Source organism: Haliaeetus leucocephalus, unplaced genomic scaffold (genome assembly GCF_000737465.1).
Source record: "Haliaeetus leucocephalus isolate CR32 unplaced genomic scaffold, Haliaeetus_leucocephalus-4.0 Scaffold287, whole genome shotgun sequence".
NCBI classification, from domain to species: Eukaryota; Metazoa; Chordata; class Aves; order Accipitriformes; family Accipitridae; genus Haliaeetus; species Haliaeetus leucocephalus.
This window is the reverse complement of record NW_010972723.1, coordinates 57936-115162: the sequence shown is the minus strand read 5'-3', so window position 1 is coordinate 115162 and position 57227 is coordinate 57936. Positions and strand designations below refer to the sequence as shown.

The 57227-nt window shown below is 54.1% G+C and overlaps 3 protein-coding genes across 6 annotated transcripts in view; 1 reads left to right on the top strand and 2 right to left on the bottom strand.

Moving 5' to 3' along the window:
- The first annotated feature begins 3866 nt into the window (after positions 1-3866).
- On the top strand, positions 3867-6434 carry LOC104833442 (zinc finger protein 501-like). Its single transcript, XM_010570087.1, has one exon. It carries the CDS (start codon positions 4330-4332, stop codon positions 5539-5541), a length of 1212 nt encoding a protein of 403 aa, XP_010568389.1. The 5' UTR covers positions 3867-4329; the 3' UTR covers positions 5542-6434.
- A 2676-nt stretch (positions 6435-9110) lies between these two features.
- Positions 9111-35294, bottom strand: LOC104833447 (deleted in malignant brain tumors 1 protein-like). The gene is made up of 23 exons (XM_010570094.1): positions 35195-35294; positions 33793-34122; positions 32488-32835; positions 31440-31763; positions 30465-30788; positions 29520-29849; positions 28944-29063; positions 22587-22938; positions 22169-22473; positions 20464-20697; positions 19619-19977; positions 18782-19094; positions 18183-18512; positions 16784-17122; positions 15793-16101; positions 14547-14876; positions 12964-13291; positions 12438-12760; positions 11527-11844; positions 10692-11018; positions 10119-10448; positions 9397-9513; positions 9111-9253 (listed from the first exon to the last, which is right to left on the bottom strand). The coding sequence occupies exons 1-23, from the start codon at positions 35292-35294 to the stop codon at positions 9111-9113; spliced, it is 6633 nt and encodes a 2210-aa protein (XP_010568396.1).
- An 8493-nt stretch (positions 35295-43787) lies between these two features.
- LOC104833443 (deleted in malignant brain tumors 1 protein-like) overlaps positions 43788-57227 on the bottom strand; it is a 13723-nt gene continuing 283 nt past the window's right edge. Inside the window, exons 2-13 of one of the 4 annotated variants that reach the window (XM_010570088.1) lie at positions 57123-57192; positions 54642-56616; positions 53151-53471; positions 52112-52441; positions 51355-51669; positions 49956-50402; positions 49373-49687; positions 48818-49132; positions 47851-48165; positions 46892-47206; positions 44902-45048; positions 43788-44122 (exon numbers count right to left, since the gene is read on the bottom strand). In XM_010570088.1, coding sequence (XP_010568390.1) covers positions 43995-44122; positions 44902-45048; positions 46892-47206; positions 47851-48165; positions 48818-49132; positions 49373-49687; positions 49956-50402; positions 51355-51669; positions 52112-52441; positions 53151-53471; positions 54642-54714 — 3021 coding nt within the window. In that variant the 5' untranslated portion in view covers positions 54715-56616; positions 57123-57192 and the 3' untranslated portion in view covers positions 43788-43994. Of the gene's footprint in view, positions 44123-44901; positions 45049-46891; positions 47207-47303; positions 47351-47850; positions 48166-48817; positions 49133-49372; positions 49688-49955; positions 50403-51354; positions 51670-52111; positions 52442-53150; positions 53472-54641; positions 56617-57122; positions 57193-57227 lie in introns of those variants that run through there. The other 3 variants (XM_010570090.1, XM_010570089.1, XM_010570091.1) reach the window with 3 other exon arrangements.

Below are 57227 nucleotides of genomic sequence, written 5' to 3'. Positions count from 1 at the left end.
AGGGAGGGCAGTGAGATGGGGGTCTGGTTCATACTGGGAGGGACTGGGGCATGCTGGGGGAGTCTGGTTGTAATTGCAGGGGGAAGGGCAGAGAAATGAGGGGGTCTGGTTGATACTGGGGGGACTGGGGCATGCTGGGAGGGTGTGCTTGTAATGGGGGGAGAGAGGGCAGTGAGATGAGGGTCTGGTTGATACTGGCCAGGGACTGGGGCATACTGGGAGAGTGTGGTTGAAATAGCAGGGAGGAGGGCAGTGAGATGAGAGGATCTGGTTGATGCTGGGGAGGACTGGGGCATGCTGGGAGGGTGTGGTTATAATGATGTTGGAGCACAGAGAGATGAGGGGGTCTGATACTGGAGGGGACTGGGGCGTGCTGGTGTGGTCAGGTTGCAGTGGGGCGGGGGAGGGCAGTGAGATGAGAGGGTCTGATATTGGGGGGAACTGGAGCGTGCTGGGAAGGTGTGGTTGTAATGGGGTGGGGGAGGGCAGTGAGATGAGAGGGTCTGGTTGATACTGGGAGGGACTGGGACAGGCTGGAAAGGTGTGCTTGTAATGGGGGGCAGGAGGGCAATGAGATGAGAAGGTCTGTTTGATACTGGGGAGGGACCAGGGCATACTGGGGTGTTCTGGTTGTAATGGGTTTTGGGAGGGGGATGTGACGGGAGTGTCTGGGTGATACCAGGGTAGACTGGGACATACTGGGAGGGCTTGTGGTGTTCTTGGGGGTGGGGGGATATCAGGATATGCAGGGAGGATCCTTGTTGATACTGGGGAAAAACTGGGCCATGCTGGGAGTATCTGGGGAGTGGAAAAGGGGTGAGGGGCTGGGCTGCGGGGGAGTTCCTGGCCATCCCACGGACACTGGGGATTCTGGGCGAGCAGGGGGGTGTCACTGACGCTATGGGGGGTGAAAAAAATTGTGTATTTTTGGCCTGGCAGCTCCTACGCGGCTGTGGTTGGAGCCTTTTTCTCTGCTGTGAATTTCTCCATCTCTGCCTCTTTGCTCCCACACAGGCCCCATCCTTCCTTCCACTGAAATTATCCTTTTTCCCTTTCCAACGTATTTCCTTGCTCTTGTTTAGAGCCTGGGGGGCAGCAATTCCTTCGCAGCTACACTTGATACCCCCAGCTCTTGCTCCGTGGGTAGGACTGGTCACCCCGATCAGTCCCATGACTCTCTCCAAAATGGCAACTCGCCGTCACCCTGTCTTTGCCAAAGCTGTTTTCACCTGGGTTTGGCTCAGCCGCAGCGCTGCCTGCCCAGGCAATACCTCTCCTGCTGTGCTTTAGGAGCACGTAAGCTTTTTTGGGACCCTTGTGGTTGCTTGTCTTGGGCTGAACCCACCAAATCTTCTCTGCTTTGGCACATAGAAGCTCCACTCTGGCAGATGCTTGCTGGTTTTTCCCCCAAGTATGTCACCTTGCCACCCTTGTGCTTTTCTCGCTTTGCCCCTTGCTGTTCCTCTGGCTCATGAGGTCCACAGGTGCTGCGTGTACACTTTAATCCCTTCCCCAAGGGCAGACTCCTCCGAAACCCCTCAGTTTAAACCAGCCAGCGGTGGTGGATCCTTCCTGGCCCCCAGTAAGTCCAGCATCTCATTCCGTTTCTCTCCTGATTAACATTCCCCTACTGTGGTGGGCCTCAAGGGGCTCCCACATAGCTGTACTCAGCGCTGCAGCAACTAGGGAAACCCTAAAACCTCTCAGTGACTTTGCCATAGTTGTCCCATGGTGCCAGAAAACACTTAATTTATCATCCTGCTTGAATTCATAGTGGCAAGTAAGCCAGAATGTGCTGGATGTCTGGGTGGCAGCAGACGCAGCCCTAATATCTGGCTTTTTCGGAGCTGGGGGAAGCATGTTTCCAATGAAAGGCCGGGCATGGGACTCTTCACCACCGTCATGGTTTAATCCCAGCCAGCAACTAAGCATCACGCAGCCACTCGCTCACTTCCCGCCCACCCAGTGGGATGGGGAGAGGATCAGGGGAAAAAAAGTCGTACTTGTGGGTTGAGATAAGAAGAGTTTAATAGAACAGAAAGGAAGAAACTAACAATGATAGTAATAACAATACTAAAATGACAATTATAATACTAAAAGGATTGGAATATACAGAACAAGTGATGCACAATGCAATTGCTTAGCACTTGCTGACCAATGCCCAGTTAGTTCCCAAGCAGCAATCCTCCCCCTGAGGCAAACTCCCCCCAGTTTATATATTGGACATGATGTCCCATGGTATGGAATATCCCTTTGGCTAGTTTGGCTCAGCTGTCCTGGCTGTGTCCCCTCCCAACTTCTTGTGCCCCTCCAGCCTTCTTGCTGGCTGGGCATGAGAAGCTGAAAAATCCTTGACTCAGTCTAAACGCTCCTTGGCAACAACTGAAAACATCAGTGTTATCAACATTCTTCTCATACTGAACCCGTAACATAGCACTATACCAGCTACTAGGAAGAAAATTCACTCTGTCCCAGCCGAAACCAGGACAGGCGGGGTCTTTGTGCCCAAAGTTTATCGGTTCTTGGGGGTCCGAACGCACCAGCAGGTCTCCAGCACTTACCAGTCTTTGGGAGGCTTTGGCATGCTGTATTCCAAGCCTGTACCTTTCTTCTCTTCTGCCTTTTTTTCCTGGCAGCTGTTTCCCTGCTCACACGCACGGGAGTCCCTTCTTGGGCACCTTTAGGGCAGTTTTACATCTGGCTTTGTGGCAGCTTCCTCATGTGTTGGTGTCGTGTCGGTGGGAGCGCTCTCCTTTGTGCAACACGGTGCTTGGAGGCCCTTAAAACATCTGCTGCTCCTGATGTCCCCTCCACCCCGCTGCCTCTCACCAGGATGTCTGTGGACATGGAAGGCAAGACCGAACCACCTGAATTTAGCTGTTTGTGATGAGACCTCCTTGTTTTAGCTGGTCGCTCTTGTCTGTGCATCGGCTCTCATGGGGTGTGATTTCACGTGGGGTTTTGAGAGACGGATTGTGCTTCTTCCTGTCCCTTGGCTAAACCAATCCATGCGTGGTGTCCCAAATGGGGACAGCAAATCCAGCCCAGGGGATCCCCACGGTGGATATCAGAGCCCGATGTCTCTTGTCGAACTGTGCAACCACTGAACGGGCTCCAGAGGTATCAGGGGGCTTTGATGGAGCTTGGAAAAACACTGGCCTAAGAGAGGAGCGTTTGTTGAGAAGGTGATCTGAAAAACCACCCCGATATGCTCTGGAGCTGAGTTGTGGTATTGAATCCCCAGGAGCTGGGGGCTGAATCCCTCTGTACATCCACTGCCTGTGCACAAGGCAGGGCTGACAGCTCCTTGTCCCAGACGAGGGGTCACGTAGGCACCCGGGGAGACCAAGCACCCTCCGAGGAGCTTTTCAAAGCCCTGCCTGGAAGCTGCCGGCCACCCAGTATGGCCCTTGATGGTTGCGGACACAGTTGAGGTTGGTCCCTCAGCTGTTGCTCTGACCAGGTAACTATGAGCAGGCCCTGTGAGGAAGTGAATTGCTCCCTGCTATGAATAGCAGCTGCTTGTGGGTGCTAGTAACAGGCTTATGGGTAAAAAGGCTTTTAAGTGCTGATCAGGGCCGTTTCTCTGGTGCTAGGTCTGCCCGTCACCTTGATCCCCCGAAGGGGAAAGGGATTGGTGACGCCAGGTTTTACAAACTCTCTGTAGTGTCTGTCTTTATGCCTCCTTCTCTTCCTCCCTAGAGTCTCCCTCCTTTCCTATGTCTCTGTATCTCTCTCTGACCTCCCTCTGTGCTGCTGCCACCCACGTCTTCATCTTCATCCCTCTTCTTTTACCGTCTTGCTCCAGCCTGTTGCTTTTCTCACGCTCTCTCCTTTCTCATTTTTGCAGGGGCTGCCATGGAAGGGCAGCTGGGTCCCCCAGCCTGCGAGCCCCCCTTTTCCCAGAGGCTCTCCCCACTTTCCGAAGGAGATGGGCCTGAAGGTGAAGAAGAGCAGGAGGAGGCTCAGGAGGAGGACACAGCCGGGACACAACCGAGAGAAGAGCCGGGAGAAGGCTCCCCAGAGCGGCTAGGACAAGCTTCTCCACGCCGCTCAGGACGGTGCTGCCGCGGGCAGGGCTCTCTCGCCCCTCGGGGTGCAGGCAGGCCCTGCCAGAACACTGATGAGGATGAGGGAGCTTCCCCGTGCCACCAGGTGCCGGGTGAGCTACGGCCATGCCGGCGGAAGCACCGGCTGTGCCTGAAGCCTGAGACAAGCCGGGCCCCCACATCCCCAGGACGAGGGGAGAGCGCTGAAGAGCCGGGACCCTCCCGGGGGAAGAGGCTGCGGTTGATCTGGGGCCGGACAGGTGACTTCAGACAGAGGGCGATGGAGAATGGGCTGGAGGAGGTGCCGCGGAGCAGCGAGGAAGAGGAGGAGGAGAGAGGGTCTCGGTCCTGCTCCCCCGAGCTGCCCCTTTCCAGCGATGCCCGTCCCAAGCCGGACTTTGTGCAACTGATTGACGAGCGTGGCATCTACTCCACCGCCAAGCTGGTGCTGGGGAGCACGGTGGGTGAGCTGGAGGAGGCGGCAGCGGTGGGACTGCCGGCCCATCCGAAACGGGGAGCGAGTGGCGTCAGCGAGCTGGAGATCCGCGAGGTGATCGTGGACGAGAAGCCCTTCCAGTGCGGCGTCTGCGAGAAGGCCTTCAAGCGGGCCTGGGAGCTCTTCAGCCACGAGGTGGTACACAACGAGGAGCGTCCCTTCCGCTGTGACCTCTGCCAGGCCTCCTTCAAGCGCCACTCGGACTTCAAAAGCCACCGGCTGGTCCACACGGAGGAACGACCCTTCCGCTGCGAGCTCTGCGGGAAGCGCTTCAAGCGTTCCTCCAACCTCCAAGAGCACCGGCGCATCCACAGTGGCGAGCGTCCCTTCCGCTGCCCCCGCTGCGCCAAGAGCTTCAAGACCCCCTACGAGCTGCAGCGTCACGCGCTTACCCACTGCGCCGAGAAGCCCTTCAAGTGCGCTGACTGTGGGAAGGACTTCCCCACCTCCAACGCCCTCCTCCTCCACCAGCGCCAGCACTGCGATGACAAACCCCACGTCTGCGGGGTCTGCGGTAAGAAGTTCACCTACGGGCACAGCCTCAAGGTGCACGAGCGGGTGCACACAGGCGACCGCCCCTTCGTCTGCCCGCTCTGCGGCAAGGGCTTCAAGCAATCCAACGCTCTCTCCTCCCACGAGCGAGTGCACACCGGCGAGCGTCCCTTCGTTTGCAAAACCTGTGGGAAGGCCTTCAAGCAGTCGTCATACCTGGTGATCCACGAGCGGGCACACACAGGGGAACGTCCTTACAAGTGCGAGGTGTGCGGGAAGGCCTTTGCCCGGCCCTCCTTGCTCCTCCAGCACCACCGCGTGCACAGCCAGGAGCGGCCCTACAAGTGCAGCTTCTGCCACAAGTTCTTCAAGGACCTGGCCTACCTGGCCGTGCATGAGAAGGTGCACACGGGTGAGACCCCCTACAAGTGCAGTGTTTGCGACAAGGGCTTTGCTCATCCCTCCAACCTGCTGCAGCACCAGCGCGTTCACCGCGACGGCTGAGCCCCGGCGCGGCAAGCGCAGCCACGGTGTCGTCAGGCCACGGCGGTGATAAGCACGCCGCCACCAACAGCAGATGAGCCCCAGGCTGGGGGACCCTGTACGTGCGCCTGAGGGCCAGCGTGGACCCCCAAAAAGCTGCGGCACTTCTCCTGAGCCCCAGCTTTTCGCCGAACCTGGACTCATGCCGTGCTTTCCTCCTCCCTCCAAGGGATCCCAGCAGGACCCTCCCCAAGCCCGTGGGCCAGGATGGCTGCAAGCTCCTGGTGGGCATGCCATGGCTCATGGCACACCACCAGTGGGCAGGCAGGAGCCCTCTTCTTTGCCCTTGTGTGGGGAGGAGGGCTGAGACCCCCTCTAAGTCACCCCAAGATCCCCCTCCCCAGTCATCCCAGTGAGCATGGCTCAGCCTGGGCTGGGGGCTCCCAGGGAGTTGGGGCACGCTGTTGCCTGCAGTAGGGGACAGACTTGCCTGTCTTTTTGGGAGGGAGATACGACAACGGTACGGGTAGCGGAAAGGATCACGGGGAAGAGCGAGGAGCGGGCACCTCCCTTTCCCCCGAAGCCTTTTTGGGTTCAAGTGTCCCGTCCATATCTCATGCTGCTGCTAATGACCCAGTTAATCATCCCCTTTTTTTCTGCCCCAGGGTGCTGGCGGGGCTGGTAGGGAGCAGAAGAAAGGGGGGGACATGCTGCTGCCGTCCATTTTGGGAGCCTCAGCAAGTTACACCTGGCGCTGTAAGTTCTTCTCCAACCACTCCTGGGACTTTCCAGGCAGGAACCTGGATGGGGTATGGGCAAGCGAGACATGACCAGCTCCCTGCATCATCATCCTCTTCCTCCTCTCTCGCTTCCCAGAACTACCCCTGTGCTGCTGCTGGAGCCTGGATTTGTGCCCCCTTGGCTGATGGCTGCCAAGCAGAGGGTGGCACATGGACCTTTGCTCGCGAGGGTGAGACAGGAGCCCTGTCCTCACCTGTGCTGATGCCCTCGGACTCCTGGATATCCCAGGTCCCACCCTGTCCCCCCTTTTCGTACAGTCCCTGTAGCGCTGGGAACGGGGGTGGGGGGGTGGGATGTGTGCGTTCCTTGACGCTCTGCACACTAATTACAGGATGGTTATTTAATGATGGCTCTGTCTCATCACCTCCTCCAGCTCATGGCCATGTCTAGCTGGGTCTTGACACAGGCTTTTGGTGGTGGTACAGTCCTTGGTGGTCTTACCTCCTTCCCACCCAGTACCTTCTCCCAGTGCCCTTCAGCCATGTGTGGGAAGTCACCTGGCATGTGTTGCCAGCAGATGTGGTAAGGAGAGACCTGCAAAATCGCAGGTATGGGGTGGATCCCACTTGGCGCTGCTGAGCCTGCACTCCACAGATGCGTGCAAGATGGGCCAGCAAGCCATCTTTGGGATTTGGGCTGGTGGATTCCCCTGCAAGGATGGTTGTGGGCCTCCTGGTCATGTTGGTCTCCCCTGGCCCACAGCTTCCCAACTTCCCCCCATTTCAGCCCTTGAGACAGCACTGGGGCAGCTCTGGCCTCTTCATAAGGCTGTTTCAGGCTGCAGGTTGTGAGGTTGTGATTTGATTTCGGGGTTGAGCCTGTCCCTGAACATCCTCTGTAGCCCAGCCGGTGGTGGACACATCTCAGCAGGTTCCCATCCTGGGATCTGCTTTGTCCACATGTCCCTGTGGTGGTGGGCAAGGGCTGTCCAAGCAATTGATGGAGATCTGGGGTTGCATTCAACTGCTGAGACCATCAGAGATGATCTGGGGTATGCAGTTGACCTTCAGCTCCTCTTCCAGGAGAGCCTACATCTCTTATAGTCCCGATGTCCTATATGCCAGCCCTGCTGTGAGTGTCTGGGGTGATTGAGGGCATCTCAGGTGGCACTAGGTAGGTGGTAGCTAGACTGTGTGCTCTTGTGGTTGGGCAAGCTCTAGCCTTTGATGGGCATCCTGCCCTGTGGGATCTCCAGCCTTTGGGATCCTGGAGGCCAAAGGGAGGTTTACCTTCCTGATCTGCTGCATTTCAGATGTGGGGAGAGGACCATCTCTGGTGGTTCAAGCCTCAGAGTGGCTGCTCCCAGAGATGCCTGTCTTGGAATTGAGGCTTTTTTCATGTGCTGGGATCACGTGTTGTGTGGTCACCAAGCAATGGATAAGATAACCAAATTACGGCCTTATGGCCAACACCATCTTGGTAGTTGGCAAGGAAAGGGATGATCTCATTGCTGGAGGAAATTATTTCAGGTTTTGTGCTGCTTGGCTGTCCTGCAGACCCTCTGCTCCCCTCTCAGCTGGGGCCTGGGGGGGTATGATCTCATGCTGGCACTGCCCAACTTTTCCAATCCATCTTGAGATGTTTGCTCCAGCACCTGGTGAGCTCCTGGAGTTTTTCAGGTGGGATTTAGGAGACAGCTTCACGTGGGGTGAGGAGCATGGGGGTTTGCATGGAGGTCTTTCAATTTATTTCTGAATGTGATGGGCCCCAAGCAGCCCTGACTCTGATTTTGCTTCTAATTTGGGGACAGTGCTCTCCAGCCCCTCTGAAGCGTCACAGGAAAAAGGAGAAGCATTGTGAAAGGTGGAAAAACCTTTGGTTCTGTGCCTCTTCCAGTTTGGGGATGTCATGTTTGGGGAAACTGGAGAGAGGACCGAGCACAATGCACCCACGTTTACTTCAGTCTCTGGCAAGGAAGGCATCAGTTGCCTTAGTAGATGCCATCTCCTGCTGTTGGGACCTCTGCTTATTGGGCCTCCTGGCCTCCCTCCCATCATCCCAGGTGCTTTGGGGGCACAGCCCTCAGTTTGCGAGCCTGACAGACCCTGAGATGAGGCTGAAAGCGGGGTCCCTCTGCACTGGCATGGTTTTAGGCATGGGGTGCCAGCAGAGAACCATGAGCTACCAGGCAAGAGCACGTCTTGTGCCCCCATGAACCTCAGCAGGGAGGTTCCCCATGGTTGGGTCCCCAAGGGATGGTGGCAGGCTGGGGGCACAGGGCAAGGAAAATGGGGCTCTGTGGCCATCCCAAAACACATCCAGGGAGGATGGCTGAGTATTCAGGGTTGTGGGGTAATGCACTTTGCAGCTCTGGCACCTGGCATGGTCAAGAAAAGGGGGGACTTGCCTCCATCCAAGGTCTGGGGGACGCTGTGGCAGAGGACCACAAAAGCAGCTCATGTTCCACCCCCCCAGCACTCATGCCCATCACACCTAGAGGGTTGGGGACCCCCTTTTAATTAGTTTGCACCCCTCCTTCTGCTCCTCTGCTCCTTTAGCTCAGCCTTGCACTGGCTGCCAGGTTTGTTGGGCTCCTCCTGAGCCACGGGGGCTGCTCAGAGGGTGTGAAGGTGGGTTAAATAAACATCACCACACTGGGCAACACCCCCCCCCCCCCCCTTGGGTGGGCTTTTTCAGGGCTCCTGATATAAATCATTAGTACTGGCTGCTTTTGAGATGTCCTGCCCATCAGCTGCTGCTTTGCAGTCTTCAGGAAGGCAGATTAGGGAAAAGGACGGCAGCGGGAGCCTAGTGCGACCCCCGGGGCACAAGCTTGGGGGGGGCTGGTATCATGGGGCAGTGTCTTCTGTCATGAGCTGCGTTGTCTCAGTGTCAGGGTCCTCGGAGGCTTCTGCCTTGGTGGGGAGGTAGATGGTCCCCATGGGCTGGAAGGACGTTGCCGAAGTGCTCTGGTCTCTGGGGTGCTGACGGGCTGTGAGATGGAGGGGACACCGGGCTGTCACCAGGCTCTAGCAGATGCTGAGCTGATCCCCATCTCCCTGTCCCCCTGGATTTTGGGGTGGCCGGAGTGGGGATCCTGAGTTTGAGGGGGACACATAGGGATGGGACTGTCACCTCCAGCGTCGGCTGCTGCCATGCACCTCCTCTTCAGGTTGAGCCACAGCAGGACCCCGCTCAGCAGCATCACCAGGGCCAGCAGTGCTATCAGCACCGAGCAGGATGGTGAAGCACCTGGGGTTGGGAGAACAGACTTTGGATCCCATTTCCAGCCAAGACCAGTAACAGCGTGCAAGAAAACCTAACACTGAACACAGCCTGACCTTCCCCAGCAGCTCAGCTCGTGGTGGGGATGGGCTTTCCTTAATTAGTCTTCACATTAAGACCCATTTCCCTGTGTGGATGATGGGATGGAGGGGTCAAAGCGACCTTCCATGTTCCTGCTGCTGTTACAACCTCCATCAGTTCTCTGGTGCATTGTCCCACTTAAGATTTGGGGTGCTACATCTCACACAGGCTTTTTTCTGACCCTCCTCCGTCTTTGAAAGTTGTCCCAGCTCTACCACAACCTATCTGAGAAACAAGGGCTGGTCCTGGGTTTGGGGTGGGGGGGAATAAGGAAATTTGGGCTCCAAGAAGAAATGGGAGGGGTGAGTGTGTTTTGGACTCGGGAAAGCATCTCTGATGCTCCCAAGGGTGACGGAAAATGAGGCGCATCCCCCAGGAAAGGCCCTCAAGAGCTTGCGGGGATGAACATGTGCCACCTTTCCACTTTCTTCTCCCCTTGGGACCTTCTCCCCCCAACCAGCACAGACACCACGGAGCATCCCGGTGCTCACCCTTCGGCTTTGTGCACACTACGCCAGCTGCCGAGCCCTGCCTGCACGGCCCCAGCCCTGTCTCTCTCTGCTGGCACTCCAGGAGCAGCGACTCAGTCCCCCGGCAGCTCAGCCCCTCCAGCAAGGCATGGCCGTCCCCCTGGCTTTGCCGGGCTCCGACGGGCACCGACAAGGCTGGCCCGCAGCCCAGCTGCCTGCAGACCACCTCGGCTTCCAGCAGGCTCCAGCCAGTGCTGCACACCCCATGCCAGGTAGCGTTGTAAAGCACCTCCACCCGTCCCGCGCAGGGACCGGAGTGGTCCTGCAGCCGTACCTGCAAGGGGTTTGTGCCTGCAAGAGGATGCAAAGGGGGTGAGACGGCCCCTCCAACCCTGCAGGCAGATGGGAGAGGGGCATGCAAGGTGCACACGCGTGCAAGGATGGTCGTGCGTGCCATGCGTCTCCTGTACCTGCTGCACCATTGCCCCCCACCCTCCCAGCTCCTGATGTCCCACCAGTGTTGCCAGCTTCCCAATCCCAGATAAAACCCTTTTTTTGGGGGCATCTGAGCATTCCCCCCTTCCCGGGGACCACCTGAGCACACGACTCCCGCGTCTTCATCGTGGTTGCAGTTATGGAGTCCCCAGTTGCTAAGGCCACACTGGGAGAAGGTGGTCTCCATGCCAGTGCACTCCACGTTGTCCAGCCAGATGGGGTCCAACCCATGCCCGAAGTGAGCTTGGTCTGGGACTGACACGGCTGTCCCGCAGCCCAGCTGCCGGCAGACCACCTTGGCATCCTTCAAATCCCAGCTGTCGTCGCAGATGGTCCCCCACTGGTGTTCGTGAAACACCTCGACTCTTCCAGCGCAGCGGTTTGGGCCGTTGGCCAAGCGGACTTGCACCTCTGTGAAGTTGGCATCTGCCAGGAGAAATCCAGTTAGGAAAGGAGAACAGGGCACTCATCACCTCACAAAAAAAATTATTAAAAAATCCCTAAACCAGAAGCCAGAGTGCAAATACAGAGTCATTATGGTCCACCCCAGCAAGAGACACAACCCCCCCCGCCCTTCCAGGAGAGCATGGCTGTAGGTATGGACTTCAGTTGCACCTTTATATCCTAAAATGGTGATGTCTCCTCCATGCAAGCATGTGGACCAGACAATGGAGACCAGGCTGGGCTTGCTTAGTGCCCTGGGGGTGTGTGTGTGTGAAGGTTTCAATGAGATGTTGGTTATGAATGGGGTGGGAATCTGTTGCTGGGTTGGGGGCAAGCCTAGCCAAAAAGAGGCTACGACCCTTTGCCAGCTCCTCTCCCCCAAAAACATGCCTTCCCAAGGCTAGCATCATCCCAGAGGCAGCCAGATGCAGGATAGACCCTGCTCTCTGTGTGTGTCCCCAGATGCCCTGTGTCACAGGATGGGACCTACCTGAGCACACCACACCGGCATCTTCTCCGTGGTGGCAGTTACTTTGCCCCCAAGGATGGGCTCGGCAATGGGTGAGGGCATCCTCGCTCCCGGTGCAGGTCACATCATCCAGCCAGATGTGCCCTGTCCCCTGCCCGAAGCGAGCCCGACCGGGGGCTGCCTCAGCTCTGCCGCAGCCCACCTGCCTGCACACCACCGCCGCGTTGTTCAGGTTCCAGCCGTCATCGCAGACCGTCCCCCACTGCCCGGCGTAGAGCACCTCCACCCTCCCAGCGCAGCGGTTTGGTCCTGCCAGACGGACCTCTGCCCTGACCTCATCTGCAGGCAGAGAAGCAGGCGATGCAGCGTTGAGGACAAGAGGACCGCATGTCCAGGGAAGGGGCTTTCTGCTGGCAGCAGCCGGGTTGCAAACCTAGGGCAGATGCCCAGCCACGCTGGGGTGGGAGGACAGATCCTGCCCTAAGCCCTGCCTGCAGAGACGTGCAGGCAGGCATGGCCCTTCGGGCTTTGTAAGCACCACCAGGCACTTACATTCGGCTTCCAGACTCAGTCCCTGATGGGGAAGGGGAGAAGTAAATCCCCCTCTCCCCCTTTCAGACCCTCACTGGGACCCAGCAGAGTCTCAGTGCAGCCCGCATCCCAAACCAGGTGTCATTGTCCTTTCCCCCCCCCCTTCCCTGCTCAGCTGGGCCAAGGGCAGTTGGATCGGGGCAGCTCCATGGGCTACTGGGGTGTGGGGATGGGAACCAACACTGTCTGCCAAGGGGACAAGCACCCGTGCCCTTGAAATCTCCATCCTGCAGGCAAAGCTTCTGGGGTTAGATTGGAGAGGAAAAGGCTTTTTTTTGAGGGGGGAGTGGAGAGAGCAGCTCCAAGCTATGCTTTTAGGACGCTTCAAGAATGAGCATCACCTGAGCAGATCACGCCGGCATCCTCTTCGTGGGTGCAGCTGTTGATTCCCCAGGGCCTGGCCTGACAATCCACGAGGGTGTTCTCCCCCCCGACGCAGGCGACCCTGTCCAGCCAGATGGGATCCAGCCCCCTCCCGAAAGAAGCCCCTGTTGGGGCCGCGGTGGCCGTCCCGCAGCCCAGCTGCCGGCAGACCACTGCCGCGTCACTCAGGTCCCAACCGTCATCGCAGACCGTCCCCCATTGCTGGTTGTGAAAGACCTCCACTCTCCCGGCGCAGTGATGCGGGCCGTCCACGAGCCGGACAGTCAATGTTTTGGTTATGCTGGTGACTGGAAGCACTGCAGAAATGTCACGATGGGTTGGGGACACATGTGGTGCTGGTGGCAGTGCCCAGGGCTGGGGCGAAAGGAACCACCATCCCAGGAAGGGCTTGACCATCCCCCTGTAGCATCACCCCAGAGGCAGCAAGATGCAGGATGGACACCCCCGGTCCCACCGGGACACCCTGTGTTGTAGGAGCAGGACCTACCTGAGCACATCACGCCGGCATCTTCTCCGTGGTGGCAGTTAGTCTGGCCCCAGGGACGCGCTCGACACTGGGCGAGGGCGTCCTCGCTCCCGGTGCAGGTCACGTCATCCAACCAGATGCGCCCCGTCCCCTGCCCGAAGTAAGCCCGACCGGGGGCTGCCTCAGCTCTGCCGCAGCCCACCTGCCTGCACACCACCGCTGCATCGTTCAGGTCCCAGCCATCATCGCAGACCGTCCCCCACTGCCCGGCGTTGAGCACCTCCACCCTCCCGGTGCAATGATGTGGCCCGTCCACCAGCCGCACGTAGGATGAGCTGGAGTTGCCTGCTTTTGTGGAGAGAGAGAGAAATAGGTGGACACATGGCTGGAGGGCACCCCCACATCCCTGGACCACCCCCTGCCTACATCCATGGACTACCCCCACCATCAGCACCCCATGTGCCTCCAGGAAGGAGCAGGGCAGGGTCAGCGTTCCGGTATTGATGGCATTGATTAAAAAAGGCATTGACACGACCGGGTGCTGCCATTTTACTGGGGGGGACAAAACCCTGGGCCTGATGCCTGGCTGCAGGGTTTGGGTTGGAAGGGACCTTTAAAGACCATCTAGTCCAACTCCCATTCCACAGGCAGGGACACCTTGCACTAGATCAGGTTGCTCAAGGCCCTGTCCAACCTGAACGTGACCACTTCCAATATAGACTCATAGAATGGTTTGAGTTGGAAGGGACCTTTAAAGATCCCCTAGTCCAACCCCCCCTGCAATGAGCAGGGTCATCTTCCACTAGATGAGGTTGCTCAAAGCCCCATCCCACCTGGCCTTGAACACTTCCAGGGATGCAGCATCTACAATTTCTCTGGGCAACCTGTGCCAGTGTCTCACCACCCCCATTGTAAAAAATTTCTTCTTTATGTCCAATCTAAATTTACACTCTTTCAGTTTAAAACCCTTGCCCCTTGTCCTGTCACTACAGGCCCCGGTAAAAAGTCACTCTCCGCCTTTCTTATAAGCCCCCTTTATATATTGAAAGGCTGCAAGAAGGCCTTCTCCAGGCTGAACAACCTCAGCGCTCTCAGCCTTTGTCCACAGGAGAGGTGTTCCATCCCTCTGACCATTTTTGTGGCTCTCCTCTGGACCAGCTCTAACAAGTCCACGTCTTTCTTGCGCAGAGGACCCCAGATCTGGACGCTGGTCTGGGGTCTCACTAGAGCGGAGTAGAGGGGCAGAATCGCCTCCCTTGACCTGCTGGCCATGATATGGCTGACCTTCTGGGTTGCAAACGCACATTGCTGGCTCACCTCCAGCTTTTCATCCACCAGTACCCCCAAGTCCTTCTCTGCAGGGCTGCTCTCAATTCCTTCATCCCCCAATCTATACCAATACTGGGGTTTGCCCCAACCCGGGTGCAGGACCTTGCACTTCGCCTTGAGGTGAAGGTGCAGGAGATACACATGGGTGAGAGCTGCAAGAAGCTCCTACACCAACCCCGCACACACAGCATCTCCTCCAGAGGGGGCCAGCTGCCCGCCCCTGGGTACCGGCAGGAGCTCTGCCTCTGGCCAGCCCCATCCCCGCTCTCACCTGCGCACACCACGCCAGCGTCCTCCCCGTGGTGGCAGTTGTGGATGCCCCGCGTCTTGGCTTGACAGTTGTCCAAGCTGGTTTCCTGCCCCGTGCAGCTCACGTCGTCCAGCCAGATGGGGCCAGCTCCCCACCCAAACCGAGCCGAGCTGGGGGCCGAGATGGCCACCCCGCAGCCCAGCTGCCGGCAGACCACCATCGCATCACGCAGGTCCCAGTTGTCGTCGCAGACCGTCCCCCACTCGTTGTTATAAAACACCTCAACCCTCCCGGCGCACTTGCTTAAACCACCCACCAGGCGAAGCCTGGGGCTGTTGCCAATTCCCGAGCCTGAAAAATACCCAAAAATGAGCATTATTTTAGGGACATGCTTGTGCATCTTAACACCTGCTGGGTTGGAGAGAGCAGGACATCCCCGTGGCAGGTCTGGGTGGTGCTGGTGCAGAGACCTTGCCCTTTATCAGGGACTTGCCGGAAAGTGAGCACAGGGGTTTTTGCAGGGTGGAAGGAGGTACAGAAGATCCCTTCCACCAGTTGCACCCTGAGGGTGGTTGCACCCTGGTTCAGAGGTCGGGACAGGAGAAAGCACACGTCTCCACCTGAGGGACACCATGCTGGGAAGAACGGATGTACAAGGGTCCTTCCCAGTGTTTCTCCATGCTTTCCTTCCCCCTTGCTTGGAAGCTGCATCACTTAGGTTCACCTGGGACTACCCACTTCTTGCCCTAGAGGAGAATGGCAAAGGATCTTTTTGTGATTGTCCCTGTCCTGACTGCTTCTGAATGCTGCATTGACCTGTCTGTGGAGGTTGACCTTCCAAGGCCAAGGCTAGACTGGTAGCAGTTAGCTCAAAAGTGGTATATGACATGAGAGCAGCTGGTTCCAGTGCATCTTTCTGCATTTACCTGCACATCTTTGCATTTTACAGTGCTGGCAGCACAAGTCGCTCTGCCTGCTCTTGAGCACCCATGCACGTTCCAGCTACCGTCCCCAAAGGGTGCAGGTGCTTCATACCATGGAAACATCTTGGACACCTCCAACGGTACCAGACACTGAGGAATGTCTTAAGCCATGCTGCTTTTTTTGCCAGCATATCGTATTTTTCCATGCCTCTGAACACTGTTATGTTAACATGGTTTCTACTGATCTGGGCAATTTGTTGGCCAACTTGTTCCCAAACTGTTCCCAGCCTGCAGAAGGATAGGGCTTGGTCCGTCTTACAGAGAAAGCATGTGGTGAGAGTTACCTGAGCACACAACGCTAGCGTCTTCAACGTGGTTACATGTATGGTGTCCCCAAGGCTTGACTGGGCATTCAGCAAGGGTGGCTTCTGTCCCGAGGCAACTCACCCCATCTAGCCAGATGGGGCCAGATCCTTGCCCAAAACCAGATAAACCTGGGGCTGACACGGCCATCCCGCAGCCCAGCTGCCGGCACACCACAGCTGCATCATTCAGGTCCCAGCCATCGTCACAGACGGTCCCCCACTGCTGGCTGTGAAAGACCTCCACCCTCCCGGCGCAGGGGTGCGGGCCATTCACCAGCCGCAGGGCTTCTGAACTCCCCAGGTCCAAGTCTAAAAACAGAATCGGAGGACAATAAATCCTTGCCAGAAATGCCTGCCTGTCCCGTGGTTGGCAATGCAGTGGCCCTCCCCTTGCAAGGGGTCTTGCAAGGTCTCCACCAGCATGTAGCATTTCTGCTACTGCTGCACCCTGGGTGTGCATGCCTGAACACCTTTTGGGACAAGCCTGTGAGGACCATGCCCAGTAGATTGTGAATTTGGCTAAATTACCGAGGAGCTCCCATGATGTGAGTATCCCCATGGGGACAAGCAGGCAAGGAGGCTCCAGGTGCATCATGCACCTGAGCGAGGAATAGCTTGGTGAGGAGGAGAGACTCTCCAAGGACTAGAGGTTGTGTGGTATCATGTACCAAAAAAACCCCATGGGGCAGCTGCAACCCTGGTATGCCAGGGCTCTTTGTGCTTGATGGAAAGCCTCCATTATACAGGCTTGGGATTTCTGGGAATCCCGGGCTTGGGATTTCCAAGCACTTTGCCTGAGGGAAGCCAGGGACTGGTAGACCTTGAAACAGAAAACACCTTGTGCTTCCTGATAGGACCACAGGAACAAGGGGTGGTTGAGCCAGGACAAGGAGGAGGTGGATGGGCGAATTTGGTCAGAATGCATGGCCTCCCCCAGGGGAGGACTGATCCCCGACTCACCGCCACTGACCTGCGGCCACAGAGCATGAGACGCTTGCATGCCCACTCGACTTGCAGCTCTCAGCGCCCCAGAACTTGACCTTGCATTCGAAGAGGGCCCTCTCTGTCCCGGTGCACTCCACAGCATCCACCCAGATCAGGCCATCTCCTGTCCCAAACTGGGTAGACCCCACGGCCGAGCGCGCCTCCCCACAGCCCAGCTGCTGACACACCACATGGGCTTCAGCCAGGTCCCATCCGTCGGTGCAGATGCCCCCCCAGCGCTGATCATGAAACACTTCAACTTTGCCAGAGCATGGGTCTGAGCCGTTTACCAGGCGGAGGTTTCCGAGGTCAGAAATGCCCGATCCTACAACATCGGAGAGCGTACACATGATAAGGAGATGATACCTTCTGCCTTGTGAAGCTTCTGGCTGCCAGCAATGGGTTTACATCAGAGGCTCAGGAGCCTTGAGGGTCAAGGATGCTCTTGCGATGACAGAGAGGGCAGACCTTTGACGTGTGATGTGAACTGCCCCAAGTGGTGCCCAAGGCTTGATTAGCATGGTCAATGGACCTTATATAGTTTGCCTTCCTAAAGCAGACACATAGGGCAGGGTCAAGTCGCCAAGATGTAGGCGTCCTTGTGCTATTTGGGACTTCTGGAATACTTCACCTGCCCTCCAGCTGCTGCTCCTGAAGGGCACAGGTTTTCCTGGAGAATCTCTTACCCCAGCTAGGGTGAGATGCTACCTTCCCATGCTGGGGCAACTGAATTCAATGCTGGCTGTCTCAGTCAGTGACACCCAGATATTAAGTCCATCCTGATATTAAGTGACCTGGTTGCAATCCAGTGGCCCCAGCTTCTTAAAAGGCACTAAAATGGGCTGAGGGGTTCCTCTGGCAGAAAGTCAGAGCTGGAGAGGAGAGAGAAGGATGAGAGATGGGCTCTCATGGGCTCATACAGCTCTAAGTGTCATGGGTTACATCTACCATGGATCAGCTGAAGGTGTCAGAGGGTCCTCCCTGACCGTGATGGGAGAAGACCCATTTGTACTGCCGTCTGCCCTGCTGTGAAGAAGGAGGTGGCTGTGTTTTAATTTGCCTGATGAGAATAGTCTCTGGCCCATGCTAACTGCCAGGATTTGTGATAAATAACATCAACCAGAAGCACGCCAGAGACCGTATTTTTAGCCATAGCTGTGCAAATGTGCAAGGCATTTGTTTTTCTCAGACTTTAATGTCTGCGTACAGCTGCCCTGTTCCACCAGAATGGACCACAGGGGGCTGACTGCAAAGCAAAGGGTCTCCAGGCTGGCTGCAAACTGTTCCTGCATCGCAAGATCTTGCACCCACAGGGGAAAGCAGAGCCAAACCCCAGAGCCATGGTTTTCCATGGTGCTCCTGGTGCCATGACAAGCGGTGGTTACCTGAGCACACCACGCTGGCATCTTCACCATGCTCACATCCATGGACACCCCAGGCCTTGGTTCTGCATTCGGAGAGGGCTGCCTCGGTCCCCATGCAGTGCACGTCGTCCAGCCAGATGGGTCCCTGTCCCTCCCCGAAGTGAGCCCGCCGCGGAGCCGATACCACCTTCCCACAGTCCAGCTGCTGGCACACCACTTTGGCATCCGCAAAGTCCCAGCTGTCATCGCACACTGTCCCCCATTTCTCATCGTGAAACACCTCGACCCTCCCAGCGCAGCGACCTGGGCCATCCACCAGCCGGATTGGGGTGAAGCTGGAAGCAGCCGAGCCTGCAAACAGGCAGGGAGATGCTCAGAGCATCCAGCCCCTTCATGAGAGGAGGAGGGATGCTGCGTTTTGGCACGTAGCTGGTGCTGTGTGGTTACATTGTGTCTGAATGCACAGCATCTCATTCCCACCTCATGGAGGAACATCTCAACGGGTTTAGGGGTACTTGACCCAGCAGCAAGTGGGGTGAAGCTGGCATCTTGCTCCCAACTGGGACGGGGGAAATTACCAGTGCATCCTGACTCACTGCTGGTGCTGGAGTGAAACCCACCTGAGCATACCACGCTGGCGTGCTTTCCGTGGCTGCAGCTGCTTTCTCCCCACGGGCTTGCCTGGCATTTTGTAAGGGCTGGCTCTGTCCCCTGGCAGTTCACGTTGTCCAGCCAGATGCGTGGGGGTCCGGAGCCGAAATCCGCTCCCTCCAATGCTGGCAGTGCCATCCCGCAGCCCAGCTGCCGGCACACGACCTCGGCGTCCTGCTTATCCCAGCCATGGTCACAGATGGCTCCCCACTCCTCCTGGTGAAGCACCTCAACTCTGCCTGCACAGCGGTGCGAGCCGTTTGCCAGCCGCAGATGAACGGGCTCGGGGATGATTGAGTCTGCAAACACCCGAGAGAGTTATTGATGCCTTCAGACAGCCACCAGTTTCCCTCCATGCTTATCCTATTGTAATTAAGCTCCCAGCCCCTCTTCAAGCTGCTGAAAGGCACAGACGAGGGGAGAACAGGAGGGGTGAAACCCAAAACTCCCATCAGGAGCATCCTGCACCAGAGCATCTCCCTGCAGAGGGTGGTCCACACTGGTCCCCAGCCCCACTCCCTGCAAGAACTGCTTGCCAGGTGGGTCACTTTTGATGAGCTTCCCTGCAATGAGTTAGTCCTGTTGTTGGAGCTGGAGGGTTCCCGCGGGGTGGGAAATAGGGATCCCTGCAGGAACGCCTCCCACCACCTTAAATAAACATCTTGGGATGGGAAGAGCAGCCGTCCAATGGGACCATCAGGTGCAGGGACGGTCCGGGAAAACCCCACTGGTTGCTGATGCTGACCCCCAGTCTTACCTGGGGGTGCAGACCCGCCATCATGACACCCCCCCACACCACCCGCCACCTTGCGTGGAGCAATGCCGAAGGAGCATTGGTCACCTGAGCAAACCACACCAGCATCTTCCCCGTGGTAGCAATTATTGATGCCCCACGGCCGGGCCCGGCAGGCGGACAATGTGCTCTCCCTCCCTGTGCAATTCGTCTCGTCCATCCAGATGACGCCATTCCCGCGCCCGAACTGACCCCCCCTGGGGGCCGACAGTGCTCGTCCACAATCCAGCTGCCGGCAGACAACCTCAGCATCCAGCAGGTCCCAGTTGTCATCACACACGGTCCCCCACTGCTTGTTATGGAAGATCTCGACCCTGCCAGCGCAGCGGCTGCCATAGTTCACCAGCCGGACCTGGTCGCCCTCCGAGTTACCTAAAAGAGCGAAATATGGGAACAGGCCAGCACGCTGCGACCCATGGGTAAGGAAAAGTGCCCTGGCACCTTCCCAGGTTGCTGAGTGTTGCACCAAGTGCTGCAGGTTCGTCTAATCACCACAAAAAGAAGCTGGCTGATCCCCAGTGCCTGCTGGCTAAGGGGCGAGAGGTTGCAAGCTGCACCGCAGCAGCATCCCACCCACTGGCATCAGCACCAACCCCTCCAGCAGGACGCCCAAAATTCCTCCAGCCGCCCAGATACCCCATGACACTCTGCGATGGAAATGCCCACAAAAAGGACACATTGTCCAGGGCTGCTTGCAGAAGTGGAAAATCAAGGTGAGGGACCCAAGACCCACCACTTCTCGTGCTGTGTCGCTCCCAAGGGGGTTACCTGCGCACACCACGCCAGCTGCTCTCCCATGGTGACAAGTGCTGTTGCTCCAGGGCTTCGCCTTGCATGCAGAGAGGGCGGTCTCTGTACCCATGCAGCTCACGCTGTCAGGCCACATTTGCCTGGGTCCTTGCCCAAAATGCGACCCGCCAGGTGCCAACAGCGCTCTCCCACAGCCCAGCTGCCTGCACACCACTCGAGCTTCGGCCAGACCCCAGCCCTCATCACACAGGGCTGCCCAGGTGCCGTCGTGAGTGATCTCCACCCTGCCTTCGCAGCGCGTCGAACCGTTGGCCAGGCGGAGCTCGGTGGCCATGGACACCCCTGAAGCTGCCAACGACACGCAAGGGTAAATGCACCAGGAGAGTCACAGATGCTTCTGCTCCAGCCTGAGCATCCTCCGTGTGCGGTGAGCACCCAAACAGGAGACCAAGTTCCCAAAATGCTCAGCATCCTCTTAAAAGTGAATTTTGAGGGGTGGCTTTGCAAAGGGGCTTTATTGCAAAGACACTTATTGCAAAGTCACCTTATCATAGAGTCATAGAATAGTTTGGGTTGGAAGGGACCTTTCAAGGTCATCTAGTCCAACCCCCCTGCAGTGAGCAGGGACATCTTCAACAAGACTGGGTTGCTCAGAGCCCCATCCAACCTGGCCTGGAATGTTTCCAAGGATGGGGCATCTACCACCTCTCTGGGCACCCTGTTCCAGTGTTTCACCACCCTCATCGTAAAACATTTCTTCCTTCTATCTAATCTGAATCTACCCTCTTTTAGTTTAAAACCATTACCCCTTGTCCTGTCACTACAGACCCTACGAAAAAGTCTGTCTCCATCTTTCTTATAAGCCCCCTTGAAGTGTTGAAAGGCCACAAGAAGGTCTCTCCGGAGCCTTCTCTTCTCCAGGCTGAACAACCCCAATGCTTTTAGCCTTTCCTCACAGGAGAGGTGTTCCAGCCCTCTGGTAATTTTTGTGGCTCTCCTCTGGACCTGTTCCAACAGGTCCATGTCTTTCCTGTACTGAGGACCCCAGAGCTGGATGCTCTGCTCCAGGTGGGGTCTCACCAGAGCGGAGTAGAGGGCAGAATCACCTTCCTTGACCTGCTGGCCATGCTTCTTTTGATGCAGCCCAGGACATGGTTGGCTTTCTGGGCTGCAAACACACATTGCTGGCTCATGTCCAGCTTTTCATCGACCAGTACCCCCAAGTCCTTCTCTGCAGGGCTGCTCTCAATCCCTTCCTCCCCCAGCCTGTGCTGATACTGGGGGTTGCCCCGACCCAGGTGCAGGACCTTATAGCAAAGACACTTTATTGTGAAGTCACCTTATTGCAAAGGCACTTTCCTGCTCCCTGTTGCACAGCCCAAATAAAAGAGCTGAGCTACACATGCATCAAAAACTCCATCAAAAGCCCTGCATCATGGGCAATGGGCAAGACAGATTGGGTAGATGGGCAGGAACTGGGGAGAGTGAGTTACGCCTGCAGAAAGAATTGCATGGTACAGCCTACTTGCTCCCAAGCAAATCAGGCTTTGGGGTAGGTCTTTGGTAATTCATGCACGCAACTGCAAACGAACGGCCCTTTGCTGTTCCTGCAGCTTAGCACTGGATCCATGGCAGCAGGAGGCAGGCAAAGGCTTTGCAGGGTGACTTGCTATGTGCTGCAGGTCCTCCCCAGAGCTGCAGAGGGCATGCCACAGGCGAGCACCCTTGGGGGGGATGCAGGAGCCATCCAATGATCGCTTAGGAAACCCTAAAAATCTGATATTGACCCCTTTTGCACCTCAAGGTGTGTCACCTGAACATATCACTCCAGCATCCTCCCCATGGAAGCAGTTGTTGTCTCCCCACGCGTTGGCCCGGCAGTCAAAGAGGGTGTCCTCGGTGCCAGTGCAGTTCACCTCATCCAACCAGATGGGATCGTGGCCCCTTCCAAAATGAGCCCCTCTGGTGGCCGACAGTGCTGTGCCACAGCCCAGCTGCCGGCAGACCACTGTTGCGTCCACCAGGTCCCAGCCGTCGTCACAGACTGTCCCCCACATCTGGTGGTGGAGCACCTCCACCCTCCCGGCGCAGCGATTGGGGCCGTTGAGCAGCTGGAGGGTGCCCAGGGCGGTGATGCTGGATTCTGCGGGTATCCCAAGAGGGACAGTCGGAGAACGGTTGTGCATCACCGCCGGTACAGCAGGAAGGGATGCAGGGGTGCACAGCCAGATGGCTGCTGTCCCGGGCTACCTGAGCACTCAACGCTGGCGTCCTCCACATGGTTACAGTTGTGTTTCCCCCATGGCTTGGCTTGGCATTCAGAGAGATTCCTTTCCTCCCCAGTGCAGTTGACCTCATCCAACCAGATCTGTCCTGTCCCTTCTCCGTACCGAGCTCCTGGTGCCACCGACAGCAATGTCCCGCAGCCCAACTGCTGGCACACGACTCGGCCCTCGGGGGAACCCCAGCCATCGTCGCACACTGTGCCCCACGTTCCGTTGTAGAGCACCTCCACCCGCCCGGCACAGCGGCCAGGGCCACCCACCAGGCGAAGGAACCCCCCTGGGCTCTCAGCGGCTGCGCCTGCAAAGCCAGGAGGGGAAAGAAGAAGGGAGGTGAAATCCTGGGAGTGGATGGGGCTCGGCTGCTCACACGTTTGAGATGGCTCCTGTCCCCCAAAAAGGGTTTCAGAGGTTGTGTTGACCATCCTACACCTGCCCTGGGCATCTCAGATGGCCCTGGGCATCTGTAGTCAACTGAGCCCCATCTCTGCATCTAAACTCTGAATTTAACCATCTTAGCCTCAGTGTGGATCCCACATCCCAGGAGCCCTTTTCTTGCTCATGTAACAGGCAGGAAAAAAAAAAAAAGGGTATTTCAGCTTATGTGTGTTTTTGTACACGTGGTCGGCAGCAAAGATGTAGCTTCACTGTCAAGAGTGGGTAATTCCTTGGGGTCCAGCTGCATGGCAAGCTTGTGAGGATGAGTGGAAAAGTGCTTGAGCTAAAGGCCTTGGCAATGTGCAAGACCCGTGGTGTGAGATTGCCACTGGTCCCATAGGCATGCTTTTGCAAAAGCACTAACTGAAGGGAGCTGGTGCAGAAAGGAGCCGTAACTGGATGTTAGTCATGTGGAGAGCTCAACTGGGTCAGCAGAAAAAAAAAGTTCAGGAGGGATACGATTGCGTTGTGTAAATAAGCTTTTTGACTGTGGATAATGATTTCTGAAGTGCTCAGGCACTGATCTGTGCATGAGTCTGACCACCAGCAAGCGAGGGGCTAGACATAGCACTTGGGAAGTCACAAAAGCCAGAAAGAAGACAAAACAGGTTCAAAATCAAATCCCTGAGTCATTCAAATACGAACAGCATCTGGGCAGCTGTGGCATGCTGCATGCAGGAGTGCCTAGCTCAGCTCTTTCATTCAGGCTGCATAACAGGGAGCAGGAAAGCGTCTTTGCAATAGAGCGTCCTTGCAATAAAGCTTATTTGCAATAAAGCCCCTTTGCAAAGCTGCCCCTCAAAATTCACTTCTGCAAGGAGGCTGAACCACATGCATTGCAGGCACTCGGTCTCCAGTTTGCAAGCTCTCCTGTCCCCAGGCTAAGAGCAGAGTTCTGATGAAGGCTGGCTGTTCTGTTTCATCCTTTCCCTGTGTGCCTTTTGCTCTCCTTCCTTATTTTTACTAGGAGCAATGAGGCTACCCTGTGATAAGCAATAAATCAATCCTGCAGCTGAGACTTAGCAGAGCTGGTGGATTTCTTGTCCACCCAAGCAGAGTCAATGCACGTGCGACCAAGCAGTGCTTGCAAGAAACATGCCAAGTCCCAGCCCAGATGTCTCCAGCCAGCCAGCAGATACTGACTGTCAAAGAGGCAAATGCCACACTGAATATTCCAGGAGCAGGATTTTCAAAAAAAAAAGTGGGAAGATTGTACTGTTCCTCAGTAGGTCACCAAAGAAGGAGGAAACCCAAGCAAGTTAAAGCAAAATTTTAGTTTCAAGAAGTAGTGGTACAAACTGGCCTTAGCAACTAATCAGCATGGAAATTAAAACAAAATCTCTACCAGCAGGGAAAGCATATTCCTAATTTTGCTCACTCCAAACCTGATCAGAAGATGTTTCTGGTTGTGCCCTTTGTAAATGTCAAACAGCAGTAGGAAGGTTGCTAGAATCAAATAACCAGCTTCTGCTCTGAGCTGGGGCAGCTTGGGCAAAGCCCTGAGCCCTTTCTTAACCATTTCCAAAGTAACACTGCCATTGAACCATCAGCGTGATATTGCTCTTGCAGTAGAGATCTTCCCCATCCTCGTTCTTCCCCCACCAATGTCTGAGAGCAAACCATGGCTGTGGATAAGGGACCTGTAGGGTCTGCAGCTTCCTTATAGCTCTGCCTGAGCACAAGGAGGGATGTGTCTCTTGCCAGCATCTTGCCTGTCTGACCAATTAGCACAAAAACCTATTCAGTTCCTTGTGCTGCACATCCACAAGCCACCCAGCCTTGTCCTGGCAATGTGGGTCCCTACTTGCTCACTTCTCCATCGTACAGGGAGCCGCCTCTGTTAATGCACAGTGCTGTTGGGTTTGGCCAAGCCCCCTCAGTGCTGCAGTACCATGAGTTTGCCATGTATGGTCCAGGGTAAGCCAAGATTAAAGCAGGGCAGGAGGCTGTGGCCACCTGTGAGACAGCTTCAGGATCGGGCATGCTTCCCTCCACTCTTGTAATGCTCACAAGCCTTTAATTATGAGGCATAAGCCTTTGATTATGGGGCAAAAGCATGTGTGCAGAAGTAGACCTGCAATGCATGGCTCTTGGAGTGCAGCGGAGATAGCTGAGCTCCTGACTTCACGTAAAAAAACCTTTCACCCACCTCCAAAGCCATCACAAGCCATCACATCCCCCCGGCCCAGAACCCCGAGTGAAACCCAGGACCCCCGACCAGCCTCTGCTGTGCTCCATGAAGTGCTAGCTGAGAGCGGGCTGGAGGAGCCGACATGGCCAAAAGCTCCTTGCAGTCAGCAGCAAAGGTGAATGCCACTCACCCCAAAGGAATGCCATCAGGACGAGGGTCCCCATGCTCTTGGCCCCACCACGGGTGGGTTGGTTTCTGCCCCCAGGGCGGCTGGACGAGGGATGGAGACTGCTCAATATCCTGAAGTTTGCAGCCTGGCCACGGGCTGGAGGTTGGCGTGGACTGTCCTTGAGGTGCCAGCTGAGCCCGGTGTCCCACTGGCCAACTGGGAGGGCAAACTAGGATTGCTGCAGCGAGCCCTCTTCTTCCTCTGCCGTGCTTCCCCCCTGGGAGTTTCACCACCTGTGAAGCTCTGCCAGGAGGTGACCTGCTGCCCCATGCAGCGGCCAGTCTTGTCATCAGCTTGCGAAATGGTGAGCTGTTCCAGGAAAACACGGAGCAAACAAAACCCTCTCGACACTCAGGCCTGTTTCATATGTGCCAGCCCCTGTGGGCACCTCGACTGCCCTGACGTGTCCTGGTACTAGACACCTACTTTTGACAAGATAAATCAAGCCTTTATGCACGGAACTAGGAAAATATAGCTACATTAGCTTCATTACAAAGTGTCTGGTTCAGTTTTTTGGGGTGAGGTACCATCCACTGGAGGAAAACAGTTTACTAAAGGCTGGAAATGGCTTTATTGTGGAGGCTGGAGCCAGCGCCTGCACTGTAGCTGTCTGCCATCAGGTGAGCCTGGACACTGTCCGTGATGAGAAAAGGTCTTGCACCCACCTTGTGAAGCTTTGAATGGCTAGGTTGGATTTGGAAAATAAGGGGAACTGCCATTTTCTTATCCTATTGTGGCTGCACTTGCAAGACCCCAAGGGTCCCTTTTGGATTAGCAGTTTGCTTCCTGGTGGTTTTTATGCAGACGATGCTCCAGGCATGTCCCTTGAGAATTGCCACCTCAGGCATCTCCTGAGATGCTGAGAGGATGGAAGAGTTTCCTGTCCTCCCATCCCTTTGTGGTGGCACACTGAAGCTGTGCAAGGAAAGCCCGAAGCCAGAGCAGTGTGCCGCTGGAAAAAATGAGTTTTGCAAAAGGGTCATCAAATTAACATCACTGGTTGCTCCGAAGGGGAGAGTTCAGATGGAGGTGGGTGCTGTGCTGGTGGTGCATTGAAGATGGGGTTTACATTGGGCAAGGATGTGACCCCTGCCAGAAACAGGGTGGATGGTTCTGCCTGTGTCTGTGCAAAAATAAGAAGCAAAACTGGAGCATATAATGGGAAGAGGACAGCATGGCCAGGATGGTCTCAGGCTGAGTTTAACCTGTTCAGCCTGGCAAAACCTGAGATGGGTAGTAGAGTGGAGAGTAGATTGCTGCCTGTAGGAAGATCAAACAGGAGAAACCCAAACCCCAGAGGCATGCAGAGCTAGGGCTGAAGACCAAAAGGAAAAAAAGAGGTGTACTAAACAAAAGTAAAAGAATAAGCAGGTGAAAATTAGGCTGGAAGCAAGTCAAAACTCATCTCATAAAAAGTCAAGCAATTGGGAAAGGTGACTGTATGCATTTGTACCGAGGATCAGTGAGCCCAAGGACTTTGCTCCCCTTCTTTGCAAACAAACAGGCCAGCAGCAAAGAGATTCCCGACACTGACCAGCATGGAAATGCTGTGAACTGTCATAGCCTGACGTGGCTGACGCAGCTCTGGGCAAGGGCATTTCTGCTGGGGCTGTTTTCAGAGTTTGGACAAACAGCCACCCTGGAATTGAGTCATGGTCCTGCGTCTCTTCTTCTCCTTTTGAATTTGTGTGTTGTTGCCCCCCGGGAAGTCTGAAACCCCTTCTTGAGATGCTGTAGTCACTGCAGAGCATCTCTGCAGAGTAACCCATGGCTCGAGCTGGGATCTAGCAGGTGCTGGTCCTGCATGTTGGAGCCCTAAAGAGCATCAACTCATCCCAGCTTTATTACAAAGACCTTCTCCAAATGGTGCATATATTTTATTGCACAAAACCGGGTCCAAGGTCTTGTTTTCCCCTATTCTGAGGACACTGTCCAGAGCTAGAAGGAGCCCTGGGCTTTTGATGTAAACTTTGGGACAGGTAAGGCTGGAGGACCAAGTCTGCTGGGGCAGCCAGCAGGAAGATGAGAAGGCTTGGGTGCCAGCAGGAGGATAAAAACCCCTGAAGTCTGAGGAGTGATGGATGTCCATGGAGGATCAGATGACCTTGCGGCCACGTGTTGATAGGAGGCACCCAGCCGCAGGGGGGCTCTATGGCTGGGGCTTAGGGCAAGTAGCAAGACACAAACTGGTCAGAGCTGCAAGCCGCTGGCTGGGAGGGAAGGAGAGGTGGGAGGCTAGACCTGAAGGGCGTTGAAGTACATACTGTGACTCTTTCATTACATGTGTCTTCTCCCTACTGCCTCTTGCACCAACTCTTCCCTTCCATGCCCTTGTGCAGAGTTCAGCTCAGCTTGCAAGGCAAATCTTCATCACACCCTAGTCAAGCTTGTGGTCCCTTCATTCCCTCCCCATGACACTGGGACATTTCTCTGACTATGGCCCCTCCTGGCTTCACCAATGTGGTGCATGGTTTGAGTTTAGACCTGACTCCATGGGTTGCTCCATTAGGAATGTGACCCTTCCTTGTTGGTGGCCAGGACAATATCTCACCCAACATTAGTAATCTTGAGTCTCCTGTATCTGACCTGATCATCTACAATCCCTCTATAGCCAAGGGGCCTGTTCTTCCACCACTTCCACCTCGCCAACTCATTCCATAGCCCTTAATCTGTATAATGCTGCATTCTTGTTGTTTTGAGTTTCAGAGTTTTTACTGGTATTCAAAAGTGAATTGAATAAATACAATCGTTGAGGCACTTCTTATCCCATTGTGGATGGGCTTTTAAGTGCAATCCTCGTTTTGCAAAGGTGGTTCTGTACAGTGCAGGAGAGCCCCCTGCTCGCTTGCTCCTGGATCAGGAAGTAATCCTCACTTCCATGGGAGATTAGGGGAAAAGGTATGGTCCTGTTGGGAATGCGGTGGGGGTGATGGCACTGGGTGCCACTGCAGATGACTCTGCAGGAGGTTATAGGGATTATAGGGGCTATAGGGCTGGGAATAGGGATTATAGCGGTTATAGGGCCAGGAATAAGAGGAGTCTGTGTAGATGGGGTTAGGATGCTGGAGCCTACCCGGAGGACCAGATAGGGGTTATTCTGAGAAGACCTTGCTTGGAGACTGAGGGACTTTGTGGTGCTGCATGGATGAACTGGGACCCACAGAGGCTCAGTGCAGTGAGCTGGGGGCTATGGGGCACACAGGACAGGAGTCTCCGCTCTGCCAGAGGGGATTCTCTCTGTTGACCATCACAGCAACTGCTCTGCTCTCCTGGTTCCACAGAATGGGGTCTTGTGGGGTCCTGAGGAAGCCTTGCCTTCAACAAGCCTAAGCCTCAGATGACATCCCGGTGTCCTCTGTCTTCTTTATAAGAGGTGGTTTGGCTGCAAAATGAAGGAGCAGGGTGATGCATGGAGGGTACATTCCCCAGCCCCAGGTTGGTGTGCACCCACACCAGCCAGCAGTGCAGCCAGCTCCACATACACCATGTGCTGCAGTCCTGCTCTTACCTGGGGAGCGTCCAGCCCATCTTCCATACCTTGTCCAGAGGTACAGGACCAACAGGGTCCCGCAGAGCATTGCCCCCATGCCGAGGAGGCCTGCCAGCACCGAGCAGGACTGTATGACATCTGCAGGAAGAGTGAAGCTCAGAGGGGGTTGGTTGGATGGCCTGACCCTCTCTGCCCCTCTCACCCTTCCCTTCTGCTGCACGTTTCTGGGGACTTGCAATCACTGCCCTTCTGGGTGCTGGGGCTGACCCTCATCAGCAGGAGTGACAGCTTACCCTCTGCTTCAGGAGGGTGAGTGCACCCTCACTGGGCTAATGCAAACAGAGTGTGTCCACCAGGGATGCTAGGATCTCCATGCCCACTGAGATGCCTTCACCCAGTTGGTCCCACTCCGCTGCCTTCAGGTGCCTCTACCCTGCCTACCTAATGTCTCCCGGCAAAAAGGTTTATGGCAATGCTTCTGCCTGCCTGCCAGGCTGAGACAGGGATGGAGATAGGAGCCTCTACCCCACCATGTGTCTGCACCAGGTTGGCCCTGATGCAGACGAAGTGGGTGATGGGGGTTTCAGCACTCACCTTTCTGCTCTGTACACACCACAGCGGCTGCCGAGCCCTGCTTGCACGGCCCCAGACCCATCTCTCTCTGCTGGCACTCCAGGAGCAGCGACTCAGTCCCCCGGCAGCTCAGCCCTTCCAGCAAGGCATGGCCGTCCCCCCGGCTTTGCCGGGCTCCGATTGGCGCCGACAAGGCTGGCCCGCAGCCCAGCTGCCTGCAGACCACCCCGGCTTCCAGCAGGCTCCAGCCAGTGCTGCACACCCCGTGCCAGGTAGCTTCATAGAGCACTTCCACCTGTCCCGCGCAGGGACCAGGACCATTTTTCACCCGCACCTGCAAGGGGTTTGTGCCTGCAAGGAAGAGCACAAGGGGTGAAGTCACCTCTCTGACTCCATATGGCGATGAGAGCTTCTGATCTGCTCCCGGGAATTTTTTTCCTGTGCCCTGCTGAAGGCAAGCCGCCAGCACCTGCGACTAGCTATGAGGCATGGATTGCCTTACTCCATCGCCTTGTACGAGATGCCTTAATAAGCAACGTCACTGCAGGGCTGGTATCTGTGAGGTGGAGCTCATGGGAGACCCGCACCCACCTCTCCAGTGGCCTGGACTTCTGTGTCTAGGAAAGGTGTGCCTGGATTATTTTTTTTTTTTTAAGCAAGGCTCTGCCCATCCCAGGATGCTGTCATTGATGAGCTAGAGGGACATAGTCTAGATTAAATCAGTATGAGTTTGGTGCACAACTCCTGTCTAAGGCAGAGTGGCATTTTTTGCTCAACTCCAGGCCAAGTGGCTGGGTGAAAGCTGACTTTTGTTCTGATGCTGGGGATGGGGAATAGTGAAAAGACAACAGAGAGCTTGGCACAGCCCTGGAGTAGAACAGCAGCTCAAGCACCCGTCAAGCCCCACCTTGGGTGGACACCAACCATCCTGGCTCACCCATCCCGGTCCCTGCAGGCTGGTGTTACCTGAGCACACCACACCAGCATCCTCGCTGTGGGCACAGTTGTGCTCTCCCCAGTTGTTCAGCTCACACTCAGTGAGCGTGGACTCGGTCCCAGTGCAGTGAATGTTATCCAGCCAGATGGGATCTGCCCCTGGCCCGAAATGAGCTGAGCCCGGTGCTGACAGCACCATCCCGCAGCCCAGCTGCCTGCACACGACGGCAGCATCTTGGAGGTCCCAGGTGTCGTCACACACGGTCCCCCACTTCTGGTCGTGAAAGACCTCGACTCTCCCCAGGCAGCTGTTCGAGCCGTTCACCAGCCGCAGTGGGCGCTGCTCTGAAGTGTCTGTGTCTGTGAAGGGAGCAAGAGGCATGTTCATGCCTGACCGTCATCCACAGCTCCAGCTGGGCTTTGCAGCATGCTAAGCTGCAGGAAAATCAGAGCATCCTTCCATGTGTGCAGCCTCCAGCTGCCTGGGAAAGGTTCTACAGCAACAGAGCTGGCTTGGGATTTGCTTCTCATTGGGGTGAATAAGGAGGAGTCACAGCTCCAGAGCTTGGGACTTGGAGTCTGACAAAGGGTTCTGGGGTCAATAGTGACTATGGGAGGGTCCTGGGGTCAACAATAACTAGGGGGGGTTCCTGGGGTCAACAATGACTATGGGGGGAGTTCCTGGGGCCAATAGTGAGTATGGGAGGTGGTAGGAGGCATTGCCCAATGAATTTGTGCAGCTAGAGCTATTGGAAAGGGGAAAGGTAGGAGAAGGGTTTGCTCTTCCTACACAAAATCATCCTAACAGCATGCTGAGATCTCACAGCCTGCACTGACACAGGGAAGAGCATCACTCACTGTGGCATTCATACCCTTCTCTCAATTTAATTTTTTTTTTTTAAACGAGGGTGCAGTAAAGGCATCTATCCCTGGCTACCTGGGATGTGATTGAGCTGATCTTGCATCCCAACCTGCACAGTACTTATCCCAACCAATGTGGATCACCTGAGCACACCACACCAGCATCTTTCTGGTGGTCACAGCTGTTGGATCCCCATGGCCTGGTCTGGCATTCAGAGAGGGCAGCTTCTCTCCCCGTGCAGTTCACGTTATCCAGCCAGATGCGGCCAGACCCTTGCCCGAAGTGAGCCGAGCCTGGGGCTGAAGTGGCCGTCCCGCAGCCCAGCTGCCGGCAGACCACCACCGCCTCGGCCATGCTCCAGCCGTTGTCGCACACCGTCCCCCACTGATGGTTGTGGAGCACCTCCACGCGTCCTGCACAGCGGTTGGGGCCATTCTCCAGGCGCAGATGAGCTGGTGTGCTGGTGGCTGTGGCTGTGGCTGTGCCTGTGACATGAGACACAACAGGAGCGTCAGACGAGGTCTCCCCCAAGGTGCTTCTTCTTGCCACCATGGGGGAAGCTCCCATGTCCACAAAGAACAGCTGAGGAATATCTAAAGTTTGGGGCTAAACATTTCAGGTGCAGGCAAAACCAGCCGTGCAACCCCAGAGCCTGTGCACATTCAACATAAGCACAGGCAAACCATAAACGGCTGCAATTGTTTTTTTAGTCCTCCCTGGTGGCTGTCCATGAACCCTTCACATGGCTGCAGCAGCCCACTGAAGGGAGAGACTTTCTGTGGACCCCCATTGCCACTGCCCCTTCTTCAAAAGGACTTCAGAGCCCCCCCCACCTCATCTTTGCACAGCCTGTGGGCTACTGGTCCCCATAGTGTGGTGGGTTGGGACCTTGCTAGGAGCATCTAGCACCCAGCTCAGTGCTTCCCCTCTCTCCTTGGTGCCCATGCAAGCCCACTTTTTGTGTGCTGCCCAAAGGTCATCATTCCCTTCCTATTATACCTGCTGCTCCTTACTTTCATGGACCTGTGTGCTAACAAGTGCCAGCATGACATGTTGCCGGAGATGGGACAAGGTCACCCACCCAGGTGTCTGCTGCCCAGCCCTTGGCTGCAGCTGTGAAACTGGTATGAATCCCCGGAGCAGAGCATCCTCCGCTGAACTTCTCCTCCTGGTCTACAAGCATGATGTTACCTGTGCATACAACGCTGGCATCTTCTGTATGGTCACAGTTGTTGGCACCCCAAGGACTGGCCAGGCATTCGGACAGGGCAGCTTCAGTCCCTCTGCACTGAACGTTGTCCAGCCAAATGCGGCCCGAGCCCTGGCCAAAGTGAGCTGTGCCATAGGCTGACACCGCCATCCCGCAGCCCAGCTGCCGGCACACCACTCTGGCATTGGGAAAGCTCCAGTCGTCATCACACACGGTTCCCCACTGGTTGTCATGCATCACCTCTACTCTTCCAGAGCAGGGGTTCGGGCCGTTTACCAGGCGGAGCTCTGTAGGACCAATGTGGATGGACCTAGGGTATCTGGATGAGTCTGTGGAGGGCACAAGAGTTGCACCATGAAAACCCCCTTGCCCCTCATTTCTGGAGGACCGTTCTGCACTCCACTACGGTTGCTGACTGCACCCAGCGGTTACCAAAGTGCAGCCACCTTGGGACTGGGACAGGGGTGATGCCACATGGTCCCAGCAAACCGTGGTCTTTCCAGCTGTGACTGGAGATCCTGAGGATGGGTGGGACAGGAGAAGGCAGAAAGCTTTTTTTCCTGGTGTTCATGGGGCGCCACATCCTCTTTGCAGGAGGAGGTGACAACCGAGGGGGCTCAGCACACCCATGTGCCAACATCTGTTGGGACAATTCTGGCACCAGTGGCTCCAGCACCTACCAATTGCCATGAGCGCCTGCACCTCAATCAGCCACCAAAGCTCCAAGCTTTTGGAGCTCCAAGCTTTTGGAGCTTCACAGTGTGTGGTCATAAAAGAGTGTTCTTTAGGTGATTGTAGCTTGCCAGAGGCAAGGGCATGGAAACCATCCTGTCTCTCATGTTGGTGATGGGGAGGAGGAATGTGGGTGTCTCCTCCCGGCTGTTTTCTCCCCTGCCTAAGGCTGTGTCTCACAGTGTCTGCCTGCAAAACACAATAGGTGTCTAGCCCTCCCTGTGCTCCCAAAACATGCAGCCAAAGCAAGTCCTGTGTGGGTCCTGCTCACCACGGAGGTGCGTGATGTGCAAGGGGTCCCTACGCATCTCCCAGAGGTGATTCAGCATCTCAGGAAGGTGGAGTTAGCACAGACAATGTTTCCAAGCCTGATTCCTAAATTGTTCCCTAGCCTGCAGTCCCATGTATGGGACAAACCACAAAACCATCCCTTGCTGGGGCCATGGGTGCTCTGTGCCGCAGGGAGCTTTTGGAAAACTGGGGGGCAACACTCCTTGCAAGGGAATTTGTGTTTTGTCATGTCCCCCTGTACCATGATTTCCATGGGGCATTACCTGAGCACACCACGCCAGCATCTTCGCCGTGGTGGCAGTTGTTCTTTCCCCAGCCCTTCGTCCTGCAGTAAGACAGGGCGACCTCCGTCCCCGTGCAATTCACATCATCCAGCCAGATGCGACCGGACCCTGCCCTGAAATGCCCGGCCCTGGTGGCTGACAGCGCCACACCGCAGCCCAGCTGCCGGCACACCACACCAGCATCCTTCAGGTCCCAATGGTCATCGCACACCGTTCCCCACTGGTTCTCATAGAAGACCTCGACCCTGCCGGCACAGCGGTGCGGGCCATCTGACAGGCGGATGGGAGCCCGCTGGGAAGCAGCCAGGTCTGCAAGAGGGATATAGAGAGGGTCTGCTGCGGAAGAGCAGCACTGGGAAAGGCTGTGTTGCTTGCATGAGCTTGACAGAGCCTCTGCAAATGGCTGCGGCTTATGTCAACCACGGATGTGATTCTCCTTTGGCTCAAAGACAAACCAAACAACCCAAGTCCAGGAGAGAAAATGCTCTGCAAACCCCCTTTTTGAAAGACAATTATCTTTAAAGGGGCTTCAGATACTTTTTTTGCTTAGTATTCCCAATCAATGAAAAGAAAATCACTGCCAGCTGGACTGAAAACTCCAGGAAACTCTATGTAGGGAGTAGCTGCCAGGCATCTGATGGAAAGGGGGGACTGTCTGTGTGCAATCTGGTGCTTTAATTAGCGATTTGCATGAAGTGATAGGGAGCCTGCGCAGCAAATGAGCCCATGGCCCCTAGCCAAGTGGAGCTGTGTCTTAGAGGGGGGCATTACACCGGCTGAAACTACAGCAAGGAAGGAAAATATGAGGTGTTTAATGGCTGAGGCAGTAAGCACTGGAGGGGCTGAGCTGCGGTGGGATGCCCATGTTGGGGTTTGGGTAGAGGCTGCAGCATCCCCTGGAGAAGGGGATGCAAAATGAGGCAGGCAGAGGCAGAAAAAAATAAAAGCACCTTGGCATCCCACTTGCAGCACAATTGGTCCCCTCCTGGAAAGCCTTCATGTCTGTAGGGCACAGAGCAGAATAAATGCTCCTGTTTGCACTGGGGGGAAGAGGACTTTGTGCCCTTTGTAAACAAACCAGCCGGCCCTGAAGATGCGGCCAACACAAATAAGCAATTTCTGGTTTTGACTGTCACCGATTGGTAAGTCTCCAAGCATTTCCCAACCACTCTGTGCAAGGGCAGCAGCGCAGAGGCCAGGATAATTACGTGGCTAACGAGGTTTCCTTCCCCATCCGCTGCTTTCTCTTCCTTTTTAAAGGCTGATGAGTCAAAGGAAGCTTTGCCCCATCCATCTGCAAGCCCAGTCCCCCCCATTCCTGCAGATCACTGACCCCCTCTTTCTCCTAGGATGCTCCTTCCCCCATGCAAGAGCCACTCACCACAGAGGCACACCAGGTAGATGAGGAGCCCTGCTGTGGCGAAGCCAGCCCAGTTGCTGTGCAGGGACAGGAGGCAACGTCCCGAAAACCCCATGCCCATCGCATACGCCTTAGGACAGATGACCATCCCAGTACAAGCTGCAAGCTGAGCTGGGTGCCGTGGGTGCTGACAGCAGGTTTGTCCCCTCCTCCGCAGCAATGTGCCCCGTGTTTGCCCGGCACTCATCCCTCCTCCTGCACTGACCCCTCCTCCCTGCTGTCTCTGGGATTTTGCCCTCTGGTTTTAAGTGATTTAAGTGTCCCCCCCCAGCACCCAAGCCATGTCTGCTAGGAGGCTCCCCCCATTCCCAGCTGCGTCTGCCCCGTTTCATCCCCACCTCCCCAGTCCCCAGCCAGCTCCAGGCTGCAGATCCAGCAGAAGGAGGGTTTGCAATGCTCACTTACGGAGGTTTGCATCCTCAGGAAAAGCTGAGTCTTATCTTGCAAGTATCCAAAGGTGAACCCCCGCTATACAGAGATACCCCCAGGGTGCTTGCAGAGGGCAAGAAGCCTCCTTTCCCCTCCCGAAATAAAGAGTTTCGAGGGGTTGTGTACATTGAATAGTATCCTCTGGCTGGAGTCTGTCCCAAAGTCTCATCGCTGAAGTCGTCGCGTGTATAAAATGCACAGTCTGTATTCTGGGAGTATCACATAATATAAAGAGTAAGGGGATGGTGGTCCAGAAACCGTGCTGTAGCTGCTGACATTAAGCTGCACACATACTCAGGTTTTGGGCACCGCCCATTGTGTTGATTCTCATCCTTAGTTTAAGGGAATTCGGGGAATACACAGACTGATCTCTGAGGTGGGCAGTGGTTTACCACAAACCCCCAGGTTTGTGCTAAACATCCCCATGCTTGTACTATAATTTGGGTTTTCAGTGAATGGTCTTGTTACCTGCAAGCAGCGGGATGGGCTGTGATGTGATGCCTGGGATGACCTGTGGGTTTTTGCATTCCCAAGCCTGGGGTTGGAAGCATGGAGCCTGCCCAGTCCCTGGGGCTGGTGCAAGGAAAGCAGAGCATCGCCGAGCCCTGGGACCAGGACACTGGAGTGGTTGGGCTCCTGGCTGTGCCATCATCAGAGATGATGGAGCTGGGCATGGTCATGCCTGGCAGAGGGAGCAAAGAGGGGAGCTCAGCACCTCCCCACGCCACAGCCAAGGACCCTGCAGCCCCTTTCCCTTCTCTGCTCCTGGCCAGGGAGGAAGGTCATTCATCCTCCAGAGATGAGTCTTCTCCTCAACCCCCCTCCCTGGGCTGTCTCCACTCAAACCCAGCCTGCAGCCCCCATGACACCAGGCACAATGGACAGCAGGCATCAACATTTCTGAGCCAACCCCATGGGGCACACCACCCCTCTTTATGACCATGAGATGGGTAACGGCTACATCCCATTCAGTCCATGCTGGGCTGCTGGCTCCCTGGGACCACAGGTTCCCACGGCTGTGCAAGGTGAGCTAAACCAAATATAAAGAGTCTCAGCAAAAAAGCAGTCCTGAAAGGATGCTCCATGCGACAAACGTGGCCTGGGGAAGGGTTGCCTGAGTAGACAGCACTGGCATCTTCCCTGCTGTGGCACAGCTACTAGTACCCTTCAACCTGGAAAAAATGAGCCTGGATGGTCCAATATCTCCTTGTGAAGCCACGTAAGCACGATGTAGTAACTGTGAAGCCAGAAAAACAGAGTGAGATTGCATTCCCTGTAGGCTTGTCATGGGAGGATTTAAAAATGAGAGAGAGAGGGGTTTGGATCATTTAAAGAATGACCTCCAATTGTATTAGTAATAAAAAAATGATTTAATAGAAATCTATATGAAAGTGCGACTTCACAGAATTCGATGGCAAGGTTCACTCTATTAGTACATGGATAAAATGGACTAAGGACAAGTAAGTTAGAATCAGACTAAACTTATGTATATAGGGACCAAAAACGTAATAGGCTAAAAGGGAATGTTACAAAGAATTAATTTCTTGTGATTTGTGCAAAGATGGAGAATGTGGGAAAGGGTAAGGGAGACTCTTCTGTTGAGTCACTAGATTCAGAGAAGAACCCCTTGCTTTCTTAACTCCTGTCGGAGTCTAAGTGCAGCTGGATCGACTCCTAGTCCCAGACTTAGGCAACTGTTTATATCTAAAGGGATTATAATAGCATATACGTATATGCTATTATAATCCTATCTATATATGCTATTATAATGCTATGTATATGTATATACATAATAGCATATACATATAATAGCATATAACATACTTAATATACTTGCTATAACATACTTGCTATAGACTATTCAGGTTAGTACACACATGCATAAAGACACTAAGAGATATATGTAAGAGAGTAAAAGAGAATAAGAGAGAGAGAAAAAAGAGGTATCCCTCTTAAAAATTCCCCTCGAGGTCAGTGAAAATATTCACATCGAATACTTTGGCATCTTTCGCAATGGGTGAAGGGTCAAGCCTCAAGGAGCGAAGAGAATCAGCCCAGGTCATGTCAGCTTTTGGTGACAGACCTCTGATTTTCTCCAACAGGAAAGTTTATGAGCTCTGAGAGGTGTCCTGCTGAGAGGGAGATGCTGGTTGCAGCCTGCTATGGTCCAGGAGAGCTCAAAAGGTCTCAGTACCACTGTTCATGGGTTCAAGAGATGATTGACTTTCATCGTTAACAAATTTCTAGAATCCCAGCTGCGTTGGAAAATTCCAAGACTATTGGAGAATAACTCAAAACATAGATAAAGGATGCTCCCAGATTGTCAGGGGAGGATTGTAATGTCTCAAGGTTGTTATGAGAAAGAACCGGCTGCGGGTTGTTATGAGAACCATCTATCTCTACTCCTGTCCCCTGCCTCCGCCGGGCAGGAGGAGTCCTTGAGATGCACAGCATATCTCCCTGTCTTCGCTGTGTAAGAGTTCCTGGCACAGTCAAGGGTCGCTTAACTGCCCGACTCATTGCACTTATGCTAAGGCCCAGCAAACCTTCCCAAGTTTGTAAATCAGCCTGGAGAGGGGGAAAGAAATGCACCACCACAGTAATGAGCTGGGTTGTGAAGTCTTGCAAGGTGTGAAATGCATGATGGAAAAGTGGAAATCACTGATGTCCAGGGTAAACAAATCATTTTTGGCTAGTAAGTGTCATGGTTTAACCCCAGCCAGCAACTAAGTACCACTCAGCCACTCACACACTTCCCCCCCCGACCCAGTGGGAAGGGGCAGAGAATCAGGAAAAAAAAAAGGTAAAACTCATGGGCTGAGATAAGAACAGTTTAATAGAACAGAAAGGAAGAAAATAATAATAATAACAATAATAAAATGACAATTATAATAATAAAAGGATTGGAATATACAAAACAAGTGATGCACAATGCAATTGCTCACCACCCGCTGACCGATGCCCAGTTAGTTCCTGAGCAGCAATCCCCCGCCAGGCCAACCCCCCCCAGTTTATATACTGGGCATGACATCACATGGTATGGAATACTCCTTTGGCCAGTTTGGGACAGATGTCCTGGCTGTGTCCCCTCCCAACTTGTGCCCCTCCGGTCTTCTTGCTGGCTGGACATGAGAAGCTGAAAAATCCTTGACTTAATGTAAACGCTCCTTGGCAACAACTGAAAACCTCGGTGTGTTCCCAATGTTCTTCTCATCCTGAACCCAAACATAACACTATACCAGCTACTAGAAAGAAAATTAACTATCCCAGCTGAAACCAGGACAGTAAGGCAGTACACAAAGGGGAAAAAAACCCCCAAACCATGTTCCGTTTTCAGCATTGCTATCCCAGCAGCTGCATTTTGAAATGTAACCCTCACTGCATTTGTTGTGTGCAAGTGAAAAGGGAGGGTTTGTGTGTTCATGCTCTCAGTGGTGGGAGGGTGCAAGAGCTTTGCAGGCATCACTGCTTGGACGGTCTTGGACTGCAAGCCCTGCTGACATCTCCCACAGACCCATTTTTAAGGGTTCTGTGAAGCAGAGACACAGAAGGAAGTCTGGGTTTGGGGGATACCCATCTTGACTAAGTATTTGGCCAAGAGATCACTGTATAACTTACCTTTAACTTTTACTTTAACTCTGAAGTAAGAGCTAAAGATAAGTTATACAATATTTCCTACCGGATCTGAGAAGTGTTCAATCCAATCCATACCATAAGTGGCACAGGAGACAAGGTCAACTTGCAAACCAGGCCACTTCTGATGGCCTCCAACCTCCCAGCATCTAGACTTCTTGTGTTAAGCATGTTCCCTTTAGCATCTACTTTTAGATGCATAATTCATGCTTTTGCTTAATTTCTCTTTGAACTAGGTGACAGCATCAGCCTCCGCAACCCTCCCTGGGGCAGCAGCTTCCAGAAGCTCCCAGCCCTTTCTGCACTCTCTAGACCTGCTCTATGTGCAGTACACCCTTCCTGAGATGTGGTGACCAGCACTACACACACTGCAAAAGGTGTGGAAGAATGAGGATTGTATGTTGCAGCAAAATTATACCCCCTGTCTTGTTGTCAGTGCTCTTAGGATATGCAACGTTTTGTTGGGGTTTTTTGGCTGCTGCAGCACACAGAGATGATGATTTCAGAATACTTGTTTGCAGCTGCCTACTGGAAAATGAAAACACTCAAAGCCAGACATGGTGCACCATGAATTTCCTTGCATTGCATTGCATGGATGTGTAGCTAGATGGCAGAAAATCACCTTATTATTCGAGGGCAAGCAGTTGGAAACACTATCCTGTGACTGCCTTACAGTCTCCAAACTTGCTTGCACCTTCCAGGTGCTGTGTGTTGCGAACTGTTCTCTGCAAGGCGGCGATGAAAGATGAGAGAAGCCATCAGGATCTTCTCATGCGGCTCGTTTTAATCTGCTGACTGCTCCCAGTGACTGTAATGGCAGCCCAGCACAGATATCTGCGCTTCAGCACTCTGGGTCTTTGCAAATGACTGAGGTCTGCACATGCCAGCATCTCCATGGTTCAGCCCACCATGGCTGATGCAATGCAGACTCATCTTGTGCTACCCCTTGGCCTTCACATCTCAGCATCTTCCGCTGATCTGAAGCATCCAAAATCTCTCATCCTCCCCTTCAACAATAAATTAATTTGTTGCAAACTCTGTCTAGATAAAGGTAAAGAAGAGATCCCACAGAATAATTTGAGCTGGTGAAAATCCATCAGCCCCAACAGGGATGGAGGAAGTGCACAGCTTGAAAATTTTTATCCAAAACACCTGATCCCCTTCTTGTAGGACTCCCCAGCACCATCCCTGGACATCTGGGCTGCCACATGCCCTGGAAGCCCTTCGGATCCGCCCCAGAGCCCCTGAGGATCCTTGTGGTTCTGGATCTGGCACAGGCAGCCAAGCAGTCCTAGCTGCTTTTGCAGACCCTCCAGGGGCAGAGTCCAGCCCCACCAGGGCTGACAGCAGGGAGGAGGTGGTACTGGAGAGGGACCTAAGCTGTGCTCAGTGTCGTGGTCATGACTGGGGAGGAGGATATGAAGCAAATCACTGCCTGCCCAGACACTGACACCCCTCACCATACCTTCATCTTCCCATCCTTTGGTGTCCTCCATACTGAACCTCCCACAAGGGCCTCCCAAAGGAGCTCCCTCCCGGGGGATCATCACTGCAATGATACTCAAGAGACACAAAAATGAATAGCCCATGAAGAATTAACTCTGTTAGCAAGGGCCATTGCCTTATTTATCACCACATGAAGGCAGCGTGACTGATGGGTCAGAAGTGTCAGTGTCCTGGGGCAGCAGGGCATGGACTGGAGTTACCCCCAGGGCCCATTTGCAGAGGACACTAAAAGGGACTGGAGAGACAGACTGGAAAATGCATGTAGGACCAGCACACCCCAACCTTGGATGTTTCAGAGACTTGTGCATGGGTGTCAGTTCCTTTTTGCAAGGGTGCCCTACGTCCCTCATTGCCATTAGACACATGCGCTCAGCTACCCAGATCCCTTTTATACCCTTAAAAAGAGCTTTACCCCACTCCTAACGCTTTCTTGCCGCCTCCATGGGCTTTAAACACAACCTGAAGAATGGACAGGTTTTAGAGTCAAAATTAGTGCCCAAGGAGATGTTGGGTGGTGGGTGCACTGCCTGTCCCACCACATTGGTGGCTGGATCTCCCGTCTCACCTCCCAGCCCTCCACAAAGAGCCAACCAAGCATCCCTGATCGAATATCCAGGTTGCATCAAACTGAAGCAACCCAGGGATGTGTCCAGAACAGCTCATCTGCAGAGAAGATGAAGGAGCAGGAGGCTCTGCAGTAGCCTGAGATGACCACCCAGCCATGCAAGGGAGGACCCTGGAGCTGAACTCCTCTAAATGATGCCAGGAAAAGGCAGAAAAGGGAACTGTACTTCTGTGGTAGAGCATAACCCTGGGCCACAGCTTTAGGAACGAGAAGAAAGAAAAGCTAACTCTGCAAAACCTGCTGTGTGTATCTCCGTTACCCTCATTAGGGTCATTTGGGGAATGACTGTTGCCCTGTTCTTTAGCAGAGAGCAGGACCAAGGCAGTCAGGGGTCAGCACAGGATGTCCTTGTGGCCTAAGGCAGAACTATTAATCTGATGTATGTTTTCATCTCAAAGTGCCTGAAGTAAGGTATATTTCAGCTGACTAAGGGATGTTCCTGTAGCACGAAAGGGATCATGTGTTGCATACCCCAGGTCATGGTGCCAGGACCTGGGTGCCTGGTGGGACAAGACCTGCTGAGATAGCTTTGGGAGACTGGATAAGAGGTGAAGGATCCAGCCCTGCTGTAGCCCCTACCACCCTCCAGAAGCAGCCCTTGGAGTGTATCTAGGGGTACCTTGGGGCCCTCAAACCCGGAGAGAAATATAAAGATGATGTTACAGCAGAAGTCTAGAGAAGTGGAAACACACAAGTCAGTGTAGGGGACAGGCATGGGATGATGAGAGATGGGGCGCACTGGAAAGCCCAAGGCTATTAGCAGCTCACCGATCGTCAGCTTGCAGGCCTGTATCTGGACAAAAACAGTTTTAGGAGTAACAAAGAAAAAGTACCCAACACAGAGAAAAAGCCCCATATATAGTTGGTTTGGGTGCAATATTGATTTGCAGGCAGATAAGGGAAGAACAAAGTGCGAAGGTATGTCAGAAAACATGTGAATCTGAAAATAGAAGGTGAGGAGGATGAAGAAATCCCATCAACATCACACTTTTCCCAGGAAAAAGCTTGGATCCCTGATAACCCACTGCCAAGCCCCCTTGCACGAGGAAGACTGGTGCCGTTGACCTTCAGACTGAGGGAACAGCAGAAAAGTAAGCATAGGACCTGGAAAAGTGGCAGAAACTAAGGAGTGTGTGCCTCAGGCAACTCCTGTTTAGTGCAATAGAGCCCAGGACCAACCCACATCCATGCAGGTATTAAATGAAAATTCCCAACATCACCATCAACTGGACTACGAAATGTTCACGCAAGGCTTACTACAAGTTTAACACAAAGAGTTCCTACTCAGAGAATACCTTCGCAAGCCTTATTTTTCAACACTCCTCCATACATACCACAGCCATGGACTTGGCCATAGTCTTGTCTGGTCCTCCTTTGCAATTGTCCTGCATACTGTAGGATCAGCTTTTACTCATTAGTTCTCCAAGCTGTTGGCCCGTTTGGGCTTTTTGTGCACTCCTCATTTCCCTTGGCAGATGCTTTCCACACATTGTGCAAACCATCTTCTGTTGTCCAGCTTGGTCAATCCTCTCAGGGCGCTCCCAACCTTCATCTTCGAAGCCCCTGTGACCCAGCATGCATCCCCTGTTTCCTCTCTTCCCCCTGCCTTACAGATGTTCACGCTTTTCCCCCACCACAGCCACCGTATTTATCACATCACTCAGTCTGTTTCCCTCTGGTTGACTACCTTTCTATTTTCCTGGTCCTTCCTGAGCAGGACCATCCTCTCAACACAGGGGGCTGCTCAGCTGCTCGTAGTCCCATACCACCTGGGTTGGCATGAGCCGCAGTGGTACCCAGTGCTTATTTCTATGACCAGAGCTTCTTAAACCTCCTGCCAGCATTCCTCTGCATGGCTGACTTGCACCTCCATGCCCTCCAAGCCCTTCACAAGAAGCCTCTGACCTCTGAGAAAACCCAGGAGTCTGATGTCCAAGGATACAAGGCACAGGAGTGTGTTTGGGAATACAGCAGATGGAAGAGATCAGCAAAATCTACTAGCCGCCATACAGATACATCTACTGAGCTGTAGGTCCTTTGTCACATTTGCCAGTCCCATATCAGTGTCCTAAAACTAGGGCATCTCAGATGGCTCTATAAATATCTGCATGAGGCCTAAACTGAGCTTTCAGGTGCAGTTTGCAAAACTGTTCAACTTAACCACTGTAGGGAAACAAGCCCCTGGCATATACTTTGGGGTAAACTTTGCAGCCTCCGCTGACTGGCTATAAAAAAAAGAAGAAAAAAACCCTCCAAGATTAAAACACTGCTCAAGTCTTACAGAATGTTTTTATTTTCAAAAATGCACCAAAAAAAATTTGAAAGAGAAATTTGAAAAAAAAAAAAATTAAATTTCTATGCATCAAATATCTTCTGCGGGCAGGCCATTGGTGCCACACAGTATGTGTCATGCCTTGTATCGCTCAGGTTAACTGACCAAGGTGGGCATGGAGATGGGTGGTGGATGTAGTGACCTAGCTCTGTAGAGATGAGGTGGTCCTGGGCCCTTGGTGAAAGAGCTGTGTGCTGGGACGGAGCTGCATCACTGGAGTTTTAGGTCTGGGCTGGTCACAGGCTGTGCTGAGCTCTCTTGTTGTCAGCATTCCCAGCAGGAGCCACCTTGGCTGCTGCTTGCTCTTCTCCCGGCATCAAGAGGTACGTGTCAGAGACAACCAGCTCCTCCATGCGCACAGAACCTGCAGAGCATGGTGATTCAGTCAACAGTTTGCTCCACACAGCCTGAATTTTCCCCCTTTTAACAAGACTGAGGATGCTTGCTCCATTGGAGACAGCACAAATCACTTTGGCTTGGCCTACAATGGTGGCAGCACAGGGCATACAACCATCGTCCCTGCCAGCACTCAGGCATGACGCCTGCTTTGCAGAAACCACCCTTGATCCAGCATTTGGTCCACACAGTACTCTTCATCAACGTGATGGACATTCAACAAGACAACATGGAGATGTTCGACACAGGCAATCCCAACCACTCAACCCCACTTTCCAAGAGTCTCTACCACAGCCCTGAAACTTCAGGAACAGACAAAATTCCTGGTCTTTTCTCACCCCTTGGGCTAAAGGTGGAACATATCTTGCCAACAGGGAGCTAGGAACCCATAGAGCCATTCTCTGCTCAGAGCTCCTGTCTGATGTACAGGCAGCATAGGCAGCAGAAGGAAGCGCAGGCAGTGTTAGAGGAGGCTTCAAGGGCTGTCCCACCTCCCAGTGTGTCTGTAACCCAGCAGGGAAGATGGTGTCAAAGTGAAAGGGGAATAGTGGAAAGAAAGAAAGGGGAAAAAGACAGGGAGAGAAGAGGTCAAACCAGAAAAGGAAGTTCCTTCCAACACAAGCCACGGGAAAAAAAAACAACCTTCTGTCCCAACTCTGCTGACATCAATGTTTTGAATAAAACTCGTTTCCAACATGCACTACTTCTACAAGCTCCGTTGCCCTCTTCACCCGCAGCAGAGCTCACCTTGGGGGAAATTAGAAGACCTGTTTTGCATTCGCCTCCTCCTCTGGTACAGAAGAGCCCCGCAGACCAGCATCAAGACTGAAAGGATGATCAAGACCAGCAATGGGCGCAGTGGCAGAGGCTGTGGAGGTCTGACGGTAACATAGCCTGTGGAGAGAAAGCAAACATCTCTTCATCCAGAGCTAATTCAGGAGATAAACAGACATAATGAGGACATGAGGAAATGGGCACAGTGTGCACTGTGGCAAATTCCCATTAGGCAGCAGAAAATACTCTTTTCTCCCATGAGGCTGGTTAAATATTGTAACAGAGATGAGGAGGGCATTTGGATCTTGATCCTTGGGGACTTTCCCATCTTCACTGGTCAAGGCCATGAACAACATGGTCTAGTTGGTCTAATAGAGAGTGGAAAATTAGACGAGAGCTCCCCAGAGATCCTTCCAGTCTACAATGTTTTGTGATTGTATGATTCAGGAAAGGAGATAAAAAGAAAGCTTCTGCTAAGACCCTGTCACCATCAGGCATGGTCCCCTCAGTGCTGTAGCACCTTTGCACTGGTCATGGCCATTCAACGCCCATATCCATGCATATTCTGGTGTATCATGACTGTCTATGCTTCCAGAGTGGACTGCTGGGGAAGCCAAGGTCATTCAAGGTGCCACCACTCTTGACTGCTGCAACCAGGGCAATCTGCAGAGCGGCTTATTCCTAGTGGGCCCTATCAGGGCTGGACGATTGCAGAATGGTCCCTTCTGCAAACCACATCCCATGGTTACCCATTTCTCTCCTCAAAGAAGCCTGAGTGACCAGTTAAGACAGAGATGCCTGCGGGATTTACCACTCATGTGGTACTCTCCCGAAGGAGACTGCATTTGAGTCCAGGTGGCTCCTAAGCAAGTACATCCAGTCCTGGATAACTCACTGGACACAGACATCCTTCTTAGAAGAACATGGAGATACCTCTATGTTCCCACTGGCCTTGAGGGGACCACAGAAGCTTTGAGGTTTGTCTGAAGTTAGGTGGGAAAAGAAGGGCAAGGCTGGATGCTGGGACAAGTCTTCCCAACACTAACCATGGCCATCATCTTCCCAGTTCAGCCATGAGGATATTCCCCATGCTGTGGCTTTTCCTCCTGAAAGGTTTTTATCGTAACACTTCCTATGGTCAGGATCATTCCCCTCCAACTTGTGCTGAGTGCATTACTTGGGAACGCCCATCCTGAGATGACATTGTTGGCTGTGGTGCTCAAGATGATTCCAGCGGGGTCTACAAACATAGGACCCAGCTTGGGCTGAATGAAAGCCCATCTTTGCTCTCCAGTGTGCACATCCTTGTCTTTGCCTCCTGAGCCACTCACAGGCGTGCACCCTCCAAGCTGGAGCAGGGAGATCACACCAGCATAGAATGGTTTGGGTTGGAAGGGACCTTTAAAGGTCATAGAATCATTTAGGTTGGAAAAGACCTTTAAGATCATAGAATCCAACCATTACCCAACACTGCCAAGGCCACCACTAAACCATGTCCCTAAGCACCACATCTTTTAAATACCTCCAAGGATGGTGACTCAACCACTTCCCTGGGCAGCCTGTTCCAATGCTTGACAACCCTTTCGGTGAAGAAATTTTTCCTGATATCCAATCTAAACTTTCCCTGGCGCAACTTGAAGCCATTTCCTCTTGTCCTATCACTTGTTACTTGGGAGAAGAGACCAACACCCACCTCATTACAGCCTCCTTTCAGGTAGTTGTAGAGAGCGATAAGGTCTCCCCTCAGCCTCCTTTTCTCCAGGCTAAACAACCCTGGTTGCCTCAGCCACTACTCATAAGACTTGTTCTCTAGACCCTAGGTCATCTAGTCCAACCCCTTGCAATAAGCAGGGACATCTTCAACTAGATCAAGTTGCTCAGAACCCCATCCAACCTGACCTTGATTTTTTCCAGGGTTGGGGCATGCTCAGACCCTTTTCCAAACCAATAGCGGCCACGTTACCTGAGCACACCACACTGGCATCTTCCCCATGGTCACAGTTGTGTGTCCCCCATGGCCTGGCCAGGCACTCCGAGAGGGTGTCCTCCTTCCCTGTGCAGTTCACGTCATCCAGCCAGATGGCATTGCGCCCTTTCCCAAACTGAGCTGCACCAGGGGCTGACACCACCGTCCCGCAGCCCAGTTGTCGGCACACGACCGTGGCATCCTCTTCATCCCAGTTGTCATCACACACGGTCCCCCACTGATGCTCGTGGAGCACTTCAACTCTCCCAGCACAGAGGCTTGAGCCGTTCACCAGCCGCAATGCCGGGGGGTCTGAAATGGGACAAGGCAGTCACCATTTTGGAGGTCTCCTTCCACATCTGCACTGCTCGTAGTGGCTAATGCACATTGCCCAACACCAGAGGGACGCTGGGTATTTAAAGCTAGGCTTTAATGTCAACTAAAATAAGAAAACTGCTGAAATAGAGAAAATTCAGACATGTTTGCTGGAAAAGAACAAAAGCAGTGGAATTTGTAAAACTCTTCCCTTCCTGACCACTGGCATCTTTGTATGATGGGTCCCTTCTTCCTACCCTGCTCTCAGTCCAGCAGCTTTTGGTGGTTTTCTGGATTGCAACAAATTCTACATCTCACCCTCTAGGTCCCTAAGTAAAACCTCTTTCTTCCCTTCCCCTTGAAGACTTGATTGCGCATCTCTCATTGCTTTGCTCAGATTCTTGTGCTTAGCATTTCTCAGGTTGCTTGGGTCCTCCACATCCCCAGGGTTTCATCAGCAAGACCAGTCACTGAACAAGGCGGTCAGACCTCTGCAGAAGAGTGACCTGAGCTCTTCCATGGGGTTTGGTGCTACCCAGGCTCAGAGGAGACCATGCCACCAGCAAAGTCACCTTTCCAGCCACACAGCCCAACACTCCCCTGAATAATGTCATTCAAATAATAATAATAATAAAAATTACCTGAGCACACAACACCAGCATCTTCCCCATGGTGGCAATTAATGGGTTCCTCCATCCTGGACCTGCATTCGGAGAGGGTAACTTCTGCCCCCGTGCACTCAACTTCACCCAGCCAGATATGGTTGGACCCTGGCCCAAAATGAGCCGAGCCTGGAGCTGACACAGCCACCCCACAGCCCATCTGCTGGCACACCACCTCGGCATCATTTAGGTCCCAGCCGTTGTCACACACCGTCCCCCACTGCTGGTTACGAAGCACCTCGACCCTCCCGGAGCAGCGGCTGGAGCCATTCACCAGCCGGAGCTGAGCTAGACCTGGAATTATGAAAGACACGTGGAGGTCAAACACATATATGTTTCTTGCCCATGCATTGGAATATGGGTCCTCAAATGGTGACCACCTGCAAGGTAATGTGGAGACTGTCACTGGCATAAACATGGGCATCTGATCCCATTTTATGTGCCCTCAGGCACCCAAGAAACCCATGAGGAGGGGGCAGCCATGACACAGGGCTGAATGGGAGACCCACCTCCAACTGGAGTGGTGGCAGGAGGCCAGTGCATCGCAAGTGGCACGAGATGCTGGTGTCCTGGCAGTCCAACCAGACAAGATGGACCCAAGGTAGAGGGGAGGTTCAAGGGACTTTACAGTACAGTGACAAAACATGCCACATTAGCAGCATGCCCATATGAAGAAGGAAAGGATGCTCATAGCAGAGTCAAGGGACCAGTTAAGCCATTATAGGGGAGAGCAAGGTGGTGGTTGGGGATGGACACTTGTTCTTCTGGCAGCAAGTCCTCAGGGTGGCCAAGGGGAGCTGCTGCTCTCAGACAACCTGAAATTGGTTCCTATACAGAGGCAAGAAGCTTAATGTGAGCAGAGTGGAGGTGTTTAACCACTGAGTTATCCATGTGCCCATTTTGCTCCTTCCAGAGCTGCACCACGATGGGGTATGGGGTGGCTTACCCTGGCACACCACGCTGGCATCTTCTTGGTGGTTGCAGTTACTCTCTCCCCACGGTCTGGCCCTGCACTCAGACAGGGTAGCCTCGGTGCCAGTGCAGTTCACATCGTCCAGCCAGATGGGCTCGTGCCCCATCCCAAACTGAGCTCTGGGTGGAGCAGCTACAGCCATCCCGCAGCCCAGCTGCTGGCACACTACTTCTGCGTCATCCAGGTCCCAGTTGTCATCACACACACTTCCCCATCGCTGGTTGTGCAGGACCTCAACTCTCCCAGAGCAGCGATTTGAGCCGTTCACCAGCCGGACCTCAGTAGGGTCTGAAATGGGAAGATAGAGAGGTGTCACCTTGTGGTGCTAGACCTAGTGATGGAGAAAGCAAGTGTTGGATGTGAGCTGGAGGATGAATCCCCACATGTTCAGCATCTGTCTTGGCTCAGAGATTTGAGGATTCCCATGTGGAAAGAACATCATCAGAGATAAACAAGGAAAACCGGTCCTGGAGCTCCTGCAGTATTGGTACCCCCCCAGGAGCTCATCAGCAGAGGAACAGCAACTACCTGAGCACACCGCACCAGCGTCTTCTCCGTGGTGGCACTTGTGAACTCCTTTCGGCTTGGCCCTGCATTCGGAAAGGGCGGACTCGGTCCCTGTGCAGTTCACTTCGTCCAGCCAGATGGGATCACGTCCCCGGCCAAAGTGAGCGAAGCCCGGGGCTGCCACTGCTGCCCCACAGCCCAGCTGCCAGCACACCACCTCGGCATCCTGCAGGTCCCAGCCATCATCACACACTGTCCCCCACTCCTCCTGACGAAGCACCTCGACCCTCCCAGCGCAGCGGTGTGGGCCATCTACCAACTGAAGTGCCATCGGGTCTGGAATGAAGAAGGACAACCAAAAACCCTTCAGGAAGGGCTGGTGGAAGTGGTCCTGGGCATGGGATCTCACGCAGGACTGTGGCCCCCCCCTACTCTCGGCTCCCTGACGTGACACCTTCATGAAACAGGGATTCCTGTGGGACCCAGCATGGTCATTCACACCATGGAGATGCTCAGTGTTTGTCCACTTGGGATGAAAATGAGCCAGGGAACATGGGAAAAGCAGCAGTGATGGGATCCCCCTTGCATCCCTTGCCCTTATTACCATTATTATCATGATTATCACTAGTATCAAGGGAATTATCATTCCCTTCCCTCTGGAGGAAAGGGACGTATGGCTCGGTGGTGGCACAGCTTTTCCTACAGACACACGGCAGGAATGCGGTTGGGGGGTCACCTGAGCACACCACACTGGCGTCTTCCCCGTGGTGGCAGCTGTGGGTGCCCTGCATCTGGGTTCTGCACTCGGTAAGGGCAGCCTCCGTCCCCTGGCAGCTGACCGTCTCCAACCAGATGGGGTCATAGCCCCTGCCAAACCTAGCCCAGCCTGGAGCAGAGATTGGAGCGCCGCAGCCCAGCTGCCGGCACACCACTTTGGCATCCTCCATGTCCCAGTCGTTGTCACACACGGACCCCCACTGCTGGTCATGAAGCACCTCGAGGCGCCCAGTGCAGCGATTCGGGCCATTCACCAGCCGTAGCTCCGTGGGGTCTAAAAGGGGGAATGAGACAAATGAATAAACGGGGGCATGGTACACCTCAGCCCTCTGAAGCAGACACCCTGCTGGTGTTGGTGATGACATGCAATCATACAAGGTAAGAGTGCGTAATCGTGCTTCCCCCATCCACATCAGCGTCTTCAGTTGGAAGCAACAGAAAGACCTGGTTGTATTTAGGAGAAGCTAAAAACACTGTGGGATGCCTCGGAGAGAGTGTTTCCCTTGGGCAATGCCAAGAAGACTCTTGGACATCCATGTCCAAACCATGAGTGTGCTTCAGAGGTCTCCTAGAGTGACTACATCTCCCTTGGAGAACACAACTAAAGAGGAAATGCTTTAAAAACCTGTGTTTATTTACTCTAGTCAATGAAGGCTGGACTGGCTTGGCTCTGTCAAGGAGGAGAGTCTTTTCATGGTGCTTCTCTGTTTGCTCTGCTCTACTGCAGCTCCTTGCAAATATTCCCTGAACCCACCCAGTTTTGTCTTCTGGGAAGACAGAGCTGGCATCCCACTGCAAGCTGGAGGAATGGGGGGGGATGTCTTTCCATCTTGGACTACCTCTAGAGATCCAGAAGCTTGAGACACAAAGATGGAGAAGCCTCCAGCCACACATGGCAAACATTGATGCCCAAATGCCTCCTCTGAAATGCACTTCAACATCCGGAACAGGTGTGCAGGATGGATGTGGCAAGCCACTTGAGAACTGACATTTTAAGGTGTCAGACAGAGGACTGCCACAAATGGGCAGGAATGCATCCAGATAGTCTATTGATATGATGCCTACAGAAGCAGAGCTATCTCACCTCCTGAGTATTTTTGACTGTTGCTTGCAACGGCATTATACCCGAAGGAAAACAATGCGCATGGAGGGAAGCAAACTGAAATTAGATGCAAGTGTACCTACAGAAAAACTCTCCTTGAAGCCATGACCTGGGCCAGGCTTACCTGAGCATATGACACCCGCATCTTCACTGTGGTTGCAGTTATGGGCTCCCCAGGGCCTGAAGCTGCATTCAGTGATGGCACCTTCCATCCCAGTGCAGTTCACCTCATCCAGCCAGATGGGACTGTGTCCTTTCCCAAACAGAGCCCTGCCAGGGGCTGACATGGCCAGCCCGCAGCCCAGCTGCCGGCACACCACCTCAGCATCGTTCAGGTCCCAGCTGTCATCGCACACTGTCCCCCACTGCTGGTTGTGGTGGACCTCAACTCGCCCTGAGCAGCGGCTGGAGCCATTCACCAGCCGGACCTGAGTCGGTTCTGAAAAGAGACGAGTGCCAAAAACATCTGGATGTCCCAGGAGGTGACAGGGCTGGAGCTGATCGGTCCTTCAATCATCCCAGAACCTCACAGCTGGAGGGTGACGAGGTTGCCCACCCAAAATGAGAAGAGCAGGCTCCCCTCAGGTGCTCACCACCTCTCCAAACTCATCACCCTCCCTGGCAGGTGACATTTGGATGGATGTCCCCTCTGAAGCTCCCTTTTCCCTTCCCCAGCACACACCCACCCATCAGAGGATTCTTCCTGCTTCCATTGGCAGGGCTGCAATAGGGACATCTACATCCAGGACCATTTCAAAGGTCTTCTGCTCTTTTCTCCACCCCTCCCTCAAAACCAAACCAAACCAAAACAAAAACAACAAACCAAAAAAAACTATGATAGCCTGGGTGCCAGCCCTGATGGGGCACCAGTGAAGAGATACCTGTGCATTCAACGCCAGCATCCTCTCCGTGGTTGCAGTTATGGCTTCCCCAGGACCTGGCCCAGCACAGAGAAAGGGCAGCCTCCGTCCCAGCACAGGTCACTTCGTCCAGCCAGATGGGCCCCGACCCTTGCCCGAAGGCAGCCCCGGACGGAGCTGACAGTTCTTGGCCACAGCCCACCTCCCTGCACACCACTTTGGCGTCCTCCAGGCTCCAGTTGTCGTCACACACGGTACCCCATTCACCATTGTGGAAGACTTCAACTCTGCCAGAGCAGAAACTGGAGCCATTCACCAGCCTGGTATGGGTCGAACCTGGAACGGGTGCCCCTGCAAACACCCCCGGGGAGCAAACAGTCAGAGACTTTGCTGTGCATGCCATCGCCGGCAATGCTTAGGAGCAGGGTCTCCTGCCCAGCAAACCCAGATGGCATCCGACAGGCTATGCCCATGAAGGGGTTCATCCCCGTGAAGCCAAGAGGTAGTTGGGCTGAGAAATGGCCAGGGATCTGCAGCCTCAATGCCGGAAGATGTGGAGAGCTTTGGAAGGCGAGACCAGCATTTGGAAATTGCCTGGAGCAATGGTGTGAAGAGGCTAATTCTTCACAAAATTAGGTAGGGAGGGAGTAATTCTGCCTACCTGTAGGGGCCAGATCCAGCTCAAAATTAAGGGTCCTACCTGCCAGCGGCCATAATTACGTGTCTATCTGTGAGCTGGGTGCCTACACTCACTGTACAATCAGAGGACACCCAGTCAACAACAAGGGGCAACCAGCCAACAAGAAGGGACGACCAGTCAACGAGAACTGGCCACCAGTCAACAGCAAGGGGCAACCACTCAATAGCTAGGGGCAACCACTCAACAAGGAGTGGCTATCAGTCAAAAAGAAGGGGCAACCACTCAACAAGGAGTGGCTATCAGTCAAAAAGAAGGGGCAACCAATCAATAGCAAGAGGCACAACAGCTGTCCTGCCTACTGTTTAACCCTTTGGTTGTCCACAGCAGCTGATGCAGCCATGGTGGGTGCGTGCTCCTCACCTGAGCACACAACGCTGGCGTCTTCCCCGTGCCCGCAGTTGTGGGCTCCCCAGGGTCGTGCCTGGCACTCGGAAAGGGCAGCCTCTGTCCCAGTGCACCGTACGTTGTCCAGCCAGATGGGGTCTGCTCCTCGCCCGTAGCGAGCCCCGCCAACGGCCGACAGCGCCATCCCGCAGCCCAGCTGCTGGCAGACCACGCGGGCGCCATTGAGGTCCCAGTGGTCATCGCACACTGTCCCCCAGGTACCATTGTAAAACACCTCCAGCCGGCCCGTGCAGGGGTCAGGGCCATTCACCAGCCTTACGTTGGCAGGACCTGACGCTGGTGACAATGGAGAGCAAAGGGAAGGAGATGTTAATGGGAAATCATGCAAGAGGCTAGAGAGCAGCTGGGAAAGCATATTGACACTTGTTGGCCTAAAGGAATGGGGGAGAACCAGCAAGAGAGAGAGAAAGAGATGAACAACTATAATTTTATTATAATTATTTTCAGGGGGACACATGGCAGCTGGCCCTTGAGTAACCTCCAGGCTTTTCCAGCTGAGAATAGTGTCCCTCAAAACCATGAAGGCCAAAATACATTAAGACGCTTTGCTAATTGCTTTTTAAGTGCTTGACTCTGCACAAGTTGCAGGATGAACTCCCTAAGCACAACACCAGCACGGGTAACTGAGTTGCAGGCTTTTTGTGGGAGTGATTTTGAGCAAGACTGTGCAGCTGGAGCACAAGGTGCCAGGGACTCTGACCCACAGCTCTAACCTGGCTTTGCTGGATGAACAGCCTTGACCCCAGGGTAGGAGCTGAGCAAAGGGCTCCCTTACTTTCTGCAAGCACGCATCCTGCTTCTTCAGAGCAGCCTGACCCAAGCACATCAACACTGTGATATGGCCTTCCCCATCACAGGGCACGTAAATCCCATTCCTCCTCATTTTTTGGCCATTCAAAGCTCCATAGGCCATCGTCAGTGCTACTGAAATGGCAGCAACACACTCAGTGCACTTGGTTCCCACTTTTCACTGCTTATTCCTAATGTGCTGTGCAACTCTACCACCATAAAAATTTCTCCTCTCTTCATGGCATGTACCTTCTAGAAGATACTGGCACTTTTGAGGGAGCCTCAAGTCTTTTGCAGCCATCAGCTGGAGGAGAGCTGCCCATTGCAGCTGGGCTTGGCAGGTCTGTGTCTACCCTACTTGCAGAAGCACCCGTTGCTTTACACGCGCACCTTATGAAGCCATGAAACCATGGGTGTTGCTCTAAGCATGCAATTTAAGAAACCATGAAACCATGGGTGTTGGTCTACACATCCACCTTAACCATGAAACCACGGGTGTTGCTCTAAGCGCGCACCTTACAAATTTGCAGCAACCACAATCAAACCGCCCAGAAACGAAGAGGAGCAGCAGCACTCTGGCATGCCACATCCCAAAATGCGGCGTTCAACCAGCACTGGGGAGGAGGGGATGCGGGGGGGAAATACGAGAGCACTCACCACACAGCCCTGCTAGGATGAGGAGGATCTCTGCAGCCCCAAGACCAGCATGGATGGATAGTCTGTCGCCCATAGGGTGCCCAGCGGACAGCAAAGGACTTTTGGAGAAGCTTCTCCCAGCCTGGCAGGGGTGCAGGAAGAGGTAGGCTTGGCAGGGGCTGAGATCAGGTCCACCATCACCAGCTAGAGAAGAAATATGCTGAAGACGTGATGAAGGCAGCTGGGAGAGGACACTTTCCACACTCCATCCCCCGGCTCCTCAGTGGCTCTTGCATCACGTGGAGTCCAGTGGATGAAGGGGAACTGAATCTTCTACTTTCAGCTTGATCCTTGGTGACCAGCAAGCATCCTCTGGCCGCAGCTGCTGTGGGTGACATCGCATAGGTCCACTGTGCAAGAGGACATCAGAAGGGGGACGGGGAGGGCTGGGGGAGTTGCAGGGCTTGGTTGTAGTGTCTTAGCTTCGCCCCAGCGAGTGTGCCTGCTCATACACAATGCAGACTCCATAGCCAACAGACAAGAAAATGGATGAGCATCAAATAGCCCATCACCTTGATGGGGAGCAGACTCCGGTATGGCCCCACCAAAGGGGCTGAGACCAGTGGATCAGGTGTGGGCACCAGCATGGCAACCCTTCAGGAGCATCTCAGAAGCTTGGGACAGGCAGCAAGTGCTCTTGGCAGGGAAGGAGAGCAGCCTCTTCCACTTTCAGCTACTATGTCATTCAGATCTGAAGCAGGAATTCGGCCCAAACCCACTGAGGCCATCTGCAAGAGGTCCTCTTCTCCATCCCCACCGGCAAATGTGGGTGGTGAGGCTGCAGACATGCCCGTGGGACCACAACTGGCAGCAGGTCAGCCAAGGATCTCCCAGTTATTAATTGCCGAGCAGAGGACACCAGACACCATGTCCTCCTGCCTAGCTCTTATTCTCCTTTCTTGCTTGGCTTAAGCTGCCGTCTTTGTCACGACTGTTCCCTCCCCTTCAGCTCACCCAGGTCTGGGATGGGGTCTCGTGGTTGACCTGAGGACTTCAACCATCTCATCGGTCAAAAACAGCTGTGGCAGGCATTGATTTGGCATTGCTTTTAGGATTCAACCTCAGGAACAAACCTTGAGTTCACTACAACAAAGTTCTGACTAAGCTACGAATTCAGTTTTGGGCTTTGTTGAAGGTGAGCTGGAGCCCGCAGCCAGCCAATGGAGATTGGTGTGGCTGCTTGGTATCAACCACCCCCAGAAATGCTTGCCTCAGGGCAAATGTCTGGAGAGACCTTCATACGGAGGGTGGAAGGCAAAGCAAGCTCCTTTTGCCAATTATTTTTTTCCTCCAGTTGTTTAAATAAAATAAAATAAGGTTGAGTAAGTTAGAAATGGCCACCAAGGTATGAAGAAATGAAGCCGTAACTTGCTGTACCCACTTTACTTGGGTTTCAAACCACTTCCTGCACTGCCCCTCCGCACGGGACACTGATTTTAGGTGAGCATCCTCTTGCAAACATTGCACCGAGAGCAGTAGCCACTGTTGGAGGCAGGGAACGCCTCGTGGGGAAGGGAAAGGGCTTGTCGGATGCCTCTGTTGCTCAGAGAAGCCTCCTGCTCCAGGGAAGGTGGCACAGGGAGTCATTGAAGAGCAAGGGTAAGAGCAAGCATTTCAGATGGTCCACTGAATCAGCTGGTGCAGCCGATGCCACGTGTACATGGGCAGGGAGACTTGTGTTGGAGCACCTCCAGCATCACCTCCAGCATCACAGGTGGGGCGGGTGTTTTGCATCCTACATGAGGTCCCCAAGGGTGCAGATGGAGATGGCTGGAGGACGGGGACACCTGGCATGCTCCACGCGTGCAGGGAAGGTGGGCAGAAGCATGTTCTGATCCCGAGGTCTGGCCAGGTGAAGGACCTTGCTGTCTACCTGGGTTCCTCCTCTGCTGGGATGAGATCCTGGCTGCTGGGAAGAAGCAGGAGGAGATCCAGGCTGCTGGGGCAGGGAGGGGCTTTTCAGGGATCTGCAGAGCACAGCTGGGGACACACGGGCTATAGGGCAGTGCTGGGGAGCTTTTCAGGAATCTATAGGGCATAGCAGGGGATACTTGCCGCTACCAAAGCCAGGGGGGGCATAAAGATGGACAATATAAGGATGGACAATATAAGGGCAGATGATAGAAGAACTATATAAAGATGGATAATATAAGGACAGAGAAGGTGCACATGGCCATGCAGCAACAGGAGATGTGGGGCAAGAAGGGGGAGCACAGGAGGAGATGTGGGGCAGGGAGAGGTGCAGGGGCAACAGAGGAGATGTGGGGCAGCCCCCCTGTACTGGTGACCCAGGCCAGCACCCACAGGAGGGTCCCCTGTCCCATGCCCAGCTCCAGCCCCACAGGGGAATATGTGGCACCCCGGGCACAGGGACACGTGGGCCACCAGGTCCCCAGAGACATGCCACCCCCACCTCAAGCAGTCCCCACCCCCGTCACCCACCTGCACCCGGAGGGGTCACGACACGTTGGTGGCTCCAGGGTGACAACATCCTTGGTCCCAGTCCTGAGGGCTGCGAGCAAGTGGGGGCAACAACGGGGGGGGAAA

Bases quoted from the DNA above. Each gene is read 5' to 3' on its own strand.
- LOC104833442 (XM_010570087.1), top strand. From the start codon at position 4,330: ATGGAGAATGGGCTGGAGGAGGTGCCGCGGAGCAGCGAGGAAGAGGAG.
- LOC104833447 (XM_010570094.1), bottom strand. From the start codon at position 35,294: ATGGGCATGGGGTTTTCGGGACGTTGCCTCCTGTCCCTGCACAGCAAC. The intron at 14,877-15,792 runs GTAACTCTCACC...GGTATTTTTCAG, and splicing joins CGCTAGCGTTGTGTGCTCAG to GCTCGGGAATTGGCAACAGC. The intron at 13,292-14,546 runs GTGAGAGCGGGG...CCACAAAAGCAG, and splicing joins CGCTGGCGTGGTGTGCGCAG to GCAACTCCAGCTCATCCTAC.